Genomic DNA, 72,089 nt, shown 5'->3' on the forward strand with positions numbered 1-72,089 from the left:
AATATGCAAGAAAGTATGGCTAATATATTGAGCAAAATAGGGCAAGAAAGAGGGAGGAGAGAACTTACCCTTGAAGACCAAGTCTTTGACAACTCTTGGCTTGAGTTTGGTGGCTCCTTAGCTCTGGAAAACAGCTCCAAGTGGCTGGAATGGATGGTGGTGGTGTGGTGCTAGGTGGTGGTGTAGAAATGGTGTAGGGTTTGGGAGGTTTTGAGGGTTGGAGTGTAGAGAGAGGGAGATACAATGTAGGAGCCTCAAAGCAAATTTTTGTAACCCTCAAAACACAGCTGGAGGGTCTGCTATATAGGCAAAAGAGTGGGAAAAAAGGGGGTAAAAAAAGGGGGGGAAATGAATTCAAGTTTTTCCCAAAAGTTGGCCCCCCGGATACACAATCTGGGGGGAAATAAAATGCATATCTGTAATGTATCTGGAGAGAGGATCAAGGCCGGCTGGTTATTGAAGTTGTAGGTGGCTGGCCGGCCCTTCCCATGGCCGGCCGGCCAAGGGTCAAAAGGGTCAAGAGGTATTAGTGGCCGGCCACCCCAGATTGGAGGCCTCCCATGTGTGCACAACACAACCATGTGGTCAAAAACTGGAGAAAGTGAACCAGAGAGAGAAAAGGCAACTTTTAGGAGGGGTTCAAACGAGTCAAACACAATTACTGGCCGGCCATGTGATATTGGTGGCCTCCCAGGTATGTACAACACAAATATGTGGTTTAGGGCTGGAAAAAGTGGCCTCAGGGTGGTCAACATTGGCTTTCAAGTGAGAAAAACGGGCGACGGAGGGCAATGGAGGAATAAAACTGGTTTTCAGAACAATTACTGGCCTCCCACCCTTCTACAACCTTCTTAACAATGAAACTGAGGTCCCTACCAAAAATGAGCCCAAACCGATGCAAAATGAAGGTTCGGGGGCCGAAACGCGCAACCCGAGGCCCCGAAAACTGACTGTTAGGCACCGGAAGTGGTGTTCGACCACGAAGTTGGTCTCTCGAGCCACAGTGTCCCTCAAAAGGGAGCAAATAAGATGCATGCCAAAAATCAGAGCAAACGGAGGTAGTTAAGCTTTCCTGAACTGAGGCACACGGCCAACGGCTCCGAAAAATCGAAAACCGGACTCCGAAAGGGAGAAATGGCCTACGACCACGAAGCGTAGCCTACGGCCACTGAGAGATGATCTACGAGGCCTCTCCCTCCCTTCGGGAAGAGAAAATAGAGAAAACAGAGCCTGGTTCGCAAACCGAGGCAAAGCGTGAAAGAGTTCGGAAGTCCGGAGGCAAGGCTCGCAGCCGAGACTCTGAAACTTCTGAACGAGCACGATATGCAACATCACCAAGTGCTCAATCGGTGACATCTGAGTCTTAAGGTCAGTCAAAAATGGGGTGTCTACAGTTGTCTCTCTTTGACAGAACTCGGAAGTCAAGAAATGACGGGAGTGAATGTCAAAGCCTAGAGACGACCCATTTTTGACAAGGCCGAAGACTTAGACAAACATACAAAAATGCAAAGATGTGCCCACAGGCATGCCGCAGGCAGGGGGCAAGATGCAAAATGATATGCACAAAGCCGGACGTAACTCATGATCATGCAAATGCAGCAAGCTGTAATGAAGCAAGTATTAGCAAATAGATGCAACAGTTTTAAGCAAGAATGCAAAGCAACAACTACATTTCATGCAGTTAGGAATGCAGAGAATTATTCAATTCTCGTCGCGTCTCACACGGAGAAGATACGATACCAGCGCGATTCGTCTGGTCGCACCAGCTTCAAATGAACCGTACATACAATATCGTGCCTGCAAAAGAAAGAAACTCAACAAGCACAACATATCTAACAACATATGTTCAATGTGATATCGAATGCAGACAACCGCGGTGTCAATGGAAAAGTGCATCGCAATGCGGGAAGAAACGCGCGTGACAACGCGAGTTTAAGCACGGAGGCTCGGTGATATCAAAGAGACGTGCATAAAAATGCAAGTATCTGCATGAGAATGCAAGTTATGTGCATGATAATGCAGAACAAGCGTAAACCAGGATGTATGTTTGTCACAAAACAATGAGCAAGGAAATGCGCGTTTCGGCGAGGGCGACTCGATCGCGGCCTCCGGTTCACCTCCCGGAGAGGTTACAACATGTTCAAAAGGATATATCTCGCTTTCGATGAGTAATGATGAGACACGCATCGGAAGTTGAAGCTGAGGTTCCGACGGAGCGATTTCGCGATAGAAAGTGCACTTCTCTTGTACTTTTTCAGGTCTCGGGGACTCCAATCCTCCCCAAAATTGGCAGGGACCTTGGGGGGCATGTGGGGAACACCACTGGCCATCTTTATTGGGAGAGGGAGGCCACCGGCCAATTTTTGAAAAGGGAATGGCCGGCCTGCCAGAAAAAGTGGCCGGCCGGCCACCTAGCCCAGATTAGGGGTAATTTTGTCTTTTCAGCCTTTTTTCTTTAAATACACTCATCCAAACACTTCGTGCTCACAAGTGTAGCTCCGAAAACATCTCCTCTAGCTTTCCAAACCATTTTCTCCCTCAGATCTGTGCTCTGTACGCGTTTTCCAACGTCCCACGCAAGTTATTTTCGCGAAATCTTTCAGTTTTAAGCACTTTGAACCGATTAAATTTTGATTTCGGGGCTTCTTTTCTCATTTTCGCCACTTGAGGTGAGTTTGTCTCAATATTTGGAAGATTTTGTCGGGAGTTGACTTTTGTTGACTTTTTCATTTCCCGAGAGTTGACTTTTGTTGACTTTTTCCAATTTTGGCTCATTTTTGCTCATTTTTGCCCCTTTTTGCAGATTTCTTGAAAGGGCGGGTCACTTTCCCCACGGCGGAGGTTCTCCGGGCGCCGGAGGCGAGCCTGACATCATGTCTTTGCATCCGAGGGTTTGCCCCTTTATCCCCGAGAGGTACGCCCCTCAGGCTCATATCCTCCCGCGGGCTATTTTCTATCACTTCACCGATTTCGACGAGCGAGCACCCGGGGATCTCCTTCTGCGGGAGCCAGAGTATCACCTCTCCCATGAGGCACGAGAGGTATTTACTTCGTTCTTACGTTTTCTGTAACATATTATGAATTTTTCATGCATTCTGTTTGTACTCTGAACACACGGTTCAATCACTTGAATTCCTGAACACTCAGCCCATAAATTGATTGTGAACACACGGCACACACCGGTTGAGGTTTGAACACGCAGCCCAAAACACTGATTTTCTGAACACACAGCCCAAATTGAAGGTGAACACGCAGCACACACTGATCGAGAGTTGAACACGCAGCCCAAAACACTGATTTTCTGAACACACAGCCCAAATTGAAGGTGAACACGCAGCACACACTGATTGAGAGTTGAACACGCAGCCCAAAACTGATTTTCTGAACACACAGCCCAAATTGAAGGTGAACACGCAGCACACACTGATTGAGAGTTGAACACGCAGCCCAAAATTGATTTTCTGAACACACAGCCCAAATTGAAGGTGAACACGCAGCACACACTGATTGAGAGTTGAACACGCAGCCCAAAATTGATTTTCTGAACACACAGCCCAAATTGAAGGTGAACACGCAGCACACACTGATTGAGAGTTGAACACGCAGCCCAAACACTTTATTTTGCACGTAGCTTATTCATTTTATGCTGAAACATGTATTCATTCTGAATGCAAGTGACTTCTCGCATTGTGTGGGGATATGGCTCTACCGTGGCGAGGGATTGGTACGCCGAGCTCCCGAAGGCTGTTCGGGATTTGGTTGACTTGGCGGGGTTTGGGCCCTTCTGTACTGGGCTATCTCGTTGTCCCGCTAGGAGGATGTTGATGGCCGCCTTGGTGGAGAGATGGTGGTACACCACCAACTCCTTCCACTTTTCTGCCACGGGGGACTTGACTATGACCCCGTTTGACTTTGCCGTACTGACTGGCCTTGACGTGGGAGGTTGGCCCATCCCTTATGACGAGGACATGGGCCAGTGGGAGGCTGCTTGGATATATTTGCTAGGGGTTCGCCCGCCTGTTGATAGATCTTCGGGGAGAGTCCGATACACTTGGTTCTCTTCCCATTTCCGGCGGGTGGAGATGGAGCCCGGGACTCCTGAGGAGGAAGCACAGTATGCCCGCGGTTTTCTAATGTTCCTCTTCGGGACCACCTTGTTTGCCGACAGGGGGAACACTGGTGGGCTTTATCTGTTGAGTGCTTTGGTGGACCTGTCACAGGTCAGACGGTATGACTGGGGTGGCGCCGGCTTGGCTACCCTTTATTGCCACATGAGCGCGACTTTTCGCGGACGGGAGGACTTACTTGGCGGCTATTGGAGAGCCTGGGAGGTACTTTCTGCCCTCTTGATTTATATTTCTGCTCCTCATTACTTGCATATTGCACACACAGCGCACTTTATACTCTGTATCGTGCATTTTGCCCTCAGCACTTCGTATTTTGCTTTGTTTTCCACAGTTGTGGGTCTATGTGTATTTCCCGACATTGGCCCCGGAGTTGGTGGTAGAGGGACCTCTCGTGACCCCGTACTCACTTGTATTTGAAGGCCAGCACCGGCCAAGACCTCGGGAGTCTCTCCTTTATCTGCGACAGTACTTCAACATAGTGCGGTCGACGGAGGTATTTCAGAACTCTCAGTTCTTTCTGTTTTCTTCTTTGATTTGTCCTGTACATTTTCGATTCCTGCTTGGTTTATGCGTCTGTTATCCGTAGATTACATGGCAGCCGTGGGCGCCTTTAGGTGAAGGTCTCCGATTCCAGTTTGCCGGAGGGTGGGGTGTCTCCCGGTACAGGATCCTGTTTGAAGGGCCAGTTGGTAGGGCCTGGTTTTTGGGGGACCGCTTCTTGCATCAGGTCTGGGGGTACACTTCTCAGGACCCTCCCTCAGCACCCCCAGTCGATATGCGGATTGCTGATAGGCTCCCTTCCCGGGATATTGTTAGTGCTATGCTGGGTACTGATGCTTTGCTACATCTTGAGGAGGGGGATTACGCTACTTACCGTCACATATACCTGATGCCTCAATTGACAGGAGTTCGTACTCCGACGATGAGGCCTGTCGGCATGCCATCTTCGAGCCAGGCCCGGGCTCGGGTTGCAGACGTCCCTTCCACCAGCAGGGCTGGTACATCTAGAGGTGGGGGTGGATTGGTTCCCCCGACTTATCCTCATCCTGGATGGCGGGATATGCCGACCGAGTTGATGGGGTGGCAATATAGGACTACCTCTCCGATTCCGATCCCGATAGAGCCTCCGATGCCCGGCCATCGATATGTTAGAGACCCTGACTCACCACCGGTATGTTTTACGGCTTTGATTCATTACTTAGATACTTGGACGTTCCTTCCTTTACTGATACCCTTGCCTTTGCATCTGCAGTCCCCTGTTGAGTACATGGATCAGGTGCTCGAGATGGTAGCCTCACTTGAGGGGATGGTCCTGCGGAGGGAGGCGCAGTTGTCCATCATAGGCTTCCAGGTACCCTTTACTTTCCTGGCATTTATCATACTTCTGATGATATGCTGATTTCTACTGCATTGATAGGCTATTTGTGTAGAGCACATCTGACACACACCTCACTTATACACTGTGTTTACATGTACCCACTTCATGTAGTTTTCTTGTATCTGCATCTGATGTATATATTTGGACTGATGTATTTGAATTGAACTCTTTATTCTCAGATGCCCCCGGTATATGCTCAGCCGCAGGCCGGGCCACCTGGGCCTTCTCGGGGAGGTGGACCATCTGGGCCTTTTCGAGGAGCTGGGCCATCTGGGCCTTTTCGAGGAGCTGGGCCATCCAGGCCTTTTCGAGGAGCTGAAGGGGGGGTCGTCTCGTAGACGCAGAGCACACATTGTAGAGGAGGAGCCCGGTGAGGATGAGGAGGAGGAGGAGGCTGCAGATCGTCAGTTGGAGACATCTGCTGACAGAGAGGACGGCTCCGATCTTGGTTCCGGGAGTGGAGGCGAGGCTGAGGGGGATCCCGAGGATGACGACTCCGATTCAGATGATGATGATGGCGATGGTGGCGGAGAGTCTATTCCGCAGAAGAGGGTAAAGAGGGCCTCTTATTCCTGCTCTTGAGAGCACAGATGCGGCTGTTCCCTATTTTATTTATCTTTTTGCTAGTAGTTGTAGCACATTGTACATTATCGGGCAGTTTTATTCTTTGTAAAACCTGTGCCTTAGTCTGTAAAATGTTGTAACAAGCGAGGCATGATGGAATGAAACAGCTTTTGAAAAAGTGTTGTATTTTAAACTCTTAGCATCATATCGCATCATTTTGCACCATAATGAGATTGAATGGAAACGTGCATGGTGCATTTTGCCCAGTCAGGTAGTGAACCGACGCAACAACTTAACTTTCTAAGATATAACAAAACCTTAGCAAGTTTACAACTCGATAAGCAAAACACAATAGTGTTGACAACTCAATAAACAAGACTCAAACAAAAATTGCTTAAACAAAGAGTAACAACTCAAAAACACGAAACACGACAGCTCGACAAACAACTCGATAAGCAAAACGACAACTCGATAAACAAAACAACAACTCGATAAACAAAACTTAACAAAACAAAGTGTACTTCGGACGATCTGGGCAACGGAACGCATCCGAAACAGAGGGAAATAGAGGCCTTCGACACACCCGTTGCATGGAAATGCTTGAAACTTTCTCTTGGAGGGTAAAACAGGGCTAAAGACACACATTGGAGCATGGCCGGCTACTTTTGGGAGCTGGCCGGCCAGATTTATTGCAAAGGGGAGGCCACTGGCCAGGTTTTGAAAAAGAAATGGCCGGCCTGCCAGAAAAGGTGACTGGCTGGCCACTCAGCTCAGCAACCGTCAAATTTTTGACATTTGTCCCCCGAATAGTGTCTTTTCCTCTTTAAAAGCCTTAGCTCCGTGGTTGATTCAATTCATCTTAGTTTTGCACAAAAATGGAGGCGTTTCTCGTCGAAAATCTCACAGCTTGGATCGCTTCTCTAGATGGTTCGGAAAAGTTGAACTTCCGGGGTTTCGGCTTAAATGCACTGTTCGCGTTGAGTCGCACTCCGCTACACCTTCCTTTCCTCCATGCCGCGGCGAGGTTTTGGAATCCGGTGACGCATGTCTATAGCTTTAGCGGGCAAGAGGTATGTCCAACTTTTGAAGATTTTTAAGTTTTGATGGAATCTGAATGTCATGAAGAGATCTTGCCCCAGTTTTGCTTTGGCCACGCCCAAGCTTTAGGGCGGATGTGTGGACTCACCGCGCAGGACGCTCGGTCTTTGATTTGTAATGGGGAACTGCATATCCTCGGTTTGATTCATCGCTTTTCTGACGCTGGTGACTGCAGCAACCATTATTGGCAAGGTTTCCGGCAACACGCCCTTTGCTTGTGCCTACTGTCTCACTTTCTGCTTTCCCCGGGCTTTGGCGGACCTAGCATTCGTCTGATTGAAGTCGCTCAAGGCTTGAAAGAAGGAAAGAGTTGCATCGCCATGACCTTGGCCGAGACGCTGATGGGCTTGGATGCTATCTATCGCCGGGAGACGACTAGATTTGCTGGGAGTCCACTGCTGCTGCAGGTAATGTTTCCCACCCAATCTTACATATGTATTTGCTCACATCACTCGGCCCTCAGGCTCGGTTTTTCTCACAAAAACCCTTTTCTCACTTTTCCCTCACCGTACATCTCTCTATTCTTTATTCTCTCATTTTTCATCCCTCCCCAGGTATGGTTGATGGACAAATTACAGGCTGTGGACTCTTGTCCAGCCTATTCAGCTCGAGGCTATTTCTTTCGACAGCGCCTAGTCGATGTCCCTGATGAAGGGTGGTGGTTTGACTGGATGTGCAATTTGTCTGCAGATCGCATTGCTTGGCGTTGTCCTTGGCTCAATCTCCCGACAATGAGCTATAGCATGTCCCGGCTGATCGGGATCCAGTTGATTGGTCTGACCCACTGTGTGTTCTACTTTTCGTTCCGGTTCCTGCGCCAGTTCGGTCATGATTAGATTTGCCCGCCAGAGGGGATTGAGTACCCGGCTACTTTCCCGGTCCGAGGTGCACAGCTTGCCCGATATGCCACAGCATGGAGGACTAGAGAGCTCTTGGCCCCGGCTCCCACTTTTAGTTGCATTTTGTCTGACGAGTGTTGGGACTGGCTTAATGAGGGGGCACAGGTCGGGCCCAGCTTGGCATCAGAGGCTTCGACCAGCTCTGGGAGGGGGCGCAGGGATACTTGACTTGACTATGCCCCGGATTTATTGCTTTATTAGTACTTTCAAGTTTTCTTTATGAATGTAATAAAAAGCAACTTCAATTGTATGCAAGAGCAGGAGAACTCTGTTTTGAAATCAATGAAACTGAAGGTTGTGGTACTGAAAATTTTCCGTTTTGGTCCAAAAATGGTCTTAGTTGTAAAGAGATTAATTTGAACAAAGTCAACTTTTATTAAAACTTTTCAAAACCATTTTCGATATGGATCAGAACTGGACACGCCTAAGATCTGTCACTGAGATGCACAACCCCGGATCCTAGCAACTGGAAAGTTGCCCCTAGTCTGAATAGTACCGCGACAGCCTGTGGCAACGGAAAGTTGCCCCTAGTCTGAATAGCACTGCACCGGAGATTGCGATAAATGCTGATGGACAAAGATGACTGAGATTGTCAAAATGGACAAAGTTGATCGGGGAAAAGTTTATGGCTGAACTTCAGGATGAAGTTGCCTACGTATCCCAAAGATGGGAATCAAGCCTTACGTAGTTCAGGCTTAGGTTCACTCGAGTATTTTCACTCTCCTTTTACGCTCTAACTTTTGCCAAGGTCGCAATTTGCGGGTTTTCAACCTTGCGAGCTCAGTTTTTATATTTTCCAATTTTTTGTGCTCTAACTTTTGCCTAGGTCGCCCTTTCGGGTTTTCGGCCTAGCGAGCCTCTCAGGGGTAATATTTCTTCAACTTGTCCATGTTGATCGGTTGGGAAAATTCTAGGCCATCTAGGTCCATCAGAACCACAGCTCCACCTGACCAGATAGCTTTGATGATATAGGGACCAGTCCAATTAGGTCTGAACTTGCCCCTTGGGTTGTGGATGGGAGCTCGGTTGTCCTTGAGCACCAAATCTCCTTCCTTTAGATTCCTAGACTAAACTTTCTTGTTGAAAGCCCGGGCAATTCTGCGCTGATAGCCTTGAACATGGTATAGTGCTTTCAGTCTTCTCTCATCAAAGAGCAGGAGTTCCTCAAACCTGCTCTGCTGCCAATCTGCTTCGGCTATTTGACACTCAGCCAATACTCGCAATGACGGAACCTCAATCTCGATAGGTAGAACGGCCTCCATCCCATAAACCAATGAATACGGAGTCGCTCCGGTAGAAGTTCTAATTGACGTTCGGTAGCCCCACAGAGTAAAAGGTAGCTTATCTGGCCAATCCCGGTAGGTTTCCACCATCTTCTGCAGTATGTGTTTGATATTCTTGTTGGCGGCCTCGACCGCTCCGTTGGTTTGCGGCCGGTATGCGGATGACTTATGAAAAGCCACGTTGTATTTCTCCAACAAGTCAATCACTTCCTTCTTGAAGTGGGAACCATTATCTGAAATGACCTCGTTCGGGACTCCATAGCGACAGATGATGTTATTTCTGATAAATTTTGCGACGTACGACGCCTTCAACACGGCATATAATTGGGCCTCGACCCACTTCGTGAAATAATCTATCGCGACCGGGATGAACTCATGCCCATTCGACCCTTTCGGAGTGACAGCCCCGATCACATCGATTCCCCAAACTGAAAATAGCCATGGCGAAGTCATATTATACAGCTTCGACGGCGGGATGTTCATGAGATTTGCATGAATTTGACACTTGTGGCATCGCCGAACAAAGCTAATACAATCCTCCTCCATGGTGGACCAGTAGTAACCTTGTCTGAGGATCTTCCGTGCTAGCATTACTCCATTCATGTGTGCACTGCATTCCCCTCCATGGATGGCTTCCATTAGATGTTTCGACTCTTCGACATCAACACACAACTTATGCATTCCCAGATGACCTCTCTTATACAGCTTGCCCCCACAGATGATGAACTGAACGGCCATTCTTCTGATTGCCCTTTTATCCTTGGCATTCACCCCTGGCGGATATGCTTCCTTCTCCAAGAAGTTCCAAATGTCGTAATACCAGGGGTTTTCGTCCTGAACCTCATCCATAGCAGCAATCGACTCGTAGGCAGGTGCAAATTTCTGGTCAATGATGACTGGACGCATCCGGACTCCGAACGGGATGTCTATCATGGAAGATAGAGTTACTAAAGAATCTGCGAACCTGTTGTGCTCTCTTGGATGATGAGCAAAGTTTAGCTTTTCAAACCGAGGAATTAACAAGTCCAAGGTCTGGTGATACATTATCATCTTTTCTTCTTTGACCTTCCAGTCTCCTTTTGCTTGAGACACAACAAGGTTCGAGTCACCGATGACGTCCAACCGTCTTGCCCCTAGTTCCAGGGCCACTTCTAGACCAGCAATGCATGCTTCATATTCTGCTTCGTTGTTCGAGACTTTGAACCGGAGTTTGAAGGCTAAAGGGATACGGGACTTGTCAGGTGCTATCAGCAACACTCCTATCCCATACCCGTATTGATTTGACGCTCTGTCAAAGTACATCGTCCAATATTCGTCGTCGATGTGCGAAATGGCTTCATCTGGGAATAAGTACTCAACTGCTTCACCTCCTTCCACTTGATGATCGGCTAAGAACTCTACCACTGCTCTTCCCTTGACTGACTTGCATGTTATATATTTCAGATCGAATTCGAAGAGCAACAGCAACCAACGAGCTAGCCTACCCGTAAGTGCCGGTTTCTCAAAAGGGTATTTGATGGGATCCAGTCGTGAAACCAACATTACGGAGTGAGCTAACAAGTAGTGCCGCAGCTTCCTGATAGCCCATACCAAAGCTAAGCAAGCCTTCTCCAGCGGAGTGTAGCGGGTCCCGTAATCCAACATCTTCTTGCTCAGATAGTAGATGGCCCTCTCCACCTTATCCTCTGATTCTTGTGCGAGCATGCAGCCCATTATAGCCTCAGTCACTGAAAGGTACAATATCAACGGTTTCCCCGGCTCTGGTGGTGACAATACGGGCGGGTTCTGTAGATATTCTTTGATCTGTTCAAAAGTAGTTTGGCATCGGCCATCCCATTGGAATTTCTTGCCTTTCTTTAGGAGACCAAAAAGTGGTTCACAAGTCAAGGTTAATTTTGAGATAAACTGTCTTATGAATTGCACTTTACCCAGAAAGCCTCGCACCTCCTTTTCAGTCCTTGGTGGTGGCATTTCTAAGATGGCCTTGATTTTTGAAGGGTCGACCTCGATCCCCCTTTGTGTAATTAGAAATCCCAGCATTTTTCCCGCTGTAACACCGAACGTACACTTCTGAGGATTCAGCCGCAACCGGAATTCCCTGATTCTTTGGAAGAACTTTTGTAAGGCGGTGTAGTGGCCCTCCATTTCTTTGGACTTGACAATCATGTCGTCCACGTACACCTCAACCTCTTTGTGGATCATGTCGTGCAATATTATGGTCGCGGCCCGTTGATAAGTAGCTTCGGCATTCTTCAACCTAAACGGTATTACTCTGTAGCAGTATGTCCCCCACGGGGTGGTGAATGCAGTCTTTTTCTGATCTTCAGGTGCTATTACTATCTGATTGTACCCTGAGAAGCCATCCATGAATGAGAGCAAAGCATGCCCTGCTGTGAAATCCACCAACTCATCAATATGCGGCAAGGGAAAGTCGTCCTTCGGACTAGCTCTGTTTAAATCCCTGAAATCCACGCACACCCGGATCCTGCCATCCTTCTTTGGCACTGGAACGATGTTGGCCAACCAAGTCGGGTATTCAGACACCAGCAGGAAGCCTGCATCGATTTGCTTGGTGACCTCTTCTTTAATCTTGAGGGCCCAGTCCGGGCGAATCCTTCTGAGTTTCTGTTTGACAGGTCGGGCCTCAGGGTCAAGGGGGATCCAGTGCTGTACAATCTCAGGATCGATCCCAGGCATGTCTTCGTAGGACCACGCGAAAACATCTTTGAAATCTTTTAATAAAGCGACTAAGCGCTCGCGTTCCTCCGAAGACAACGTGGACCCGATCTGGACCAGCCGCGGGTCCTCCTCAGTACCAATATTCATGGTAATGATTTCATCCGTTAAGGGTTTGACAAATCTCTCCTGCTCTTGCTCAATTAAACGTTGCAAAACCGGAGGAATTTCTTCCTCGTTATTTTCATCAAAGTTTTGAAAGTTTGAGTTTATGCAATAAATTAAGGGCACAGAAAAGTACTCAGAAACCACAGTTACTTGATTCTCATTAAGCATATCCAAATCGTCCGAGTTCTCGGTTACAACAGACTCAAATGAGAAGGAAAAAGACGACCTGGACATAACTGTGGCATCCGGGTTATCATCCCCAGGATTACCAGACTTAGACTCAGTCGAGCTGGAACCTGATTCCGACTCACAAGATTCGGTGGAATCAGATTCCGGCTTACTACCTGACCCGGTGCTGTTGGACAAAAATCCCTCCTCGTACTGCCAAGTGAGAGAGGGTGCGATAGATGCATCCAAAATAGTTACTGGCGGGCCCGCAGCCGTTCCATTCCCGATTACGCATACCGAGAAGTTATCGCCCAAGCACTCCTGGTCGATCGGAGGTTCTAAAAGTAGACATGCCAGTGCTACCCCCATTTCAAGTTCGGTGTCCTCAGACTGCACTTTCTTACTCTGTTCAAACTCAGCTGATAGGTCTGTCTGCTCTTCGACAACGTCATCCCTGGATAATTGCAGGTCGAAAAAGATTTCGAAACCAGGCACGCGCTTCCTCTCCGCGTTCATCCATGGCTCTAGGAAGCCGCAAAACGGAAAGTCCTCCCCCTCCCGGACGAAGCGTCCGTTCAGGGTACCCCGAATGGGCCTATGCATTAATTCAAAAGGCTTCCCAGCCTGCTTTGCTCTGGCTCTTCCAGCCATTTCCTTACCCTTCCTTACCCAGTCCTCTTTGGTGGGCAGATAACCCAAGCTAAAGGTATGAGGGTTGTGTGGCACTTCGGTCAATGCTGTGACGCCCTTCCGGTCGCTCCTTCCCAATCCCATCCCGGGGATGTGTTGTAACTTGTTCATGAGGTAGACGGATTGAGCACTGACGTACACCCCCTCATTCACAGCCATGATATTCTGCACCACTCGAGCCTCAGCCAAAGTGAACCCTGATAAGAACACATCCTCAGTGCCATGCTCGATTTCCAAGACTGGTGTGGACACTTCCGGCGGCAGATGGATTGATGAATTCCCAAAAACAATAGCTACCCCCTTCCCGTGAGGGTACTTCAGCATTTGATGCAAAGTGGAAGAGACTGCCTTGACCTGGTGCAACCACGGCCGCCCCAAAAGTAGGTTAAAGGTTGCGGGAACGTCTAAGACATGGAATTCAATGTTGTGTTGTCCGGGACCAACCTGGGTCTGAATTTTGACAGTCCCCATCACTTTCCTGCTAGTATTATCATATGCTCTGATCACCTGAGTAGTTGGCACGAAGTCCGCGGGCTTCAACCCGATTGCATACGCTGTTCTGGCTGGGCAAACATTGATGACGGACCCGGTATCAACAAGTACCACCGGTATCCACTTGTCTCTACATTCCACGGAAACGTAGAGAGGTTTGTTGTGATTTGTGCCCTCAGGTGGTAGTTCTTTGTCTGAAAAGGATAATGCCGGGGAACCTCCTCCCGGAAAAACCAGCCCAACCAGCTATTCTGGTGTAGTATCTATAGAGAGTTTGGCCTTGTCCATGGCAGATAAGACAGCCTGTCTGTGTACTCGCGACGCCATAAGCAGTCCCCAGATGGAGATGTCTGCTTGTATCTTCTTCAGCTATTTCAGTATAGCTTCCTCTTCGATCTGCTTCTCTTTCTGTCTCTCAACTTCTTTGTCCTTCCCAGATGCCTCAGGTTGGTCTAGGTGCGGGGGCTTGAAGTATCGCCCGCTTCTTGTCATGTGATCAACCTCATCGAGGTACCAGGTGTCGTCCGGTTGACTGCTTCCCCAGTCTTCGTCTGTGTGGGCAAGACATAAGTCATCGTCTTCCCACCACATTCCATTGGCATTCAAAAGGCACTTGTCTGGCTCGGGCATGTTTGTACTCACAGCACTTTCAGCTTGCATGCTCACAGCATCCTCTGTTCTTGTGCCCACAGCACTTCCGATCCCCTCATGGATTTTGACTTTCCCGGTTCTCTCAGAACCCTGTTGTTCTACCTGCGTCAGTGCAGTTTGTTGCTCAACTTTCCCTGCATTCACAATGCTTCTGTCCTGAGCGAAATTCTTTGTACCGGCGCTCTCCGGCAATGCACTCTGACTTTCGGCCCTTCCGGCCATTACTGGTACTCTCGCTCCTGCTTGGCCTTGTTCTGGTTGAAATTCTACGACGTCTGGTTGATCATCTAACCATCCAGTAACTTCTGCCGACTCCTCATATTCAAACCAGTTGACTGCCGCATCCCCTGATTCTTGGTCACTGAAGAACTGGAGGTTGGCAAGGCCCTCTTCTACAGTCGTCAGATTGTCCGTTCCCTGTTCAAATCTATCCCCCTGAATCACACATAGTTCTGCTCTTTCTGGTAACCCTACACTCAGCTCAGATTGGCCCACTGACAGGATGTACTCACTTGGGTCGTAGGTTTCCCCAGCAAAGTTTCCAGACTGCTCAAACCCTGTCTCAACCATTCCATCCTCCCCTGCAACCTTTGTTGCGCTGTCTTCCACAGTCGCCACCACTGGCTCAGGTTGGGTTGTAGAGATGTCCAACATGCACAAGAAGTCAGTGCAGTCGGGAAGGAGCACCTCCGGCTTAGGTAGATGGGTGAGAGTAATATAGATGCTAGGATCGTAAGACACGACCCCAGTCTGGATAAGATTGACTCTTTTGGGAGGTGGAGTTTGGTTGTGTGTAGGGAGTGGATTGGTTGTGACGTTAGGTTTCTCTGGAGGTAGAATCACATTTTTGCCAACGAGGTCTTGAATCTCGTGACGCAGCCTGAAACATTGGTCAGTATCATGACCGTGCTGCTGGTGATATGCACAGTACTTGGCTGGGTTGTGAGAGGGTGGAAGTGGATTTGGTAATGGCCTCGGCTCTAGGGGTTTTAGATACCCCTTTCTGATTAAGACCCCCAGAGCCTTAGACAAAGGCATGTACAGTGGGGTGAAGGTTCTTTGGCCTCTGGGCTGGTATTTAGTGGTTTGGGTATTACTTCCGGATGCACCGGAGAAGGGTGTGGCTGTCATGGGCCTTGGAAGGGGAGGGGGAATGGTGGCGACCATGCTAACCTCCGAAGCTCTTACGGTTGTAGCGCCACTCGGGCCTGTGTTATTGTTGCGGTTAAATGTTCTCCGAGGTTGCTCCCTGTCCTGGTCAATCAGACCTTGCTTCATTGCATCCTCGATTTGTACCTCCATCTCATGTAGATCCGAAAAGGTGGGAAAGGGGAGTACAATCATCTTCTGCATCAATTTTGGTTGGAGATTGGGCACAATCATCCTGATTTGGTCTTTATCAGTGGGCCTCAAAGTCATCATCGATGCCTTCGCCCTCCACCGAGTTACGAAATCTGAGAAAGTCTCTTTGGACTCCTGCCTCGTTGTTTCGAGATCACGAGTGGTAATCTCGATCTGGGTATTGTACGAGTACTATGCGACAAAGGCCTTGGCTATTTCATCACAACTTCTTTTCACCTCATCTTCCAACTTCGCGTACCAGACAGGGTTCGGCCGAACAGCGAAAGCTTTTGTGGTCGGGTTAGGCCCATTGGCCGCAGTATATCTGAGAATAACCGAAGGTGGACCATGGGATCCCCGGATCCGTCGAAACGATCAATCTGCGGTATCTTGAATCTATCTAGCAATGTTACGGACACATCGGTATATCTGTCCTCGATATTCGGAATAGCCTTTACTCCTTGTGATTTCTTGAAAAGCTTCTCGAGCTTGCTCAGTTTCAGAGCTGTATGGTCTATTTCGAACTCGAAGGGAGAGTCCGGGTGGTTGGGTGTATGGGTCTTGGACAGTTGAGGCGGAAGCGGGGGCGGAGCTGGCCCCGTTGGAAGGTCTGTGTCCTCTTGGATGTTCTGGACATTGGATAAGGTGTTCTGGGTGTTTGGCAGGACATTCTGGACAGTAGGTGCTTGCTCGGGTAACGGGACCCTTGGTGGAGGAGGAACTTGATGTGAGGCCGATGCTGCATTTTGCTGTTACAGTCTATTGATTAGCTCGGCCTGCTGAGCCATGACTGTGGCCTGCTGTTTAGAGAACTTTACTTGGCGGGCAGCATCCTCCTGCATTTGTTTCATGCTCTCTTGGAGCTGGCGCATCATTTCTTCCATCCTGGCAGTATTCTGCTGATCTTGCCGACTGACTGGTATGTGTATCTCTATAGCAGAAACTGACACCTCAACCCGACTGTTCACTGCTAGGGTAGACCACTGTTCTGGTAACCTCTGCTCAGACACACTGCGTCTTCTTGGTCTTCTTCTGACAATTGGGGGTAGAGAATGAAACACTGGCTGTCCGTCAACCAGATCTTCGGATCGATTGAGCCGACGACCTCTTGTCCAAAGTGCTTGAGGGATATCTTCTGGGTTGGAAGTAATTGTGCTAAAACTGCCCTAGTAAAAAGATAAATAAAGCAATAAGGAAACAAACAAACAGATAAACGGACAGCATAACAGCTTAAAATAAATACACAACCCACAGCTGGGCATAACAACACATGGTCGATAAGCTGAACACACACTGTCCTCAATCACTGATCATTATCCCTGAATCACTGTCCCCAAAGACTGAATCTGATACCCGCAGATAACTGATTCTCGAACATTGACTGATGCCCGCAGGCCTGATGCCCAAAATTTGCAAACTGATACATGTAACCCCTGTAGAGACGCATTCTAAAAGCACATAACAGATAATTTGAGAGCCAAAACACCCCTATGTTGGGGTAGGGTTTTCCCTGTCCTATTTTGTCAGGAGCTAGGGTTTCACTACGCACGCAGCGGTTTCAAACAACCTATAAACGGGTAAGCAACCTGTCCTAGTTTGGAATGGTCACTATGGATCCGAATATGCACTAGGTCGAATGGTCAAAAAGGGTGCCCCGGTAAAACCGGGGTTTGTGTTCCCATACTGGCAGAGCCCACAACCGGTCAGCCTTATGGTCATGCCTTGACAAGACAAGCCTCCGACAAACCGTTCAGGAATAGCAGATGGTAAACACGGTGTCCTAGGCGCACCAATGCAAATGCAATGCAAAGAAACACATAAGTGTAGTCAAAACCAGATATCATGAGTTCGAGTCAAGTTCTCTAAATCCCCAGCAGAGTCGCCAGAAACTGTAGACGTCCCCGAACGCCCCGAGAGGAACGAGTCCCCCGTTCCGTTCGATATTGGGCTCACTACAGTTCAGGACTCTAAAATTGTCATGGTTTTAAATCTGAACCAAAGAGTCCAAATCCAGCAAATCGTTTTGAGAAAACAGATTTTGAAAGAAGTGCCAAACATGGACTGCTTTTCCAGATACAGAGTCGCCACCTAAATATTTTATTTTGGGGGAAATTTAGGAAACCCTGACTCGTTGCCTAAGGCCACATGTCCGTCATCATCAAAGTTGCCTCGGCTCGGGAACTTGGGTACGATTGGGGAAGGTCACTTCGTGAGCACCCCTGCTCGCCCGATCAAAGATCGGCCTCTACTAACCATGATATCTATTTTTGAAAAACATTGTGTGTTCTTATTTCGGTTATTAGCCTAGATTTACTATGTGATGCGCACAGCATACAAGTATAGACTGGATCGCCTGAATTGGAACAAAACATTTCATATTTGTTTGTTTGAAAATGGTTTGATGGTGCTACCCGCAAGTAGGCTAAGACGTGGATTTGCCACCCTCAGGTGGGCTTAGAAAACATGATTTTGCTACTATCTAGTGGGCTTAAAACTCACATTTGATGAATTGTTCCAATTTAAATAACCCAACATTCACCCACAGGCATTCAGGCAATTATATCACATAAGCATATAGCCTCATGGTAAGCATGCTATTCATGGCAGTCACTCACACACATGCAAGGATGCTAAAGCATAAAACTTATCGAGTACTCCAAGCCAAAACAAAAACTAATTAGAAACCCATGCATGATCCTAATTATACGGAAATGCCTAATGCAACACATGCAAAAATGCAACTATAGCAGGCTCGGCTATTCTAAACATGGCATATGAAATGCTACAGCTAACGTGTATTCAACTTGGAATTGAAAATACAATGCAGTTAGTATGATGCGCCGAGCCCGGTGTATGCAAGACAGATGAATGAATGCAAACATGCTATCATACTGTATGCTAATTGAAACATGCCCTAATCTAACCATCATAAGCGGGTAAATAAAAGGGAGAAAGACGTAGGGTTGGAAGACATGCATCACACACACGCACACTTATTACAATATTGCTCTCGTGCAGAGGGTCCGAATAAATAATACAGTCCCGAATAAATATTACAGTCCAAATAATTACAAAATCCTAATTAATTAACAAATTAAACTAGGTAAGCTGTAAACTAGCATGCAAGCTAGGGACTGCCTTGACTCCGCTCCGGATGATGAATGATGCATGCTCGGGTTGCTTGGCACGGAAATCCACTGCGATGTCCCAATTAGCCTCTGTTTGCGATTGATGCCGAAATGCTGTGGAAGGCTTTTGAAAGGCTACTGATTCTTGATTTGCTGCAACAGAGAGCAGGAAAAGGGCATGGCAATGTATTTTCACAAATGTATGCATGTCTCGATCCTCGTGCCACCAATCACGCATATCGATGCATAATGGCCGAGGAGTCGAATTGTGCAACTCAATATAGAATGAATGCATATGAAAACACGACAGGGCCTAGACTCCATCATGGATAATTCGGAGTGTCGACGACTAGGAATTGAGACACGTTCCGTCACTCGGAGTACGAAACGTACCTCGTTTCCCGTGCTCGGGCTAACTCCTATCCCAAACACAATGCAATATGCATGACACGCATGAATGCAACTAATATACAACCTAGCGTGCACAATGCTATGAAATGGCATACACGATGCACGAGGTACCATGGCATACACAATGCTCTAACATACAACCTAGCATACGCAATGCTATGAAATGAAATGGCATACACAATGCACAATGGACTTACACCAACATGAGTGAACCTCAGCCACACTCACATAGGAGGCCATTAGATGAAAATGAGACACTCGAGATGCGTGCACACATGTACGCAAACCGAGGACCGACCCTAGGGCACCAAATGCCACTCTAATAAGACATGGCAAGGCATGGAATATGGCATACTAACATGCAAGTTTCAGCACTGAAATGTGATGCAAAATGATCCCAAAACATGGAAACATGGCACCCGATGCATGGAATGAGACCCGAAACATGAAATTAGGTACACGGAATGACCTATGGCTATGCAAAGAATGAATTATTTGAACACGAAGTGTGAAGATAGAATCAAGAAAGTCTCAAAAAAAGAATATTTACAGTTTCAAGCAAGGCCAAAAAGTGAACGCAAATAGGGCTAAGCTAACATGCAAAAATGGCCCCAAAAGAGAGATAATGAAGCAAGTAGGAGCTGATGATCCTAAATGGCCAAGAGCCCTTCAACAAAGTTGAAGAGGGGCTCAAAATGACACACTTTACAGTTTACAACAAGCCACAGATCTAAACAAAAACAGGCCTAAAACATTGTGCAAGAAATGGGCCAAAAGGGAGACAAAGAAGCAAGTGATGGTTGCTGGCCTCAAACAGAGGAGGGCCCTTCAACAAAGTTGAAGATGGGCCCAAAATATGGTATTTTACAGTTAGTGACCAAACCCAAAACAGTGCACATGCAAGCTTAAAATACTATGCAAAATGAGGCCTAAAAAGAGGTTTAAACACAAAGAGCAAAAAGGGAGATTCAAAGAGCAAAAGTCCCTTGATAAAACATGAAGAATGGGTCAAAATAAGGCTATTTACAGTTTGGACTAGAGCCCAAAAACACAAGAACAAGGGGCTAACAAAACATGCAAAAATAAGGCCAAAAGAGCGATAAAGAGGCAAGTAACAAAAGGAAGCCTCAAACTGTGAAGAGCCCTTCAACAATGTTGAATAAGGGCTCGAAATAAGCCACTTTACAGTTTATAACCAAGCTCAAAACAGTTTACAAATAGGGCTAAAATACTATGCAAGAAAGAGGCATACAAGAGAGGTAAAGAAGCAAGTGCAAAAAGGAAGCCTCAAACAAAGAGAGGCCCTTAAACAAACATGAAAAAAACCTCAAAATAATACTATTTTCAGTTAGGGTCGGAGCCCAAATATGCAAGCAAGTATGGCTAATATATTGAGCAAAATAGGGCAAGAAAGAGGGAGGAGAGGACTTACCCTTGAATACCAAGTCTTTGACAAATCTTGGCTTGAGTTTGGTGGCTCCTTAGCTCTAGAAAACAGCTCCAAGTGGCTGGAATGGATGGTGGTGGTGTGATGCTAGGTGGTGGTGTAGAAATGGTGTAGGGTTTGGGAGGTTTTGAGGGTTGGAGTGTAGAGAGAGGGAGATACAATGTGGGAGCCTCAAAGCAAATTTTTGTAACCCTCAAAACACATCTGGAGGGTCTGCTATATAGGCAAAAGAGTGGGAAAAAAGGGGGAAAAAAAAGGGGGGGGGAAATGAATTCAAGTTTCCCTCCAAAAGTTGGCCTCCCGGATACACAATCTGGGGGGAAATAAAATGCATATCTGTAATGTATCTGGAGAGAGGATCAAGGCCGGCTGGTTATTGAAGTTGCAGGTGGTCGGCCAGCCCTTCCCATGGCCGGCCGGCCAAGGGTCAAAAGGGTCAAGAGGTATTAGTGGCCGGCCACCCCAGATTGGTGGCCTCCCACGTGTGCACAACACAACCATGTGGTCAAAAACTGGAGAAAGTGAACCAGGAGAGAGAAAAGGCCACTTTTAGGAGGGGTTCAAAAGAGTCAAACACAATTACTGGCCGGCCATGTGATATTGGTGGCCTCCCAGGTGTGTACAACACAAATATGTGGTTTAGGGCTGGAAAAAGTGGCCTCAGGGTGGTCAACATTGGCTTTCAAGTGAGAAAAACGGGCGACGGAGGGCGATGGAGGAATAAAACTGGTTTTCAGAACAATTATTGGCCTCCCACCCTTCTACGACCTTCTTAACAATGAAACAGAGGTCCCTGCCAAAAATGAGCCCAAACCGATGCAAAATGAAGGTTCGGGGGCCGAAACGCGCAGCCCGAGGCCCCGAAAACTGACTGTTAGGCACCGGAAGTGGTGTTCGACCACGAAGCTGGTCTCTCGAGCCACAGTGTCCCTCAAAAGGGAGCAAATAAAATGCATGCCAAAAACCGGAGCAAACAGAGGTGGTTAAGCGGTCCCGAACCGAGGCACACGACCAACGGCTCTGAAAAATTGGAAACCGGACTCCGAACGGGCGAAATGGCCTACGACCACGAAGCGTAGCCTACGGCCACTGAGAGATGATCTATGAGGCCTCTCCCTCCCTTCGAGAAGAGAAAACAGAGAAAACAGAGCCTGGTTCGCAAACCGAGGCAAAGCGTGAAAGAGTCCGGAAGTCCGGAGGCAAGGCTCGCAGCTGAGACTCTGAAACTTCTGAACGAGCACGATATGCAACATCACCAAGCGCTCAATCGGTGACGTCTGAGTCTTAAGGTCGGTCAAAAATGGGGTGTCTACACTTACTCTCTGCTAAGACATGATCTAATGTAGTAATAGAGATATTGCCTCGGAGCTCTCTAAAATGGGACGGTTTGAACTGCTGTTGTACAATGGTTAAACTCTCCTCAAACGATGCCTTAATATCAACGTGCTGCAACTCAAGCAAACTATGGATCTTGGTCCAAGAACACTCAAAATTGACTTGGTTAGAACCAAGTTGCCGTTTAAGTTTTGCATGTGCACTTTCAGCCCTGTGTACAATGGAAACAATTAACATAATTAAGTTTAAATAATCAAAATCACAACGATTAATAGTGCAAGGTAGACAAATATACATTACCTATTGGTTGTAACATTCCCATAGTGCATACAATTATCTGTCCATATGGCAACAAACTTATCCTTATATAGAATTAACCAACTTTGTGACACGTATTGCACTGCCTTAGGATATGTATCAAAATCCGTAAGTAGCATGGCAAGGCGTTCATTGTATTCAAGCTCAGTTGAGGAGAGTACTAAGAAATTCCATGAAGAGATAAACTTGTCCCATTTCTCCTTACTCTCAGACATTTTCTTGCATTTCGCCAGTACATTTCTATTAATATGCCATCGGCATAATAAATGTCGAGATGTAGAAAATACCTTCTCAATAGAATTCATCAAAGCAAGCTCCCTGTCCGTGACAATCACCTTAGGAATAACAATGTCATCCAAGAGACTACGCAATGTAGTTAACACCCAAACATAGTTATCGATCCGCTCAAATTGGAGATATGCAAAGGCTACGGGGAATGACATATAAGTGGATGTCACGCCAACTATCTAAAGAAGAGGAAGACGATATCAATTTGTCTTATATGTGCAGTCTATGATCAGTACCTTTGGAAATGAACAGAGCAAATCTAAACTGACAGGATGTGCCTAAAACAAGTCTGTGATAGTCATCATGTTATTGTCACACCTATGCCGCTCAATGTAATTATGCTTTTCTAATTCACCCAACAACTGTTGCATCTGTGATCTTCCAGCTTTCTCAATAACATTATTCCTATTACGTACATTGTAAATGTTTTCATAGTGGTTACATTCAAAGCATCCTTTTGTTTCAAGGTAACCAAAATCTCTTTTGGTCTGACCATGCTTTTGGATATATCCACTAATAATGATGTTTCTTCCTCATATAATCTACCTGCAAATGAATGTCCTTCAAAATGTTTAGCAGGAGCATGGTTATGCGTTCCATATGCTACATCTAGCATCCAAGCATCATCAGCCATCAACTTATGAGCCCTCAACTCAAAAGGACACCCACATTTCTTTGTACCTGTTATTTTCACAATTTTTTTGTTTGAATCATCTTTTTTTAATTTCTTATGAGCTCTGTATTGACCACTTCTCTCACATGCAAGATATATCCTTGGTGTCCTATGAGAACCACCATAGTCCGATGTCTTGATGACAATCACAAAATCATTTTTCCTTCCAATAGCTCCTATCCAACTGAGCAATTCTTTTTTACTCTTGAAAACCTACATGTCAAATTCACCAAAGTCATTAAACATGCGAAAATAAAAAGAAAAAAAAATACTTATTTTCGACATGAGACTACCTCATTAGTACTAAATTTGACTTGTGTAGTCAACTGACTCTCAGATCCAACATTACTGCATTCCATGGATGCACAGTTTTGGAAAAAGAAAAAAAAATAAAAAAAATGTTATAAGTGTACAGAAGTACAGAGTCGAACTAAGCCTCTGTTTAGGAAGTGAGTTGGTTTTTTGGCTTTTTTACTTTTTTGGTTATTTTAGCCTGGGCTAAAAAGTTTGGTTTGGGAAGGGCTTTTTGACTTTTTGGCTTTTTTGACTTTTTTTGTGAGAGAAGAATGTAATGATTATGGGTTGGATGTGATATTTTATTTTTTGTAGCTAAAATAACATATTTGTCTTTTGTGGCTAAAATAGCCAAAAAAGTCCCGTTTAGCTCTTGTTCGACTGTTTATAACCGAACAATTGGTGTTTGTTCGATACTTACAAACCGAATAATTGCAAAATGTTCGACACGTGAAACCGAACATATACATTTTGTTCGGTTGTAGTTAGTCGAACATAGGTATCTTATTCGACTCTGGATAGCCGAACTAATACAAACAGTTTACTACTCAGCAAGTACACGAAAACAAAAAAAAAAAAAATGAAAAAATTACCTTTTTCTTTCTCCATTGTTCCGAACCAGTATTGCCAGATGAATCCATCATTGAATCCAATCAAAATTTTTAATAATAATACCTATATTTTTTGGTTATTTCTTTAAGGATTTTTGATTTTTGTTTTAGAATTTTTAGATTTTTGACAGACAAGATACGTGAGCAAAGTTTGAGATTCTTGATGTGTATAATATTTATTATTATACTTTATAGTAATTATATAAATGGTGTGTACCCTAATTTTTTATTTTTTATAATTATTTTATTTAAGATTAAAATTATAATAAAAAATAAATTAATTAAGGGTGTGTTTGAGGTAAATAGTGTTCTACCAAACACTTCCAAAAAGACGGCTACTACTGTTCCATAATTCTCCTTACCAGAAGGGTCCCAGAGAGTCACCAATTCCTACTTGGCTTTGCTTTGTGAGAGAGAGAGAGAGAGAAGAGAGGTGAAAAATGGGGAAGAGTGAGACTGTGAAGAAGGCAGAGAAGCTTATGGTATCGGCTATGAAAGCAAACGATGCATCTCACGATGCTTCTCATGTCTTCAGAGTTCGAGACCTCGCTCTCTCTCTTGCCCTTGAGGAAGGCCTCTCTTCTTCTCCTGATTCCATGGAAATTGTTTGTACCCACCACTTTCTCAACCCCTAACCCCTATTTATATATACTTGTACCAATTTGAATCTCTTTTAGTATAGCTTGATCCTATTATTATAACACAGATTGCTCATATCGATTCAATTACTAATTTTAGTGCTGGATTAATTTTCTTTCTTTTTCTTTTTCAGTAAAAAATTTGAGGAAAGCTTTGCTATGTAGCATTCTAATGGACAAAACTTAGATTTAAGCACAAATTTGACACTCTATTTGGATGGGGTGATTTAATGAGAAATGATGAGAAACTGAAATTTTCTCATGGTTGATTTTTGTAAGCTGGGTGAGAAATAGTTAGAAATGGTGAGAAAGATAACTTGTTTACTAACACTCTGTTTGGATTGAGGGTTTTGGTGAGAAAAGAAAAGAAATGGAGGGAAATGAGGTTTCTTATCACTTGTTTGGATGATTAATGAGGTGAGTAATGGTGAGAAATGAAGAGAAATTGTGAGAAGGTCAAATCACACCAAACTTAAGTTTTGTTTCTCACTAAAATGGTGAGAGTTGGTGAAAAATTCCTTTCTCATCTCTCAATCAAAACGTGTGTAAATCTATTTTATTTCTTACCGAAATGGTAAAATTTGGTGAGAAACAAGTTGATTGGTTGTAAAAAATTTATAATACCAAGATTGTCTATTAAAATACAAACGAAGAAAATGAAATCTCATTCATATCCCTCTCTCACATGCGATGTTTTTACTCATCCAAATCATTTATTTTCTTCCCCGGATGATAGACCACAATCATTTTTTTTTTCTCATCCTCCAATCCAAACAGAGTAAAATATTCATTAGTGGCAGAGTCGTAAATTTGAAAGTTACAAAATAGATTTCAAACATTTGAGTAAACATTTTAGTCTTCCTTGATTTGATTATTTGAGTAAAAAATGAGAAACGCATTTTGATATGAGTTTGAGGAAAGGACTAAAGAGGGTTTTGGGAGGTTTTTTTTTTTACTGAAATTTTAATTTGATGTGGGGAAGGGGTAAGATGTTGTTGGTGGATTTCTTGAGAGCTATTTGAATTACTCACTGTTCTTCTGTCAAGTTGTATTTCGGAGTAATGTACTATTTTCTGCTAATTGTGAAGGCTTTGGTAAAGCGGGTGAGACACATTATACATAACTTTTGCTAACATTTTTAAGGCAATTATTTTATTCCCTTGAAATTGTCTTTAGAGCCTGATCACGATTCTGGATTGCGAGATACCATCTCTAATGATGTATCCTAGTTAGAGAAACAAAGTGGGCTTCCATATGAGATAAACATCCTGTAATTACTTATTGAGGATTAAACACCACGATGCAAGAAGTTGATATTCTATATATATGTATATATATATTTTCCCCTTTCCTCTTAAACAACTTATTGATGGTAGGTTTTGACTGAGATTATGATTGTACTTCTGGTAGGCTTTACTATTAGGCTATTGGACACCTTAATTTTTGGTTTATACATCCCAACTAAAACTGCATAGGTTTGGTGACAAAATTAGCACTTTTGACTCTACTATGGTAGCATAGTTATCAAATTGAGAATCGTATTTTGAATCGAAATCTTAATTTTGCGAATCATGGATTGAATAGAATTGAGAATCATTAAGATTCAGTACAAACTATAAAAAATGATGTAAACAATCACATATATGTATATATATATATATATATGAAATAGATGAAATGAATTGATAAGTTGCTATGCTTGCTATGTTCATCGAGAGAGGAATGAATTTCGTATGTTTTGAACTTTATAATCACAGGCAGCTGGAGAAGGATTTTACGCGCTTGCCTTTTCTTTTTTCCTCTTTTATTGTCAATGATTATTGTTGTTTCACATTCTTTATGACTTCTCTTAAGCCAGCGCATCTTTCAAACCTTTTATGTATATATCTTGGCAGGTGGAGCTGGCTGCGCTTCTCCATGATATAGGTATGCACTATCTCCTTGTTGCTTCTTATACACATCTGCACTAATAAGTATCTAGAATTTCTTTTTTCTTCCTGTCAGGTCTGAAAGTTTTTTTTTGCATTGATGTCCCCTGTTAAGAAGAACCTCTTATCCCTAGGGATGCCCATATATGTTGAAAAATAGTTTTCCATCATAGAAAATAGTATTGTGCTATGTTACATGGACTCATGTGGGGTGTCGTCGGGTGCGAGTATGTGTCTAATTGTCAAATTCGTTTAATTTTTTATATCTGAGGACACTAGCCTAGGACACAACTAGATTGCATATTTCTTAAATGCTTCTATTATCTTTTTATGATAAAGTGGTGTTTACAAACTAATAGGGCATTTTATGGATAAAAGAGGAGTCTTATGCATAGTTATATAGTGAACTCAACTACTTAAGCATACTTCAAGAGCGCATGTCTAGTCCAACTAAACATGACCGACACATAGCTCATATTCTTGTTCTGTCACTCAAGTATTGAGTGTTTGACATGGGTACTTTACAATTTAGAAGAGTCCATGTAGAGTAAGTGATGAAGATCATGGAAAGAAGAAAAAGAGCAAATTTGAAATTTCACATGAAGCACATTTAGGACATCAATAATTAAAAATTTGGAATAATTTTGAGTCTTCATGTTATTATAGTAAGTTTTAGTAATTAAGGGTATAATGGTAATTCCAATAATTGTTAGACATGGGTTGTAGGGGCCACTCATGAGTTTTATTTTGGGTCAAGTTATTAAATGGGTCATTATATATAGGTTTTATTATGACTAAAATAATTTTAGTGGTTAAAAGTTCAAATTTCCTATTTTTATATTGAAGTAGAATTAGAAGTCATTAAAGTTTCCTACTATGATTAAAGTAGAATTGGAAGTCATAGTTGGTCTAGAATATTAGTAATTGCTAAACATTTTTAGTTTCTAAATTTGAGTTATGGTCTAATAGAATTAGGAGAGTCATTAGCCTAAAAATATATGTGTAATCTCAATGATTCAAGAGAAGGGTTAATATTATGAAAATTTGAGATTGTGTTTGTGTGATTGGCCTATCCCTTGTGAGGGTGATGCACATCTTTTTTCTTCTTCTTCTATTCAGTAAGGTTACTGTTCACGTCACTATTCACAGTGCTTAGAACAACCACCCAACATCCCCTAGACACCTGTGTTTTCATTCCCAAAACACTACCCTTTTACAAACCCTTAAACTCCTATTTTTAAATACTTTTGCAGCCACGAACTCCCACCAAATCCAGCCCTATAAATATATTGTTGCTGCTGCCAGTATACTTAACCTGGCTCACTACTTGTAGGAAAGTAATTTCTACTCATCCTACATCAGTAAGGGTTATGTCAAATTTTGTCTCTCCAGCATTTTTTTTAATTAAAAACATAAAAATAAAATTGTTTGCTTTAGCATCTTGGTGGACCTTCTTTTTATTATATATATATATATTTTTTTTCTTTTATTTATTTATTTTTTTAAATTTATAAAACAAGTATGACTGATATGATTCATGGATGTGCTACTCCAGGAAATGTAGCAAATATTTCTTATCATAAACATTTTGCATTTTTTTTAGCATCTGATTGCATCTCTTTCTTGATCTCATTTTTGGAGTCACTGATGACATTCTTTATTGGATGCTTGATTACAGGAGACTACAAATACATGAGGTTGGTGCTACACTTCCTTGTTTACATGTACAAGTACTTTTTGTTTCTGCTTTAGCATGTCCGGGCTCCTCTTTATTCTCTGCACATGTGCCACTTTTTTTTTATTTGAAATGCAAAAACAAACCAATATTGTTTCTGTATTTGCTGCAACATTGATTTTCGCAGAGAATTATACGTGGATATTGAAGACAGTGACATATGTATGAATGTGCTTTGTTTAATGTATATTACCTGCAAACAAAATACATGCACATACGTGTTTCTAACAAAATATGCAAGTGCATTTACATCTGTATCCCCTGCCTTGGGTTTTGGCATTTTTGCAATTGCTTCTCTCAGTGGTTTTTCATCTGATCCAAGTATGATGCATTCTTTATTTCTACTGTCTTTGTCTTTCATTTTGTTATGAAATTAAATCAATAAATTTGTTTTGATGCTTAAATTTCTCCTTGCTTATCTCTCCCTGTCTCACTGTCCTACTACTATGGCATATAGAGATCCATCAGAGGAGAAAATTGTTGAGGAATTTCTGGAGGCTGAGAACGTAGAGGGGAGCAAAAAGATAAAGATTCTAAGCATTATAAAGGGAATGGGTGAGTTTCTCTTAGGAAGCTCTTCGTTGTGATAATGTGAGATATTTGAGATATTAGTTTTCTTTCACCCAAATTTTTTATTGTCATCCATTTTTGAAGATGTTTGATTCAAACTGAAACAATTTGAACCAAATAAAAATATTGTATTGGTATCCATCTTTGTATGTCTACCATTGATTTTTAGTAGTTTATCAGTGCGTACTTTATACTAAAGGAGAATTACAGGTAACAAGTATGAAACCTCAGTTTCAAACTTCTCATATCGAATGAAATTGTTGAATTGGAGTTCCTGTAGTTAGTGAATTTGGATTAAGATTGGAATTACAATGATCCATCAGTTTATCAAATTGGTCATTTTCCTTGACGGGATATGTCCAATCTGGTTCAAATTCGATCATGTCCTTGATTTTTATTTTTATTTTAAAATTTTTTGGTTATTTGATGTGAGATGTTTATGAGAAATCGACTTTGTCACTTCTCCTGCCACTCGCTTCTTTTTTACGTTTTTCTACTTCTATTATCCTATTGTATGGTTTTGATGGCTATTAAAATAGAGCACGTGATCAAAAAAGTTTTTCAACACGTTTTTCTTCTATTATCATACTGTTAGTAATTAAATGTGACCTACTATCAGTGTAATTCTTTTTACTTGTTTCTCTCAAAACAAAGCTATTTTTTAAAGGTGTATACCATTGGTTAATATAACTAAATTTTAATTAATTTATGGTTCTTTCCAATGTTTGATCAACAATTCCCCATGGAAATTTTCAGGTTTCAAAGATGAAATTGGAGGACAGGTAGATAGTAAACATTCCATAGAATTTGGGGTTGTGCAAGATGCTGATCGTCTTGACGCAATTGGTGCAATTGGTAATATATGTCAGTTTTATTAGTACTTGATATCCAATAGTATTTTCTATACACTAAACTTTCTGTTCCATTCTTGGCTGACTGAGAATAAGGAATTTCACTACTTTTACCACCTTTAATGCCTCATCTGGTTACTGGTCCCGTTATGTGTTTGTATCCACCCCTGCATTCTTATGGAAACATGCGCCACTGTTACCCGAATAAAACTAATATCCTAACAATTTATATTTTGGAATGCATGTTTCCAAACATGGTTACACTTTCATTCAAAATGGTTAATTTAGCGGTCCAAACTGATCCTAATATTTTTCCTGTGTATTTCTTTTTTTAAATTCCTGAAGAGGAAAAAATTCAAATATACCAAACGAAACCAAATGGGATCGGCTACATGAATCCTTCTTCTCCACTTGACTCTATGAATGGCCATTTGGTTAGTCAAATTAAGGAGATTCATATATTTTTTTTACTACATTAACCCACGTCAATTTTGCTCTGTCCCTTCCCTCAATTAAAATCTAAAGAGTCGAGTTTTGGCATGACAAAATGCAAAGACAATTGGCAGTAAATTCTCCTAAAATCTTGTTGTGCATGATCCAATAAAGGAATATAAACTGTATTTTATTGGATATATGATTATTAGAAGAAAATTACTCGCATAGTTACAAGTACCTAAATTTCAGTAGTGTGATCTATTCATTCTTACTCCTATTGTATTGCATTTTAGAGCAAGTAATATCATGTTCATGTTCTCGTTCCCGTTCTTGTTCCCGTTCCCGTTCCCGTTCCTGTTCTTCATGTTGGAACGGTCTGCGTGCCAAGTAACATAGCATGTATGTAAGATATGTTCATGTTTACTCTTCTGTTCCCGTTCTTCATATTGTACCACATTTCATGCTCCCGTTTTTGTTCTTCATACCGGGATGATCCACTTACCTGGTAACATAGCATGTATGTAATATGTATATATACAACTGTACCTTACATGTTTTGCCGCAGATTGCTTTCATTTATTAAATTTTGTTGGCTATCCTTGAAGTCTCAAACTCTTCTTGATGGACTTCATAAATATTAAATTGCTTTAGGAGGCAGAATGGTTCTGCATGGGACGTGCCCTCCACCTTCACATACCTCAAGGTTTCCTTTGGTTTCAGGAATTGCTCGTTGTTTTACTTTTGGCGGAAGTAGGAGCAGTGTGCTCCATGACCCGAGCATTCAGCCACGATCAGATTTGTCCAAGGAACAATACATTAAGAAAGATAAGCAAACTACCGTGAATCATTTTCACGAGAAGCTTCTGAAGCTGAAGGATTTAATGAAGACAAAGGTTAAATCTCTACACTTGAAAAACTTGTATCTGTGCATCAATTTTTGACTTGGATTCTGGTAGTATAAATGTAATGCTTTTAATTGAGTATTTCAAGATGGCAAAGTTTGATGTCGGATAATTGTCGAAATGTCAGGCTGGGCAGAGGAGGGCTGAGAAAAGGCACAAGTTCATGGAGGACTTCCTGAAAGAGTTCTATGACGAATGGGATGGGAGGGCTTGAATGAATAAGGTATTATTGCAAATGACTTTATCTTTGGTATTTCTAATGATGTTAATGTAATTCAATAAAATTGTCTTTGCACAATGGGCACTTTCTCACAATGATACACATCTTACGCATCATATATTCTCTGATGCTTGAAACCCATTTGCATGGTTGTTAGCATAATGTATAATGTATGAAGTGATGTTTTTGCCTTTTTTTAAAAAAAAAAATAAAAATAAATAAAAGAAGTTAATTAGTTATATTGAGAAACATAGTTTTATTTGTATGTATATAAACAGTAAAGTTATGGATGACGCTTCCCTGCGGTCCGTTGTTTGGATTGGAGCGTCAAGTTATTATATGCCCACCTTAGGTCTGCTTCATTGATTTGAACCTTTCAATTGCTAGTGTCTCCTAAGTAGATCATCCTTTAAAAACTTAGGTTAATCAGATATTAAGTCATATTATTGGATTGCATTTGTTTTTAAAAAAAAATAGACAATTAAGTATAAATTCAAAAATTGACCATCCATTTTTAAAAACAATTGTGATTCAAACAATTTTTTTTGCATGAATGATCTATTTGAAAGGCACAATATGGACTCACAATAAGCTAAACTGGACTCTCTAGTACAAATGGACTTTAGATTGCTGGAAAGTCTCGTCTCATAGTTATATAATAATATACTTAAAATTGATACTTATTTTTTAATTTGCGATTGACATGTGCACTATACATCAAAAATTGGTTACAGACGTTTGCCAGGCAGTCATTGATAGTGAGATGAGTTAAACTAATTATTGTCCATAATCTCCAATAATTATTTGGTAAGCCTAAGTTGTGTCATGATAGATTACCAGACAAGACAAAAAGGGCAAAAAAAAAAAAAAAATTATATGAGATAACAGTGTTCTGTTTGTACCCCAATTTTGGATAACCATTTTTATTTGTCAAAAGATGTTTTCACCATTGTTAACACACCACTTCATTGTAATTTTTTTTGATTGGTGAAAGTCACCCTTAATTCAACTCTTCTTAGGGAGAGTTGAATTGATGGCCTTCTTTAAGGAAGTTCTTAGAAAAGTTATGGTGACTAATTAGGTTATGTTTAGTTGGTTTACCATTTCATCATAATATATACTAAACGGATCATGAGATTTATAAATAAATATTGAGAGTAACGGTAATACTATTATACATGATATTATTAGTTAATAGAGTATTGCAAATAAAATTATATATAGGTACTCATTTTTTTCTCATTAATTAAATTGGTTTTTTTTTTTTTTTTATATGTATACTTTGGATCCACCTTTGTAAGGTAAAATCCGAGATGTATGCCAGTGACTCCACAAGCATACAATCAGGCAAAGCCAAGGAGGCTCGAACTCAAGACCAAGGTTTTAAAAAGCGGCCGCAATCGTTACGTAACGGTTGTGGTGGTTACCGCCACCCGTTACGGCCGCTTTTGCAATATAATTGAGATTTATAGGTGTGTCGGCCGTAGCGGCTGCTGTAGCGGTCGTAAAAGTGCCGTAACAGCCGTAATGACTTGTTACGCACTGTTACGTAACGGTTTCAAATTGCTTCTTTTGAAAAAACACGTAAAAAAAAAGTTAAAAATTGGGGAAGAGAGAGAGAGAAGAGGGAAGATGAAGAACATATTATTCATTTGTTGAAACTATAAGACTTATGCTATTCTATTCAGATGCTATCACTCAACCATTTTGTTTGTGTGTGTCTATCTATATATTGTTTGAAAATAATAATAATAATAATAATAATAATAATAATAATAATAATAATAAGTGTGGTCATTTTCTATTTGGATTGATTAAAATATATATATATATATATATATTTAGGTTCTTATTTATTCTCTTATTTTTGTCATTGTTTATCTTATATATAATAGTTAGTGATTGATTTTTTGTATAATATAAAGTCATTAATTATTAAAATAAAATATAAAAAACTCAGTTTATAGTGATTTTAAAAATATGAAATATATTGAATCATACTTAAAAATTTACAAAAAATGATCAATATTTATTTTAAAACTCAACAAATATGATTATGGAAAAAAAATATGCGTATCGGTAAGTTTTTTTCAAATTGTGCGAAAAATAAAAAAATTCACAGTTTCGATTACTGCAATCATTACGCTACGTCCTTTACACCGCGCAACCACAACCACGCCACCGCCATCGTTACGACAACCACAACCGTTTTTCAGAACCTTGTTCAAGACTTTAGGATTTTGGAAGATAAATTTTTGAAAAGAGTTTTTAGAATTTAAAATTTTCTTTAGTTGTATATTTTGAAAATAGTTTTGTAATTTTGTATTTGGAGTTTTGTAGTTTTGAATATTTTTAGTTTTTTTGTAGTTAAATAGATGGGGTGAGAAAAAATGATTAATTGATGTGAGAGAATGAGAGAGGAGAGAAAAAAAGTGATTAATTGATGTGAATGATGAGAGAGAATGATGAGAGAGACGGAGAGAGGAGATAGAAAAAGTGATTGAAAATAATTTTTAAAAAATTGTAAACTAAATAAATTTTGAGTTTTGAGCTCTAAAAATTTGATTTAAAAACTAAACTATACAAGCCTAATTGCTTCAATCATGTAGCTTTACTATCATATTATTATGAGATTTTTTATGGAGTAATATTGTCGCATAGTATTATTGTTATGCATATTATTATTTATTTGTGGTATACACCTAAGCGGTTGTTTGGGGTTGGCTTTTTTATTAATGAGTTTTGATAGAGACTCCCTCCAATCACCACCCCCACCAACATCTACACACAAGTGGCGGGTGGTGATCGGAGGGGAAGGAGAAAACAAAGAAAGAAAAAGAAAATCTGACCAATCAAATCAAGAGGGGGTCAAGGGGTGGGGAAAAAATGGGGTCTGGGTCTTTTTCCTTTATTAATTTTTTCTTTTTTGGCGCTGAAGTCAAAAATTCAAATTTGAATTTTTTGTCTGATAGTCCACACACAGAAATAGTATGTCCATAAAGACGTGATTCTATAAAATGATCAAACTATCCCAAGTGTATATATATTGAAACCAAAGCAAACCCTAACCAAACTCTCTCTGTTGCTGTGAGAACTTGAATATAAAAATAAAAATAAATAAATAAATAAATAAATAAATAATAATAATTTTACGAATCTCAAATATTTTGTTTGTGAATCTTAAAGTGCAAATTAAATATTGTTGGACGGTTTTTTAATTAATTTTAAAACTAAAATAAATTTATGATGAAAATCTTTAATTTTGAGGCAATATTTTTATAAAGAATAATAGGGGACAAATTAATAATTATAGTTTGATCTAATAATAGTTGCATTTTATTTAAATTGATGGGGAGAGAAAACAAATTAATATAAAAAAATAATAATTTGGAGCCTTTTTGTTTAGATATATAAAACAACCCTAATGTTCCTAACAATATGATAGCAGTAGCAGCAGCAGCGTGAAGAAGAGAGAAGAGAGAAAGAGGTTGCAACAAAGAAATTTTTGAGTGTGTTCTCTAGCATTCGTCTTCCTTTTGCTTTTGTTTTTTTTATGCTTATTCTATTATTATTTAATTCATTGATGGAGAGGTGGTAGGTGTATGTGTTTTCTACACACACACACACATATATATATATATATATTGTTAAGAACTTTGATGAGCTATTTCATGTATAAAGATTGGGTGTAATTTTTAGTCTAAAAATTTTGCACAAAACACATACTTTAAAAATTAAGAAATCATATCAAACGGATGAATTTTGAACTAAAATTTTTACGGTAGCTTAATTACATATTGAATTTCATACTATAATTTTTTCATAATTTTTGGGAGTCAAAATCTATATAAAATGATGCATTCAAATTTGTGCAGAAAACTAGTACAAAACAGTGACTTCAGAAGGGTAGTTCTGTATGGGTATAAATCTAGAAATTACCAAATTAGCGCCATTGGAACTGCCTATGAGTCTAGTTTCTTACATTTTTGCCTTGCGTTGATTGGTCTTGTATTTTAAGGGAACCGTGAATTTCTTTAAACTGCTGCAGAAAGTGACTTATATAGATATAATTAATAGTAAATAATTCTTATGATAAGTAAATCAAGTAAAACCAATTGTGTTTAAAACTTAGGATATAATAGTTGATATGTAGAGGGTTTCGGAAATTTTTGATCAATGTAAAGTGGGTTTTTAGTTTTTAAGGTTAGCGAATAAATTGAAAAAACATGTTTAAAATTCTATTTTATCTCAAAGTAGTATTTAATTAAATTTTGACCGGAACCTATGTCTTGGTTAATTTTGGACCTTGAAGAACATGAATTTAAGTATTATTTATGAGTAACAGTGAATTGGATTGAGCGGTATTTGTGCGCTTTACCTTCAGGTTAGTTTATTATTCCTTTTAGTGTTTCTGAATTAGTAGTGATATTTAATTTTCATACTTGGTTTAAGACACTAGTTGGACTTTCGATATTCTATTCGAGGATTATATTGTGCCGTTGTCAAGTGAGTAGATGCATGCTACATATTTTTATAAATGTTTCCTTACCTTGAATTGTTGGAAAATTAAATTGTTATTTCAGGATTAAACTATGTTGATAAAATTATTATATTATCAATGGAACTAAATTATTTCTAAAACATGTGTAAACTTGGCATACAGTAAGTTGTTTGAAATGGTCTCATGTTTGTAATAGTAACTATCACGTTTTGTGAAACTGAATTATATTGATTATTAGGACTATATATAAAAACTCCAATGAATTTATTCCACTGTATGTGGTGACTTTGGCCATTAGGAAACAAATCCAAGGTAGGCTATGATGACTCTAGTGCTCAACAATTGTAAGGAACAGACCTGAGTTAGGTTAGGTGACCTTCAATCGGATTGTCTTAGAGAAAGGCCTGGGTTGCCCCCCCGATGATGACTCTTGGTTCGTTATTGGATTCAACAAGCTTATTGAGCTATTTTTATTTTTTGATTGTTATATCAATTTTGTGCATACTTTTTTTTGTTGAGATTCATTTAAAATTATTTTGTTATGTGAGCTGTTTGTGTCCCATTGGTTTGGATGGTATTGATTAGGGTTGGTTTTTTTCGTTTATACTTGTGACATGTCATTGGATTGAGTTTTGATTTATTTATTACTGGACTATTCTTACATTTATTCTATGTGATTATAGATTCGTGTTTAGGCTTATGTTTGCCTTGGGCTGAGGCCCTGTGGGCCATAGTTGGTCATGCCCGGATTTAGGGTGTGACAGCATCTCTCTCTCTCTCCTCTTCATCTTTGATGTCGACCGACCATCGCCTCCGTCAACGATTTTGCCACTGTGGTGCGTCAATCACGACAATCTCACCACCGTTTTTATAGATCCAGCGACGTGACTCCATCGTCATCGACTTTCGCACCTTATTTGCATCACTGCCATTGTCGCCAGCTTCATTGCCTCCTCGACTCCACTTTCGCCGTTGTTAGCTCCCATTTCTTTATCTTCGCTGCCGATCTGAGTCTTCTATCTCCAAGCCTTCACAAACCTCCAGATCAGCTCAAGCCCAATTGACCACTGCCGATACGTCTCCTGAATCGAACCCTAGTTGGTGCTGATAAATGACAAACAAATTAGACACCGAAACCCCTAACTCAAACAGATTAGACCTTGCAACTTACCAATGCCAACTTTTCAGTAAGTTCCGATTGGCGATCATGATCTCACTGATCTTCGCCGCACTCAACGTCACTCTGCCCTGAAACACCTCTCCAACAATACATATATTTATATTCATACATATTTGTTGTATATTCATACATATTTGTTGTACACATCTTTGCTTATCGTGCGAAGGAAGCTTTGCTTGTCCCTTATTAGAATATCTTCTTTTCACTTGTACGTGTGGTTTTGCAATGCTATGTATATTATTTTCACTTAGATTTGATTTTGAACTATTCTTGGTTTATGGACATTTTAAAATTTTGCTATATGCATTTGATTAGATTTTGTTATGGTTGATTTGGATGTCTGAATTGCCAGATCTGTGAATTGGATTTGATTTTGATAGTGAATTGAAACTCTTGTTGTGGTTGATTTGAATGGCTTCCTAATTGTCCAACTTAGATCTGTAGGATTTTTAACAGATTGTAGGAATCATGTTGGATTTTAACACAAATCCAACACAAATCTATTGGATTTTTAACAGATAGTAGGAATTTTAGATTTTTTTTTTTGATCTAGCTTTTGATTATCTATTTTTATTTTTTGATGTTGTTATTGATGATGATGATTGCAACAGATAAAAAAAAATGACACAGACATTTTAATAGACAAGAACAAACAGATCAAATTTTTGACAGATAGAGAGAGACAGATAAACAAATAAAAAAATGATGAGAAAGAGACAGAGAGAGAAGAAAGATTTGAACAGATAATAAAATACGTTTAAAATTTGAACAAATAAAAATTTTAAGTAGATAAAATTTTTTTAAACAGACAAAAAATTGAGCAGATAAGTGAAAAAAATTAAATAGATAATAAAATTTGGATAGATATTTGAACAAATAGGAAATTTTTTGAAAAGATAGGAAAAAAAATTGAATAGATAGGAAATTTTTTGAAAAGATAGGAAAAAAAATTGAATAGATAGGAAATTTTTTGAACCAGATAGAGAAAAAATTTGAATAGATAAGAAAAATTTTGAACAGATAAGAAGAAAATTTGAACAGATAGTCAACGAAAAGGCAATAGATAAAAAAAGTCAACAGATAAATTAAGAGGTAAAATTGAAAATAGAGTGCCTCCAAAACTAATAAAAAGACTTATTGCCAAATTATTTCACAAAAAGTGAATTTTTCACCAACAAAAAATATCCACTGAACGTAATACCTTATAGTGGGTGTTTGGGAAGTGGCTATTTTAGAGGCTTTTTGACTATTTTAGTAGGCTATTTTAGTTTTTGTGTTTGGGAAGATATGATGGATTTTTATTTGAGTTGGTGTATTGAAAAATGTATTGAAATGATGTTTGAAGTTAAAATGACAAATTTGTCTCTAACTTCACATTTTCAAAAAATAATTTGAAGGGGTAAAATTGTAATTTAGCTACTTGTCACTGTGACAGTGGTAGGACTGCTACAGTGACAGCCACTGCCGGCCTATTTTTTATTTTTAAAAAAAACTTTTGATTTAGGAATTTTTAGGCTAAAATTATTTTTGAGGCTATTTTAGCCCCAAATCTAGGTTCCCAAACACCCCCTATATTCTCCTTACATTGGACTTTTCAACAATTAATCTTTTTTTTTTTTGGTCATTTTTGGCGAACTTATAAAGGAAATTTGAAAAACTTACTAGATAAACTGAAAAGGTAATTTTTTAAGAAAATTTGAAAAAAAGTTAAGAAAGATTCAAAACAGAGCAAAAAGCAGTTTTTTTTGTTTTTATTTTTGTTTTTGTTTTTTTTTATAAATATAATCTTTAGTGAACCTTGGCTTTTTTGGATTTTAATTTTTAAATTTTTTGTTTAATTTAAAAAAATTATTAAAGACAATTTTTATTTTTACTCATTTATTTATTTATTTTTGGGTAATAAATGTGACTTTTTATCACTTTAAATTATTTTAAAGTTACTATCCAGTCAAGAATAAATAATAATATACTAATAAAAAATTATTTGAATAACTTAAAATACACGCAGAGTGAAATATGCGTAGCTGGTTTAAGAAAAACAACTAGTTACTGTGCTGAATCTAGGTGATACTGAAAAAAATAAATAAATAATTGGTCATAGCTTTGTTTGTAAATTTATAGGATTTTTTTTTAAGATCCCTGATATTATGATTTTATAACATAAAGGACACTCAATATTTTTATAATGTCTAAGGTCCCTCAACATCAATCCAGAGAAAATTCGATCTAGAGAAAATTCAACCAGAGAAAATCCAATCCAGTGAAATTCTTTGGTCCAAACCCAGAGAAAATTCAATTTAATCCAGAGAAATTCTCTGGTCCAAACCAGAGAAAATTCAATTCAGTGAAATTCTTTGATCCAAAACCAGAGAAAATTCAATTTAATTCAGAGAAATTCTCTGGTCTAAACCAGAGAAAATTCAATTCAGAGAAATTCACTCTGGTCGAATTTTCTCTGGGTTGGTCCAGAAAAATTCTCTAGTTTGGTCCATAGGAGAACAGAGTTGATCAAAAAAAGAAACAAAGACAGCACAAGAATAACCTTCAATTCCATGATCTCGGACTAATTCGCGGTCTTCTTCTCCGATTTTCTATAGAGGATCATGTGCATTGGAATGAAAATCCCAATCTCACCCCCTCTAACTAGATAATCAGCAGTCTTGAATAGCATTTCATGAACATCCACAACACCTTTCGAAGCAATCCCGAGAAAAGCAAGCACTGTCTGTAATCAAAATGTGGCTCCTCCAATACGCAAATCTCCCCATTTTCAGCCTCGTCCACCACGGTTTCGCCGGAGGCTTCGCCAAATCTTTCTCCTTCACAACCTCAAACCCTACCTTCTTCGCAATCTCCGCAATCTGATTGTAAATGGCCATCTCATGGTGGTGGAAAAGGCCAGACACTATGATCAACCCTCGCTCGTCGAGATCTTCTCCTTCGATTCCAAGACCTCACCCCCTTCTTTCTCTCTCTATATATATATTATAATATAATTGTGTTGTTACTAGTGACACTAAGACTCTTGCTTCTTCTTCAATAGGCTTCACACGTGATTGAAGAAGGGGACCCTGTCAGTATCGACGTCGTCGCGGTAGTGGGGAAAGGAGATGGAGGTGAGGCTCAGAGGAATCTCGAGCGGCCATTGAATGGAGTAAAGTGAGGATTAGATTGAGAGAGAGAGAGAGAGAAATGAGCTTTGATTTGAGAGTCAAATTTCTCTGGATGTATGGGTGTAGGGTTTAGGGATCTTAGACATCAAAAAATAATTTTGTGAATCTCTTTCATTACGAAAAATGTGAGAGAGACCCTAGACTAATTTTTTCAAATTTATAGCACATACATACTTGTATATATAGGAATGAATAATCAAATTATGAATCATATTCAATCAACATCCACTCCATTATTCAAATCCACAATATACCTCTACATACATATTTGTTCCCATCTCCTTTCCCTTTCCTTCCCTCCCTGACTTTGTTTTTCATTTAAATATTTTGGCAACTTATACCTATGGTTTATGTAATTTTTCTCTTATGTCAATTTGATTCATATAGTTTTAATTGTACCAATCTTACCTTTTAATTTTTAATATTATGTTAATTTAGTTCAATTGATAGTATCTTTCAAGAAATTAGACAAAAATTAAGGGTAAAATAATCCATTCAAAAGGAACCAAACCATTTCAAATTGGACGATGACTTTTATCCTTGATTTCAATCTAATTTGAAAAGATTGTTATCAATGGGACTAAACTAACGCAATACGAAAAGTTTTAAGGTAAAACTGATGTAATTAAAATTATAAAGACTAAATTGCCATAAAAAAAATACAAAAATTATTGATATAATTTGTCCTAAATATTTTAATATAATAATGTAATACACACAAGGTATGTAGTAAAGAAATCAAGACAAATAAAAGATAACATAACAAAGTAAACACACAAACTAGCATGGACATGAGAGCATTTTACTTGGATTCTAAAAATATTTTTGAAGCTCAGCCTCGCCGCGCCGGAAAACCTTCACCTTCAATCCATGCTTCATGTACATGGTTAGGGCAAGTTTTGGCACCACCGGGTGGTTTTCCTCGACCACCACCTGGTAGCAGTAGAGGATGGAGGCCGCGGCGAATTTCATTTGGTAGTAAGCAAAGTCCTTCCCCAAGCACAACCTAGGGCCGCCGTTGAATGCTGTGAACTTGTAGGCCGACTCGCTCATGAACCGGCCGTCACGGAGCCACCGCTCCGGCTTGTAGTCCCGGCAGTCTTTTCCCCATATTGCCTCCATTCTTCCCATTGCATAAATTGCATAGATAATTTTTGTTCCTTTTTTTAAGACTGTTCCATCTGGGAAAACATCATCTTCAACAACCTAACAACAGTTGCAAGACAAAAACAAGTCATTTTTAGTAATGTAAGAAAATCTTGATTTTCTTGATTTTTTGATTTGGAATTCGTGGGCAGCCTTGACTGGTGGGTAATCTAGAAAGTTAATTGTTGGTTGATAACATTGTCAGTTTCTTGTCGGATGAGAAAACAAGTGTCCCACTTTTGGAAAACATCATCTTCGAAAACCTAATAATTGCAAACTGAGGTCATTTTAAGTAATCTAACAAAATCTTTCTTGTTCTTATTGTTTGTTTGGAAATTGATTTTTTAGTAATTTTTTGGTTAAAATATGAGTATAGAAAATATTTAGAAATGACTTTTAATTTTTTATAAAAAAAAAAAAAACGTACAAAATGTGGAAAGAAGGGAAATAATCTTTAACTTTTTTATGTTGGTTTTTGAGTCAAAGGGGTTGTTTGGAATAAACTAAATAAGTACACTTTTTGACTTTTTATGAAATATGAGTTGGGTTTAAAGTGATGTGGTAGAGAAATGATGTGACTTAAATAGGATAGTGACTTTTTAACTTTTGACTTTTTTTTATTATGCCAAACTAAGCCAAAATATGTTACTTTTCAAGTTCTTCTAGAATAAATAATTTTACAGATAAATTTTTTTAAAAAAAATCAATAAAGACAAAAACAAGCTAAATTTTATAAGCTTTTTTTTGTTTTTTTTTTATCAGGAAAAAAAGGGCTCTGAGGTGTCATCACGGCCCCGTGAGTCCTGATCCCGGGATAACCGGTTGCCAGTCAAGAATTAACCCCCACCATGTGAGGGACCCACCACTGGAGCACTAGGGGAGCTCAACTATCCGTCACACACCGGCGAGAGTTCGAACCGGAGTACAAAGGGAGGGTCTCAAAGAGAACACTTCCACACTCCCCGCAAGATTCGACCATGGGTCAAGTCTGTGGAGACAAGTTGCTTTCTCCACTGGGCCACCACCCCTGGTGGTAAAATTTTATAAGCTTAGTTGACAAAATTTTGCTCGCTTTCCTTTTAGTGTTTTTTTTTTCCCCCCCGAAAATTTCAAATTTTCAGGCCATTAAGCTGAGCAGATTTAAAAAGTTTTAGGAAAAAAAAAAGAGTTGACGCAATTTTTTTAAAAATTCACTAATTTTTTTAAAAAATAATTTTTTATTTTTATTTTTAAAGTCAGCTTATACTAATAAAATTGGTGATAAAAGACGTACACAAGTGACTAATCTACAAATCTAACTATACACTCAAAATAGGTGTACCAATGAAGTTTGATAAACTGTTCAACATTGATTTATTATTATTAGTCAAAATTTGCAAAGCATTTCTTTCACCTAATTTCCAACTGTTTTCTGTACTTGTTGCGTTTAGTGTTAAATCCTTTATACAGTCAGTTCCAAATCCAGATAAAGTTGTGAGTTTTTTTTTTTTTTGGAAGAAGGTCAAGATATACTGATTATATATCAAAACATGACATACATAAATCAGCCTGTTAATAAGGTTGAGAGTTGTATATTAGGTAGTGTGATATCCAACATGTTAAAAAAAAAAAAAAAAAAAAAAAAAGGATCTCTTATGAGTGCAAAGGGAGGGAAATACCTTAAGTAACTTAGGATGCAATAAATAAATAAAAGTAAATTTATTTAGTTTAACTGAGGTCTCGTTTGGGAACAGGTTAATTTAGTACCTTTTTGGCTATTTGGCTAAAAAAGTAGTAAAAAAACTTATATGTTTGGGATGACTTTTTGGCTAATTACGAAAAGATGTGCAAAAAGTAGAGAGAAAAGAGAATCTTTGACTTTTTGGTATGAGTTGTTGACTTTTTGGCTAAAAATGTAACTTTTTGACTTTTTGGCTAAAAAGGTAAGTCGCCAAACGGGGCCATAGAGCCTTTGACAAAACAGATTGATAAATAAATAAATAAATAAAAAATGATATAGCGGACTCTACTTAAATTTGATAGAAGACTTAGGCTTAGTTTGGGAAAACTAAACAAGTGTACTTTTTGACTTTTTATGAAATATGAGTTGCGTTTGGGTTGGGTTTAAAGTGATATGTTAGAGAGGTGATGTGACTTAAATAAGATGATGTGACTTAAATAGGATAGTGACTTTTTGACTTTTTGTCTTTTTTCAATCATGCCAAACTTGGCCTTAATTTGATTTGATTTTATACCAAAAAAACAACTCCAACTTTTTAGCGCGCACCCACATATATGAAAAATGATGCAGACCACTAATTAGTGGTTGCACTAGGGATGTGGCAGTGGGTCCCACCCACTGCCACATGTGTTTTGTGTCTTAGTTTTTGTTTTTGTTTTTTTTTTTTTTTACTTGCCACATCATTAGTGGTGGTGTTAGTGGTAGAAATTTAGTGGTATGTAGCATTATTGCACATATATATACTCTTATTTTTTTCTTTCAGTGATTTTTTTTTTGAAATATTTTGTATTTACTGAATTTTTAATTTTTTCACAAATTTTATATGAATCTAGATTAAGCAGGTGTAAAAAGTAAAAATAATTTATTAAAAAAATTCAGTAAAAATTAAAAGTAAAATACGAATTAAAAATTCAAAAATTATTTTTAAAAAACCCAAAATCAAACAGAGTAAATTTTTCAAAGTTTGAAAACGTTACCTCCTTGTGATCCACAGGCACAGAAGGGTACAACCTAAGAGCCTCTGATAGAGCAGCCTGCAAATAATCCATCTTCTTCACCTCCTCCGGCTTAAATATCAATGGACTTTCTCTCTTTCCATCTTCTCTCTCCCCAATTATTCTACATATTTCTGCAAGTATTCTCTCCTCCACCGCCGGATTCCGATCAAGCAGCCAGAAAAACCAGCTCAACGCCACCGACGAAGTATCTCTCCCGGCAAGTATAAAGTTCACGCATATATCGCGTAAAAAAACATCCGAAAACGCCTTTCCTTGCTCGTCTCTCAACCTCATAAACACCGTTAATAGATCTGATCTCTGCTTGTTTTTGTCACCCTCTTGCAATTGTGTCAAGAGTTCTTCCTTCCTCGTCCGAATCACTTCGTCTGCAAACAAATCGACTTGTTTTATCGAGCTCTTTAGTACTCTTTCGAAACCCAAGTCGAAAAACCTCATGGTTTTCCATATAAAAGTTGGCGTAACGAATCGTAGTAGAGATGCTTCTGTTGCGTCCTCAAAGGACTTGGCGAATGGGATTTCGGGTAATTCGGGGCTTAAACACCCCGGATCAACCCCGAATGCGATCATGCAAACGTTGTCGAATGTGAGTCGTAATAGAACATCTTGTAGATCAATAGGTTGAGATTTTTCGAGGGATTGTTCTAAAACTGGTAAAAGCCGAGCATGTACTAGCTCGAGCAAGGACTCAGTTGTCAAGTTCCGGAACTTCGTAGAGTGGAATTCGATGCTAGCGGTTTTTCTTTGTCGCTGCCATGTTTCATCATCGGCATTGAATATACCATTACCAAGGAGATCACGAAGCGTGTCGCGAAAGTACCCTCCTTTAGGGAAATTTGGAAACTTAGTCTTGAGAAGATGCTCTAAATTACGAGGATCCGCAGTCACAACACAATTGAGATTTGTAAACCATGGCCCTTTGAACGTAAAAGTCCCGTTCTGGCGACATAGAATGCCAGAGATCCACTCGTACATGTCAACCTTAAGACCGGCCACTAACGAAGGCAACATGCCAACGAAAGGCCAGACTGGCAAACCCTGGCTCTTTCGTTGGCGAAGAGAGTGAATGGTCACGAAACCGACAACCGCCAAAAGGATCTCGAAAAATTGGATTTCCGGGAGAGAGATCCGGCCTCCGATGAAGGCGAGGTGGCCGGAGGAGAGAGAAGAGGTCATGTGGGTGGTGAGGTTCATGGTCATAAGTTTGGGATGATGAGATTCGTGATTGAAGTAGTAGTAGTAGTAATAGTGCATGGGAATAGAGTTAGTTCGAGGTGAGTCATGTGTTATATGGGTGTGGTACTTTGTGTGTTGCTTGGCGTGTATGGGTTTATAGTGGTTTTAATTTGGTGAGCTGAAAAAAATGTATCAATTTGATTTGGGTAATTTTCTTGAGTTGAGCTTTTGAGTTTTTTTGGTTTTTTTCCCCCAAGATTTGGGGTGTTTTCTGGGGGCTATGAGAAATGGTATTGGTTGTGGGTTTTGAGTGTATAAAATGATGAGTTTTGGAATGGGTTTTTGGGTGATGGAAAGTTGGTGGTGATGGTTAACCTAAGCTCACCAATCCTCTAAAATATGCCACACAAGCTTCCTAGTGGCAAAACTTAATTAGTGGAAATAGGGTTTGTGGTATGGTCACCAACAAGTGCATGTATATTCCCACCCTAGTGTCTCCACGTGGCAGGGTGGCATGTTGTAATTGGACAAAAATTAGTGAGTCAGTTACTTTAGCTTGATGATGTGTAGGTTTAATGACAGACAAGATTATGTGGCCATTTTATTTTATTATTAATTTGGGGAAATTATACTCACCTCACTTGAGATTTGTGAAAAATATGATTAGATATATATTTTTAGTATAACTATATTAGTCTCTTAAAGTTTTAATTTATTTTTCATTAATAATTTATTAATTATATAAATAAAAAATAATATAATCATCTATTTTTTATTAAAATATATTTAACTTTATTTATTTTATTATCTACCCACTACCTGTATTAGCTTTGGTCAATTTATCCTAACCAAAAAAAAGTTAATATGATTATTTAAAAGTATAAGTCTAATTATATTTTATTCAAATATGAGAGATAGGGAAGTGGAGATGTTGTTGCACGGGCTGTGTAACAACAGCTACTGTGTAACAAAATGAGCCTATTTTGGAATCTATTTTGATAATCTGAATAGTTCACATTTTAGAATATATCAAGTAAAACATGCCTACATAAAATTAAGTTAATTGGATATCATTTACCCATTCATTCACTCACATTTGTATCTGCAAAAATAAATAATAATTATGATTTAAAGTATTAAAATGAAACCAATCTATCAAAAGTCAAGCATGACGATAATTTTGATGTCATTATTAAACCAATCTATTAAATAAAAAAATTCAATTTTTTTTAATATATTAAATATATCGATTACACATTAAAAGTTTAGTAATAATCTTGTGTGGGTAATTTTCTGACCACACTGCTCGTTTAGTAATCAGCTAGAGAGCACCGGCAGAATAGATGGCTTCAGTTAACCTGTAACAGAAAGAAAAGGCTCTGGCGGTGGCTCTTCCACCCGGGGACACTCCGACGATCAAGTCAGTATATCTCTCAAAGATAATCAAGTGCTAAACTTACTGCTCAAAGCATAAATTGCATACCTTAGGCCCACGGGGGAGCCTCTCTTTTATAGTTAACTCACTCCTTGTCCCACTAGAAGCCTGACTTCTATGGATTCCAACTCAATCCTTACTTTGGATTCTTCAAGAGATAAAGATAAACTCCCTAAGAGTTTTATCCTCATCTTGACTAAGTCTTCTCTTCATTCTAGGACTCTTGTCCCTTATCCGTTTATCTCGGATTCCGATATCTTCGGAGATCACCTCGGCCTTGCCGAGATCACCTCGGCATAATGACCAGGACACGTGGCACCTCAGCTGACACATCAGTGTCACCTTGCCACGTGTTGGTATTCAGAAATATATCCCCACAACTGCCTCCTAGGTTTTATTTCCTTGGCATTCTGAGGTGATGGAACCTATATCGGTATTTCCTCTTGTATATCGGCTTAAGAACTCCTCAGTCGAGATCATTTATTTCAAGCCGACATGTTCTCTTCAGAGAACAAGAATTCCAGTGAACTCTTTCACGTGTATGAGCTGTCATGCCTCATTTACTCAACCGTTTCATTTACGCATCTTTACCTTATTAGACCGTGTTCATGATGCGCTTGCAAGCCGTCTCTCCCTCACGTGCGCCGTCTGACGCATACGTTCTTCTAGGCGTATTGATTACTTTTTGCCGCCGTTTTCATTTTTGACAAAAACTTTTCCCCCTCTATTCATTTTTCACCTTTGCATTCGATTTCTCTTTGCTTTTTCTCTCTCTAGCTCTTGGATACGCCATTGTTCCAGTATTCAAGCTCTGCAACTGTCTTCCGTTCTCCCTTCTTGTGAAGCTTTCGTCGTCTTCGTTACATCTGTAACTGTTGTCTGACTTCGGCAATCTTCATACCGGCTTCATATTTTCTGGTAAACAACTGTTTTCTTCTTATTCCAGTTCTTGATCTTTTCTGGAATTTCTTGTTTACTACTGCTTTGCTCAAATAATTAATTTGTAAATCATACATCTGAATGCGTTGATTTCGCTTTTTGCTTATGCCCTGAATACATGTACTGTTCATAGTTCTTTTTGCACACCTTGCCACTGTTCTTGGCCTTCAACCTTTTGTATTCTTCATGTTCTTGATAGTCCATCTCTGTTCTTGATTCTGAAACTTCGTATTTGTTTTCTGTTTTTTGTGTCTTTTCCAGATCTGTGCCTTTGATCTTTTTCTTCATAGCTTTAGGTTTGGGATTTATTTGTAGAACCCACATTTTTAGGGCAAAACTGAAACATCCCTTTCAAATTTCTTCATCAACTGAAACCTAGGTTTTTTGCCGAGGTACCAATAACCCTAATTGAACCATCTTCTTATTGAAACCCAATACCTTTAGTTATCCCGACATCATGGGTATGTGGGAACATCGGGTAAACACCCCCTCTAAGCTGGAATTTTTTAGGCAAGAGTTTGAAATCCCAGGCGATGTCAATCTGAGGTTGGCTGGGGATGATGACTCCATCATGCCTACAAAAAACTCCACGCCCTTCCCTGTGGTTGCCTTTATTGAGTGTGGACTCCGGTTTTCACTTAACATTCTTTTTCGCGAGATTCTTCATTACTACAAGTTGAACCCCATGCAACTGGCCATTAACTCTTATCGAGTGATCTACGGCATTATTGCCTTAGCTAAACAGGAAAACGTTAGGATCACTCTAGCCGATATCCAGTACTGCTATACCATGTGTGCCCTTAATTTGAAAGAAAAAGGCTACATTTATTACCTTAAGCCGAGGTCTACAGAATTCAAAATTGTAGCCGAACTTCCAGACTCAAACAAGGGGGCTGGAGATGACTATTTCATTACCTCGGGAAATTGAGAGTTTGCTCCAGACGAGGACATCCATCTCTACCCTCTTCCTCGTTCAGTTTTAGAGGGCAAGGGTAAGAGCCCAATATTCAACTTTACCTGTTTTCTTTTGAAGTTTTAAATACTTTGTCTGTTTCTGACGTCTGTTCTCCTTGCAGCTGTTCGTCAGCCACCGAAAAATTTTCGTCAATCCTTTGTTCCCAGTAAGGATTTGAAGAAACTTCTGGACTTGCCAATCCACAAAAGAAAGGCGCCTCTGCTCCTCAATTTTATCCCAACTTATAAATCAACCTTGCCCGACGTTTCCAAAAGGAAGAAGAAAAGCCTTTCTCCACCTTCTGCTACAACCCCATTGACTGTATCTACATCACGAACAGATCAAGGATCAACATCTGATCTAGCTGATCAGCCATCCACTTTGGCTCCATAACTGGCCCCAATATCAGAGCGAAAACGTCGGCGATGACTTGTCCTTATTGCCGAGATGGATCGCCCTAAGCCAGTTGCAAAAGATCTTCTAGCCAGTATTCCATCATCTGTTGATAAGCAGCCAGCACAAACCCTTCCTCCACCTAAGCCAAAAAGAATTAAGAAGGCCCAACCAAAGGCTAAAGTTACTCAGACTGAGTTTGAGGATGCTTTGCCTATATCAAGGTTGGTTGAGAGTGACAAACCTTAACCCTCTGCTGGGAAGAGGAGCTCGGAAACCCAGCCATCAAAGTCCCCAAAATCCAAAAAGCCGAGGTCTTCTTCCGCTACGACTTCGGGATCCAAGAAGAGCGATGCCCCCTGGTCCCCAAAAATAACTCTGGAGGACAAGCCAGTCTTGGCTACTGACAGTGCCGACGACATCAATGTCAGTGTAGCCCTAAGCACAGCTCTGCTCCTTCCTGGCGACCTTGACCGCAACGCCGAGTTGAGCGAGTAAGAGAATTATGCGTTGATGCTTTAACGCTCCGTTCAAGTAAGTGCCTTCTTCTTGGTAATTTTCTTCTTTCTGTTTTGTATTTAGAAAATTTTGTGCTAATTTTTGCCTTGTGTTTTTTCAGGCAATCCAACATGCCTACTCATTTTCTGTTCAATCCTTTGAAAATCAGCAAAAGCTGGCCGACATGAAGAAGAAGTTCTCTTCTCTCCAAAAGATCAATAAAAGGCCTTGAATCAAAAATGAAGAAGCTTGAGGATCAAGCCGAGGGTGCAATTAAAGCTCAAAATAATGCCGAAGAGAAGGCTGAGGCTGCTGAGGCTATAAAAAAAGTGGCTGAATCCCAAAGAAAGGAGGCCGAGGAGAAGATGGCCCAAGCCGAGAAGGAGCTTCAAGAAGCTTTGGCCACCAAAGAGGCTGAAATAAAAGATGCTGATGAAAAGGCATATGCCCAAGGCATGGCCGACGTCACAGATGCTTACGAACAGCAAGTGAAGGAGGCATGTAACAAGGGTTTTACCCTTAGTTGGATGTCCCTTCTGAAGAAACTTAGCGTCCCAGAGGACTCGCCATTAAGAAAACCTGATGCCATTCCTCTGTCATTCCCTCCATATCAACCTCTAAATCAAGAAGTCGGCGAATCCGAATCTAAGGAAAATGATGAAGATGAGGATCAGGCCTTGGTGAGAAAATCCAAGGATGCTGATGGGGCCAAGTCCCCTCCCCAGAATGAGCAAGTCCTAGACTTGACTCAGGATGAGGAAGGTGATGAGGTTCCCATAGAAGCTGTTCCCGAGAATGCACTAGCCGACATCTCTTCTGTGGACAAGAGTGTTGAAGAAACTCTGCAAGAAATTGATGCCGAGATAGCAGCGAATAAGGTTGCCAGGATGTCTTCTCAATCAGCGTCTGATCTTCAAATTCAACCAACTGATGGAGAGGAGTCTTAGCTTCATGTTTTTCTTTTGCTTACTTGTATTTTGTTGCTTCTTTAATTTTTGGGACAATGTATGCTTTTTGTATGGCCGATGTGCCCTTTTCTTGGTGAATGAATATAACTTTTCTTTTCTAAGTGCTTGCACTCTTGTCTTTTTTTTTTTTTTTTTTTTTTTTTTTTTGTCTGTGTATGATTCTATACTTAGAATATTCTACATGTCTTATGTATTCGTCATTCTTTGTGCAATCTTCTCGGGGTGATACTCCTCGGTTATGTCACCTGACGATTTACTTCGGCAAGTACTTGTCTTCGGTTTTACTCCGACTTGTAAATTGTTACAAATTTCAACAAGTGAAGATAAACAATTATCTCGGCTTAACTTCAACTTGTAAATTGCTACAAATTTCAACAAGCGTTAAGCATTACTTCGGTTTAACTTCAACTTGTAAATTGCTACAAATTTCAACAAGTGAAGATAAACAATTATCTTGGCTTAACTTCAACTTGTAAATTGCTACAAATTTCAACAAGCGTTAAGCATTACTTCAGTTTAACTTCAACTTGTAAATTGCTACAAATTTCAACAAGTGAAGATAAACAATTATCTCGGCTTAACTTCAACTTGTAAATTGCTACAAATTTCAACAAGCGTTAAGCATTACTTCAGTTTAACTTCAACTTGTAAATTACTACAAATTTCAATATGTGAAGATAAACAATAATCTCGGCTTAACTTCAACTTGTAAATTGCTACAAATTTCAACAAGCATTAAGCATTTGTGTCTTCTCTCTGCCCCCAATTTGAACCTGAGTTCCACTTGGGTTCTCATTATTCAGAAACAACATTATGCATCTTTTATCAATTCACAAGTCTTTGGAGAATTCTGCTAAAATTTTGTTGATGACGTCGGTAAAAAATAACAAGGAACATCTAATGATAGAAAAATTTCAAATTACAAGTGTTCCAGGGTCTTGGCAATGCTTTGCCCTCATTATCTTCAAGCCGGTATGCTCTATTGCCTAATACCGAAGTGATTCTGTAGGGTCCTTCCCAGTTTGGGCCAAGCTTGCCCTCTCTGGGGTCCTTCTTGTTGCCAACAACTTTTCTCAGGACAAGGTCGCCGACCTGAAAATCCCTTGGATTGACCTTCTTTTTGTAAGCTCTAGCAAGTTGCTGCTGGTATGCTGCGAGCTGAATTGCAGCTTTCTCCCTTCTCTCTTCTAAGAGATCCAGATCTCGGGCTAGAAGTATGTCATTAGTCCCATTCTCTACTCTCTGGGTTCTGATCCCTAGGATGCCGATCTCCAGTGGGATGACTGCTTCTGTGCCGTAGGCCATGGCAAAAGGGGTTTCCCCTGTTAATCTTCTCGGCGTAGTCTGATATGCCCAGAGTACATTAGGCAACTCGTCTACCCACTTTCCTTTTGCTGCCTGCAGCCTCTTCTTTATCCCATCCAAAATTACATTGTTGGATGCTTCTGCTTGCCCATTGCTTTGGGAAAAACTTGGTGTTGACAAGTAATTCGTTATCTTGAATTTCGCACAGAAGTTCTTGATGAGTTTGCTGTCAAACTACGTTCCGTTGTCGGCAACTATTGCTCTTGGAATGCCAAATCTGGTGATGATGTTTCTCCATATGAAGTTCTTGACGTCCACATCTCAGATTTTGGCAAGACGTTCTGTTTCTATCCACTTCGTGAAGTAATCTGTTGCTACCTGCAAGTACTTCCTTTGCCCAGTTGCTTGGGGCAACTGCCCAATGAGATCCATGCCCCATTGGGTAAATGGCCATGGACTGGATACAGGGTTCAGGTCAGCGGCTGGCTGGTGTATCAAAGGTGCGAACCTTTGGCATTGTTCACACTTCTTCACGTAGGCTTTTGCATCTTTTTGCATGTAGGGCCACCAATACCCCTAGATAATGGCTCTGTGAGCTAGTGATCTGCCCCCAGCGTGGCTTCCACAAATTCCTTCATGAATTTCATATAGAAAATCTTCAACCTGCAAAGGGTGTACGCACTTTAAAAGGGGTCCAGTGAAGGACCTTCTGTAGAGATGTCCGTCCGCTGTCAGATTGAATCTTGCCAACTTCAATTTGACCTTGTGTGCTTCCTTATGGTCTTCTGGAAGCTTTCTTTCTTTCAGGAATGCAACAATTGCATCCATCCAGCTTGGTCCCAAGTCCACACATATTGCTTCTTGTTCTGTGATCGGTTGTTCTATGCACGGGCTTGACAAATAGTCAATCATTATTGTCCTTGTTTTTCCAGTTTGCGTCGGCGTAGTTGTTATCATCTCGGCTAACTTGCAGAAGTCGGTAATTGCGAAATAAGGTTGCCAACCTGATGACTTCCTTTGCGTATGCCAACATCCTCTTATCTCGGGTTGCAAACTCTTCTGTTGTTTGATTTACTATAAGTTATGAATCACAAAAAATTATTACCTCATCAGCTTCTGCTGCCACTGCTAGCTTTAGTCCTGCAATCAGTGCTTCGTATTTTGCCTCATTATTTGAGGCCTTGAACCTTAATTGAATAGACTGTTCCAATATCTCCCCATCAGGAGATATTAACACTACTCCTGCCCCCGCTCCTTGCCAGTTTGAGCTCCTATCGACAAACAGGTGAAAAGAATCGCCGATGTAAATGCTGCATGGTCTGAGTTTTTCCTTTCTTTGTTCTTTTGCCTTTGGCTGGGCTTCTCCTTGTTTGCTTGGACATCGTTCATCTTGGCTCAACGGAGCCCGATGTTCGATGGATTCCGGCGTGAATTCGGCCACGAAGTCGGCCAAAATTTGGCCTTTAATTGCTATTTTCGGCCTGAACTCCAGGTCGTACTGCCCAAGGCCACTACCCATCTTGCTATTCTTCCAGTTAAGTCTCCTTGTTGCAACAAGGACTTCAGTGGGTGCTCTGTTAGTACTATAATCTTGTGCGCTTAAAAGTAATGGTTCAGCTTCTTTGAAGCCATTACTAAGGCCAGCATTAATTTCTCTAGTGGTAGGTACCTTGTTTCTGCATCGGCTAAGATTTTGCTTACATAATAAACAACCTTTTGCTCCCCTTTTTCCTCTCGGATTAGCACTGCACTTACTGCATGTTCTGAAACTGCCAAATACATAAACAGTTCTTCTCTAGGTTCAGGTGTTGAGAGGACTAGAGCCGTGGTCAGATACTTTTTTAGGTCGGCCAAAGCGGCCGCACATTCCTCAGCCCATAGGAAGTCCGTAGCCTTCTTCACCAGGTTGAAGAAAGGTTTACATTTGTCTGAGCTTCTACTGATGAATTTGTTTAGGGCTGCGGCCCTTCCAGTTAGCATCTGTACCTGTTTTGCCGACGTTGGGCTTTTTAACTCTACGATGGCCTTGATCTGATCTGGGCTGGCCTCGATACCCTTTCTTGTTACCAGATACCCCAAAAACTTACCTGATCCAACTCCAAACGCGCACTTCGATGCGTTGAGTCAGAGCCGGTATGTTTTGAGTATATCAAAGACCTCTTTTAGGTCGGCTCGATGACCCTTAGGTTCCTTGGTCTTTACGACCATGTCATCGATGTAGACCTTTACTGTTTGGCCAATCAGGTGTTTGAACATCTTGGTTACCAGCCTTTGGTAAGTTGCTCCTGCGTTTTTCAACCCAAAAGGCATTACCTTGTAACAATACAGCCCTTTCGGGGTGATAAACGCTGTCTTCTTCTCATCTGGGGGGTACATGGTGATCTGGTGGTATCCCCTATAAGCATCCAAGAAGCTCATCCTTCCATGTCCAGATGTGGCGTCTACCAACTGGTCAACCTTGGGTAGAGGAAAGCTGTCTTTCGGACAAGCTTTGTTTAGGCTTGAAAAATCTACGCAGACCCTTCATTTACCGTTCTTCTTCTTTACCACCACTGTATTGGATAGCCATGTTGGGGTAGTGTACTTCTCTAATGGCCCTGGCCTCTAGAAGTCTGTCTACTTCTTCTTCTACTGCTTCAACGTGTATCAACGTCGGTCTTCTGGCTCGTTGAATTACAGGTTTGGCCGACCTGTCAACATTTAGTTCGTGGCAAGTGACCTCGGGGTCAATGCCAGGCATTTCGTAAGGTGTCCAAGCGAACACCTCCATATTTGCTCTCAAAAATGTTTCCAACTCTTTTTCCTTTTCTTCGGCTAAGCCGGAGCCGAGAAGAAAGAAGCATTCTTCATCTCCATCCTGGACGAGGATCTTCTTTAGCGCCTCTTCGCTCTTCTCGGCTGGTTCTTTGTTGACGTCTTCTAGGACTTCCACGTCCTCATCTTCAATTTCTGCCTTCTCTGGCTCTCACACGCTGCAGGTAGATTTCATTGTTGCCATGGAGCAATTCTTTGCCTGCAGTTGATCTCCTCTGATTTCTTCAATCCCATGCTCTGTTGGGAACCATAGTAGTTGATGCAATGTTGAGGGAACTGCCCTCATTGCATGCAACCATGGCCTTCCCAAGATGATGTTGTATTGTGAGGGCGTGTCAATCACCATGAATTCTGTCTTGATCTTCTTAGTGCCGGCTTGTACTTCCAAGCTTGTTGCTCCCAGTGGCCACGTCGGCGTTCCATTGAAGACGACCATCGGGCCATTGGATTGCTCCAAGTCATCAGGATGAAAGCCCAGCTCCTTGTAACATCTAACATACATGATGTCGCAAGAGCTGCCTTGATCAATCAGGATGCGTTTCACTTGGCACTCCCCAACCTGGAGGGATACTACCAAGGCATCATTGTGTGGATGCTGGACCATCTCTAGGTCAGCTTCAGTAAAGGCTATTGTCGGTCCCTGGCATTCTTCAAGCCGAGGTCTTTTTTGTCTGACCTGGTTTATGTACTGTAGGTGTTTTACCTTCTGGGTCTCCCCTCGCATGTCGTTTTCGTTCACTTTTGAGTGAATTACATTAACCACCCGTGGTCCTCTTGCCTGTGGTTGCTGTGCTGGGGGAGGTGGAGCTGCTGGTGCTTGAGGCAATCTTGCCTGTTTTTCCCTTGTCCTGGCCTCATCGACAAGGTCCCTCAGATGGCCTTGCCTCACCAAGTCTTCTAAGTGTGCTTTTAGGGCTCTACAACCCTGAGTTGGGTGCCCTTCTGCATTGTGGTAAGCACAACGCCTACCGACGTTTCTTCCCATAAATTCTCCTCGTGTTCTTGCCGGTGTTTTGAAATAGGGTTGGTTTCATATTTGATCCAGGACTTTGTGGATCGGGACTCAGAATACAGTCGTTACTGCCTGTTTAGCCCTCAATTCTGTTTCTTGTTTGATCGATCCATTGTTACTTCGGTTTCGCTTCGGCGAGCCGTTTCTTTTCTCCTACTTTGTCTCTTTGTTTCCTGACGCATCCTCCTCGGCTCTAGCATACTTCTCGATTCTCGCCATGAGTTCTTTCATGCTTTTTGGCAATGTTTTTGCCAAAGACTTTCGTAGTGGACAGTTATCTTTCAGGCCGTTCTTGAAAGACACGACTGCCACCTCTTGGTTGCATTCGGGTATTCGATTGAACACCTCGTAGTACCTTTTTGCGTAGGCCCTAAGGCCTTCATCCTTGGTGATTTTTAAAGCCATCAGTGTGTCGACCCTCAAGGGCTGTAGTTTGTTCGTCACAAACCTGGCCACAAACATCTCGACCAGGCCTTCCCAAGTCTTTACGCTTCCCTTTGGTAGTTTATGGAACCAATCTGATGCAATCTCCCCGAAGGATGAGGGGAATACTTTGCAGAGTAACGGCTCGTTCCCACTATATAACGCCATTGAATTTAGGTTTAGTCCAACGTGAAAGTTGGGATCTAACTTACCATCATATATTTGGAATCTCGGCATATTGAATCTCTTTGGTGTTTTAAATTTGTCCAGTTCCACCGAGAATGGTGTCCTCGGCTTAACCGAGGAAGTTACCTCAGCTTCAGCATTCTGTTGCTTCCTCTTGAGGTAATCTCTCAAGTCTTCTTTACTCCTCCCTGGGGCTCGGCTATCTTTAGACTTCAATCTTTTCGGCACACTACTTTTGGCCTCGTGGTGGGCCCGTTTTGATCTTTCTCCATGGGTTGTGTCAAAGCAGAGTGCATGCCCTTGAACATGCCGATGTTCTTTGGGCTCTGGGTCCTTTGTGTGATACGTCATTCGGGACTCCTCTCGTCTCGGCTCCTCTCGTCCGACTTCCCTGGAAGGTCGGTGAGAGTGCCTTCCGCTTCTGGTGTGCTGAGGGGCTTCGGGGATTGTTTTCCTTCCTCCCTTCTAGGTATTAATTGCTGGAATTGGCATGTCGTGCAACGGGTATGGTGGCTGTATGACATTGTTTTGCATCATGAAGTTGACGACCGACTGCAGGTTTGCCAACTTGTTTGCCAATTCTTTTACTTCTTCATCCCTCCGCAAGCACCTATCCCTCCATACCTGGAGGTTATCTTCGTTATAGTACTTGTTTTGGTCTGTCTTCTTCGAAGTGTCGGCCTCTTGGCCGACGTCTTTCTCTCCGTGGCCCTGGTTATGAGTTTCTGCATTGTTGTTGTCTCATTCAACATCAAGGTCGATAGGTCTGCCACTCCCAGTAGGAGTGCCGTCTCCAATCTTTTCCCTCTGTTCGTTACTGGCCATCTATTCTTCTAAGTTCCCACAGACGGCGCCAAATTGTGTGGGTAATTTTCTGACCACACTACCCGTTTAGAAATCAGCTAGAGAACACCGGTAGAATAGATGGCTTCAGTTAACCTGTAACAGAAAGAAAAGGCTCTGGCGGTGGCTCTTCTACCCGGGGGCACTCCGACGATCAAGTCAGCATATCTCTCAAAGATAATCAAGTGCTAAACTTACTGCTCAAAGCATAAATTGCATACCTTAGACCCACGGGGGTGCCTCTCTTTTATAGTTAACTCACTCTTTGTCCTACTAGAAGCCTGACTTCTATGGACTCCAACTCAATACTTACTTTGGATTCTTCAAGAGATAAAGATAAACTCCCTAAGAGCTTTATCCTCATCTTGACTAAGTCTTCTCTTCATTCTAGGACTCTTGTCCCTTATCCGTTTATCTCGGATTCCGATATCTTCGGAGATCACCTCGGCATAATGACCAGGACACGTGGCACCTCGACTGACACATCGGTGTCACCTTGCCACGTGTTGGTATTCAGAAATGTATCCCCACAAATCTATTACATGATAACCATCCAAAAATATCTGTTAACAAATACAACCATCTATTACATGATAATATCTAAAAATATTTGTTAACAACAATTATAATAATCTATTACATGATAACCATAAAAAAATATCAACAAAAACAACCACTCATTACATGATCATCAACCAAACATATACTAAATTAATTTGGTAAAAAAATAAAAAAATAAAAATGTTAAAGATTTGTCATTTTATATAATTTTAGAATAAAGATTGGTAGCTTGAATTGAGCTTCCCAGAATGGCCTGAATTTGTGCTTATCGGTTGACCGACCGAACGACCACTCGGATGACCGGTGCAACATTTGTCTACCACGGTTGTCATGTTGTCGACCACAGCTGTCAGTCTTCTCACCGAACAACCGACAAATCAAAATTTGAGCCATTCGGGCAAGATGAAATTCGAGCTACGTAGCAATGTTTTTATGTTTGGTGGGTAGAATAATTTTTAAAAATTCAAAAATATTTTTTGGACAGTTATTTTATCAAACTAGTTTATATTTTATCAATTGACACTTTGCCTTTAAAATGGAGCAATGATGTCTTCAATTGTCCTTATTTGAAACGAGATTCAAAATTCAGAATCAAATGTATTATAATTGAAAGGTCAATGATCAAAGTGATACAAGCCTCAAACTGTAAGGACCATTAGTGTAATTCGCCCAAAGTTCTTTCTTGTGTTTAGTACAAGTTATTTTTATATGTCAAAACTGTATAAGAAATTTTTTTTAACCTGTATCGCAATTATTTTGAGATTGTGAAGTTTGAAAAGGAGTCGAGTAGTAAATTGTTCAAAATTGTTTGATAACTTAACGAGTTTAAAATTGTATTCAAAATTGACTTTGTCACATAACGAATCAATCTAGAATGAGTTTTTAACGAGTAGAATATGAATCAAGCTCGAGAAGCCTGATTCTATAAGGATTGTGATCTTCTCCATTCTAAAGTTATAGTAGAGGACCCCCATCACATTATTTAAGGGTTTTTAATAATTATTTCTAAATTTAAAATAATGATAAATTTTTATGGTTATTTTACAATTTTTAGATACTGTAATAGAAATCTTTCATTACAACTACATAATGGAGAGAATATCAATCCATTTTTTTATAAGGCAATAAGTTTATCAAGCCAAGTAAAAAATTATTTTAGTTTGATTCGAAAATTTAACAAGTTTAAAATTATGTTCAAATTTAATTTACAACAATATTAGGTAGCTCAAAATTTTGTGACTCAAATGGCTCAAATCACTCAAAACGACGTCGTTTTGACAGATTTTAAGTGTAAAACAACATCGTTGTGACAGATTTAAACCATTTGAGCCACAAAATTTTAAACAACCAAATATTTTCCTTTAATTTATTTACAAATTAAATTCGAATAATTTGATTCATATGACGATCGTAATAAACACAATACAAACCATATATGGTAATTTTCCGTGACGTTTTTAGTAGCGTAAACTTTTCAAAAAAGGGATTTTTAATTTGGGTTGGTCATACCCTCTAAAAAAAAATGGGGGTTGGTCACCAACATGGTCGGCCAACATTCCTAAGTTAGGAGTTGACCAAAATCAAATAAATCTTACCAGGTTAAATCAAATGATGCGTCTGCATTAAAGAGATCGCCTATATAAAATCTTTGGGGGGAAACAATCAATCAGTTGATGGTTGAAAAAAAAAAAAAATTACAAATACATCATCCGAAATTTATTTAAAATACAGATTACGTTTTATAATTTAAAAAATTATAAATATTTTTTTATTAGAATTTTTTATTTAATAGAATTAACTAAAAGAATAAAATTCATAATTGTTCTCCTATATAATAATAAAATTACCTAAATTATTAATTGAAACACATTTTTAATATCATTAAAAGTTGTTAATTGACTTGATAATTTATTAATAAAATATGCGATTTGTTATGAAATTAAAAATTTCAAGGGGTGGAATGTAATTTTTAAAATCTCAAGGGGCGATTTGTATTTTAATCAAATCTTAAGGAGTGTATTTGTAATTTACCAAAAATATTATAAAATTTTAATTATTAAAATCATAAAATTTTCAACTATGATGTAATTATTTTTAAAAGTTTCACCTGATCTGTATTTTTTTTTCTTAAATCTTCAAAAAAAAAAAAAAAAATTGATATTCAGTTTACTGTTATAGGCATATATCACATTGTCATGTGATTCATTGGTTTTGACTTTAAATACTTGACTAAATATATTGGTGAGATGTAAAACTTATTTTGAAATACATTTTTTTTCTTTCTAATTTTATCTAATGCACTCTTCTACACTATTGTCAATCATCGACTCAACGCAGTTGGAAAATTTGCTAAAGTCACTAAAAAAGTTGCTGACATTGGAATTCGGTAGATATCAGAGCTGGTAATATGAACAGATAGGCATATAGGTGGTGTGTGTGCTGTTTTCTGACCACACTGCCAAATAGGTACTTAGCTGGAGAGCACCGGTAGAATAGATTACGCCCGAACGATCTGTAACAGAAAAATGAGACTCCGATGGTGGTTCTTCCACCCAGGGGCACTCTGACGATCAAGTCAATACTCAGTTATCTCTCAAAGATAATAATTAGTTCTTAACTCACAAGACAAAATACCAAAAGCGTACCTTAGACCCGTGAGGGTGCCTTACTTTTATAACCAACGCTGACTTGTTCCCTGTAGAAGCGTAACTTCAATGGACTCTGGCTCAATATTTATTCTAGACTTTCAAATAGATAGAGATAAACTCTCTAAGAGTTTTATTCTTATCTAGCCTGAGATCCTCCCCTATTTTAGGACTCTTGTCTCTTTTCCGTTCATCTCGAATTTCGGTATCTTCGCAGATAACCTCGGTCTAGCCGAGATCATCTCAGCGCCATGACCAAGACATGTGGCACCTCGGCTGGCACTTCGGTGCCACCTTGGCTACATGTTATTATTTCAAGAAATGTGTCCCCACAACTGCCCCCTAGGTTCTATTACCTTGGCATCTTGAGGTGATGGAACCTATATCATTTGAACCCATAGCACGTCGGCTAAACTTGCTTTATCATTTTTTACCGAGGTTGTCACTAATCGGCTTCCATATGATAAACACTTTAGTGCGTTTGCATCAATGTTTTAGAGCCAAGAACCAAGTTTTTTAAAGTTCTCTAGCCGAGATCGTCTCCCTGACCGAGGTCTTTGCTTCATTAAATCAAGAAATCCAAGAGTTTTTACACACGTATGAGCTGTCACGCACAGTAATTCAACCGTTTTTGCCACGTGTCCCTTCCTCATTGAACCGTACTTGACACACGCCATTAAGTCGCATCGCACTTGCGTGCGCCGTCTGAAAAGTACGTTGTCTTAGGCACACTAATTGTATTTTGCCGCCTTTTTGTGTTTTGACAAAATTACTTTCCGCTCTCTTCGTCTTTTCATTTCACATTTTCTGATTTCTTTCTGTGCTTTAAGATTTTCTCTCTCTAAACCACCATTGTCATCTTCTCAAAGCTCTCTGCAACCATTTCCGTTCACGTCCACTGGCGAAGCTTTTGCTGCTCCTTTCCGCTCACTGCCACCGTCTTACTCCGGCGTTCTTTACACCGGCCTCAATTTCTTTGGTAAGTCAGCATTCCCCCTTGTTTCAATTCCTTGTTTTATTTAAAAAACTCCACTGCTTTATTTGCTACTATTGCCAACCCGTTCATGTTCTTGATTATAAATTTGTGCGTTGAATTCTATCATATATTTGGGTATGTTTGTCTCCTGATTTTGCTTTTGCCCAATTTTTTCTTGAGTATACACACACTGCTCACATACTTGTTTATTTTGTCACTGATCTTGGCCTCGCACCCTTGTACACACTTTGTTACAATGTTCTTGATAGTTCATCACTATTCTTGATTCTGAATCATGTTTTTGTTTATGTTTCCTTGTTGTGTTCTCCAGATTTCTGCCTTCAATTCTTGTTTGCATAGTCTTAGGTTTTGGGATTTGTTATAGAACTCACAAATTTTAGGAAAAATTGAAACAAATTCCCTTTAGATCCTCAAAAACTCTTACCTCAGCATTTGTTTAGGTTTTGCTGAGGTCCTTTAAACCTTAACAAACCACTTCCTTTAGAAATCCAACACCCTCCCCACTTAACCGACGTCATGGGTATGTTTAGGTGGAGGGTAAACACCCCAACTAAGTTAGAATACTTTAGGCAGAAGTTTTCCATCCATGCCGACGTTCATCTTAAGTTGGCTGGTGTAGACGTCCCCGAACGCCCCGGGAGGAACGAGCTCCCGTTCTGTTCATATTTGGGGTCACTACAGCTCAGGACTCTCAAATTTGTCACGGTTCTAAGTCTGAACCAAAGAGTCCAAATCCGGCAAATCGTTTTGAGAAAAAACAGATTTTTTGAAAGAAGTGCCAAACATGGACTGCTTTTCCAGATACAGAGTTGCCACTTAAATGTTTTTTAATGGGAAATTTAGGAAACCCTGACTCGGTGCCAAAGGCCACGTGTCCGTCATCACCAAAGTTGCCTCGGCTCAGGAACTTGGGTACGATTGGGGAAGGTCACTTCGTGAGCACTCCCGCTCGCCCGATCAAAGATCGGCCTCTACAAACCATGATATCTATTTTTGAAAACTTTGTGTATCCTTATTCCGGTTATTAGCCTAGGTTACTATGTGATGCACATAGCATATAAGTATAGACTGGGTCGCCCGAATTGGAACAAAACATTTCATGTTTATTTTTGAAAGATGGTTTGCTACTCGCAAGTTGGCTTAAAATGCAGATTTTGCCACCCTCAGGTGGGCTTAGAAAAGATGGTTTTGCCACTATCTAGTGGGCTTAAAACTCACAGTCAATGATTTGTTCCAATTTAAACAACCCAACCTTCACCTGCAGGCATTCAGGCAGTTATATCACATAAGCAATTAGCCTCATGGTAAGCATGCTATTCATGGTATTCACTCACACGCATGCAAGGATGCTAAAGCATAAAACTCACCAAGTACTCCAAGCCAAAACATAAACTATATTAGAAATCATGCATGATCCTTAAGTATACAGAGATGCCTAATGCAACACATGCAAAAATGCAAACTATAGCAGGCTCGGCTATTCTAAACATGACATATGAAATGCTACAACTAACATGTATTCAATTTGGAATTGAAATACAAATGCAGTTAGTATGATGCGCCGAGCCCGGTGCATGCAAAACAGATGAATGATGCAAACATGCTGTCATACCGTATGCTAATTGAGATATGCCCTAATCTAACCATCATAAGCAGGTAAATAAAAGAGAGAAAGACGTGGGGTTGGAAGACATACAACACACACACGCACACTTATTACAATTATGCCCTCGCACAGAGGGTCCGAATAAATATACAGTCCTGAATAAAAGAATATTATAGTCCAAATAATATACAAATTCCTAATTAATCAAATTAACTAAGAAAACTGTAAAACTGGCGTGCAAGCCAGGGACTGCCTTGCTTCTGATGAATGATGTATATTTAGGCTGCTTTGCGCGGAAATCCACTGAGATGCCCCAATTAGCCTCTGTTTGCACCTGTTCTTGAAAAGCGTGCCAAGCCCCGAAAAGTTGCTGATTCTTCATTTTGCTGCAACAGAGAGTAGGAAAGGGGCATAGCAATGTATTTTCACAAATATATGCATGCCTCGATCCTCGTGCCACCAATCACGCATATCGATGCATGATGGCCGAGGAGTCAAAATGCGCAACTCAATATAGAATGAATGCACGTATAAACACAACAAGAACCTAACTCCATCACGGATGATCCGGAGTGTCGGTGACTAGGGAATTGAGACACGTTTCGTCACTCGGAGTACGAAACGCACCTCGTTTCCTGTGCCCGGGCTAACTCCTATCCCGGACACGATGCAATATGCATGATATGCATGAATGCAACTAAGATACAGCCTAGTATGCACAATGCTATGAAAATGAGATGTCTCGAAATGCGTGCACACGGGCACGCAAACCGAAAAAAATGACATATGCGATGCAAATGACATAGAAATATGATATGGGCTTACACTAACATGAGAGAGCCTCAACCACACTCACATAAGAGGCCGATAGATGAAAATGAAGTGCCTCGAAATGCGTGCACACGGGCACGCAAACCGAGGCAATGGTATATTGAATGCAATGGCATGGAAATGGCATATAGAATGCAACATGGACTTATACTAACATGAGAGAGCCTCAGCCACACTCACATAAGAGGCCGGTGAATGAAAATGAAGTGCCTCGAAATGCGTGCACACGGGCACGCAAACCGAGGCAATGGCATACGCAATGCAATGGCATGAAAACATGATATGGGCTTATACCAACATGAGAGAGCCTCAGTCACACTCACATAGGATGCAGATAGATGAAAATGAAGTGCCTCGAAATGCGTGCACACAGGCACGCAAATCGAGGCAATGGTATATGTAATGCAATGGCATGGAAATGGCATGCAAACATGCTAATGGATTTTCAGCAATGAAATGTGGGGGAAAACAGCCCCGAAATGAGGCGAAAACACACCCGATGCATGGAATTAAACCGAAATGCAACATTAGGTACATAAAATGGCTTACAGCTATACAAAGTATGCATAATTGGTACATGAGATGAAAAGGAAGAAGCAAGGCAGCCTCAAACTAAGCATTTTTACAGTAAAAATCATGGCCAAACAGCAAGCAAGGATAGGGCAACAATGGCATGCAAAAATGGCCCTAAACATGAGGTTATGAAGCAACTCACAGCTGCTAACTCCAAATAGGTTAGGGTCCTTCAACAAAGTTGAAGAGGGGCCCAAAATAAGCACATTTACAGAACTGTAAAAACCCTAAAAACAAACATAGATATGGCTAAGCTCTTATGCAAGAAAAAGGGCCAAAAGGTGGCCAAAGAGGCAAGTGGTATATGAAAAACCCAAACTGAAAAATTCCCTTCTACAACATTGAAGAGGGACCAAAAATATGCATATTTACAGAAATGCAAAAACCCCAAAACAGTATACAAACATGCTAGAAATGCAATGCAAAATGAGGCTCAAAAGTGGCTATAACATGAGGTATACAAAGCATTCACCAAACAAGAAAAGACCCTTAATAAAACATGTTAAGAAGGTCAAAATAAGACTTTTTCTAGCTCTGTAAAATGACCAAAAACCAAATCATGATAGGCTTCCAAAACATGCAAAAATGGGGACCAAAGAGGGGATATAACATGAAGTGGCACATGGAGGTCCCAAAAAGGTATTGAGCCCTTCTTCAATGTTTAAGAGGGGCTCAAAATAAACCTATCTTTAGTTCTGTAAAATGCCCAAAAATGGAAGCATAATGGGCTGCCAAAGCATGCAAGAAAATAGCATTTACGGAAGATATTGAAGCAAGTGCAAGATGGGGGGCTCAAACAGGGTTGAGCCCTTAAGAAAAAGTGAAAAAGAGCTCAAAAGAAGGCCACTTTCAGTTATGGCCGGATCTCAAAGAAAAGAGCATATATGGCTAAGAAAAGATACCAAAATAAGCTCAAAAAAAGGGAAAATACCACTTACCCTTGAAGGCTTGACTTTGGTTGCCTCTTGGCTTGAGTTTGTGGCTCCTTAGGCCTTGGAGAACACCTTCAAACTTCTGGAATGGAGGATGGAAGGGTGGGGGTTGGTGGTGTAGAAGAAATGGTGGTGTAAGACTAGGAGTTTTTTGCTTGAAAGAGAGGGATGGAGAGAGATTTTTGTATACAAGCTTGAAGACCAATTTCTCTAACCCCTAATACCAATGCTTGCAGCTGGTTATATGGAAAAACAAGAGGGAGCAAAGGGAGGCAAAAGGTGGAGGAAAAGTAGGCAAGTTTTCCCCCACAAAATATCCCCCGGATTGGGATATTTTCTGGGGGAAACAGCCACACAGCTGTAAAGTCCCTTTTGAGAGGATCATGGCCGGCCACCTTTTGGGCTTGCAGGTGGCCGGCCGGCCACCTACCCTAGCCGGCCGGCTAGGGGTCAAAAAGGCCAAGTTGGAATAGTGGCCGGCCACCACAAAAAGGTGGCCTCCCAGGTCTCCTTTTCACAACCCTGTGGTTCGAATTTGGAAACTCTAAAACAGGAGAGAGAACAAGCCATTTTGAGGAGGGGTTCAAAAGGTTCAAATGGAATTAATGGCCGGCCATAAACTTTTAGGGTCCTCCCATGTGTGTACATCACAAATATGTGGTTTGGGTTTGAAGAAAATGGCTCCAAGGTGTTCAACATTGGCTCGGAAGTGAGAAAAAACGGGTATCGGAGGGCGAAAATGGAATATAACTGGTTGCCAAGATAATTGCTAGCCTCCCACCCTCCAGTGACCTTCCTGGTGATGAAACAGAGGCACCTATCAAAAATGAACGAAAATCGATGCAAAACGAATGCTCGGGGGCCAAAACACGCAGTTCGGGGTCCCGAAAATGGGCTGCTAAGCACCGACAGTGGCGTTCGGCCACGAAGTGGGTTTCTCAGACCCCAGTGTCCCTTGAAAGGGAGTAAATAAGATGTATGCCAAAAATCAGAGCAAACGGAGATGGTTAGGCGGTCCCGAACCGAGGCACACGGCTAACGGTCCCGAAAAATCGGAAACCGGACTCCGAAATGGGCAAAATGGCCTGCGGCCACAAAATGTAGCCCACGGCCACTGAGAGATGGTCTACTGGACCTCTCCCTCCCCTCAGGAAAAGAAACAGAGAAAACCGAGTCTGGTTCGCAAACCGAGGCAAGGCATAGAAGAGGGTTCGGAAGTCCGGAGGCAGGGCTCGCAGCCAAGACTCTGAAACTTCTGAACGAGCACATTATGCAATATCACCAAGTGCTCAACTGGTGACGTCTGAGTCTCAAGGTCGGTCAAAAATGGGGTGTCTACAGCTGGGGAGAAGGACTCTATCATGCCCAAAGACGACTCCATGCCCTTCCAGTGGTAGCCTTCATAGAGTGTGGACTTAGGTTCCCTCTGGACATCCTCTTTCGAGAAGTCCTTCACTATTACAAACTGAACCCAATGCAGATTGCCATTAACTCTTACTGAGTTATCAATCGTATAATTGCCTTAGCCAAAAAAAAAAAACGCTAGGGTTACTCTTGTCGACATCCAGTACTGTTACACCATGTGCGGCCTAAAGTTAGAAAAAGGGCTATATTTACTACCTTAAGCCGAGACCCACGGAATACAAACTTATCGCTGACCTCCCAGACTCCAACAAGGGTGCTGGAGACGATTACTGCATCGTCTTAGGCAATTGGGAGTTCCCACCAGATGATGACCTTCACCTCTATCCCCTAAGCCGAACAGTTTTCAGAGAGGGAGATGGCAAGAGCCAAGTGTCACTTTTACTTGCTTTCAACTATTTCTTACTTTGATATTTTCGTATGCTCTAATCTCTGTTTGTTTTATTTTGCAGTTCTTCCTCAACCACCTAAGGACTTCCGCAAATCCTTTTATTCCAGCAAGGATTTCAAGAAGTTGTTAGGTTTGCCAGTTGACCAGCGGAAAACACCTCTGCTGCTCAACTACATCCCAACTTACAAGTCCATTTTGCTCGACGTCCCGAAGAAGAGCAAGTCCCCTTCTTCTGTTACCACTCTTGCTATAACATCGTCACCTCGGCCAAATCAAGGATCAACCTTTGCCCCAGCAGAATAGCCATCTACTTTAGCTCCATAACTAATTCCACCCTTTCAGCGCCAACGCCAACGTCGAGCTCCACTTTTGCACCAGCAGGAAAGACTCGAAGCCGAAGATGCCGAAGTACCGAGTCGTCGGCCTACAACCCATCAAATCCACCAACAGCTCTACTAGCATTTCATTTTGGTACAAAGGTCATAGTCGCCGCCACAACCAACGAGATGGGGCGAAAACCTGCAGTAGTTAAAGATTTGCTCGCCAACCTTCCTAGCGTTGTCAACATTCAGTCTTCATCCTCTTCTAAACCAACCCCAAAACCAAAACGTATGAAGAAGGCCAAGGCGAAGGCTACAGTGACTCAGATTGATTCTGAGGACACTGTTCCTATCTTTAAGTTAGCCGAGGTTGAGAATAGCACCCTCTTCGCTGAAAAGCGTCTCGCCGAGGACCCAGTTTCCGAGGCCCTACCTGTTAAGAAGCCGAGGTCAGACCACCAAGAGGGCAGCAACTATCCCCAAGGTATGGTCTGGGCGCCCGAGATCATGCTCGACGACAGACCTCTTATCGCCGGTGACAGTGCTGCCAATCTTGAGGTTGGCGCGGCCCTGTCTACGGCAGTTCTTCTGCCCGAGGACATGAACTGTATGGCCGAGCTTCATGAATACGAAGACTTTGCCTTCATGATGCAGCATTCAGTTTTGGTAAGTATTCTGCCTTCCACTTTGACAATCTTTCCACACTTAGTGAAATTTTGCTAATTTGTGTTTACTTCCTTGTAAGCCATCCAGCACGCTCACTCTTACGCCACAAAGACCGAGATGATGAGGAAGGACCTGGCGAAGAAAACAAAAGAAGCAGCCAAGCTCTTGTACTCCCTTAACAAAGCCGAGGCCAGCAACCTTGCCTTCATGGACTAGGCCAAGGCCGCCAAGACTGCTCAAAGTCTGGCTGAGGAAAAGGCCAAGGAGGCAAAAATTGAAGCCGAGGCTGCAAGGGCCGACCTTGAAGCTGCTAAAGCCAAAACAACTGATCTGGAGGCCAAGCTGCAGGAGGCCATCGCAAATAAAGAGGTGGAGGTTAAGGTGGCCAACGAAAAGGCCTTCGAAAGGGGTAGGCAGTCGTTCACGACCAATATAGGGAGCAAGTCAACCTGGGTTGCAACCGAGGTTACTACCTCGGCTGGACGGCGGCCCTTAACAAGTTGGATGTTGCTATGGACTCCGACCTTCGTGACATCAGTATACTCCAAGTGTCATTTCCCTCAGAGAATAAAGAGGTCGATGTTGAAGACGAAGATGATGCCGATGATGGCGAGGCAACGAAAAGGATGAGGAGGCTGCCACTGATAACAAGTCTCCTACCCTTAACGAGTAAATAGACTTAACTCAGGATGAGGAGGATGACTTGGCTTCCAAGGGCGTCTCCTCCACTCCAACAACTTCTGAAGCTGAAATACGTTGTGCCGAAAAGACTCTTGACAAAACCTTGCAAGAGATTGATGCTAAGCTTGAAGCAGAGAGGACTACAACTCTACCCTCTGATCAAGCCAAGTCTAGTACTTAGAATTTTTTCTTTGCTTGTACCTTTTTGAACAATGTTTTTCTTTTAATTGGTCGATGTGCTCTTTTTTGTATTCTGAACAAGTAATCCTCTATAAGCTGAAGTTCCTTGTTTCCTTTTGAATGCAATACTTCTTTTTGACTAACTTTTTGAATGCTTGTCTTTTCTTTACTGTCTTGTATGATTCCATACTTAGAATATTATGCGTGTCTTCAAAGTACACCTTAACTGTGTAATTTCCTCGGGGTAAGATACTTCGAGTATAACTGTTGACTGTTTATCTCGGCCATGGCTTAATACTTTGAAAACATTTGTAAAAATATTTTCATAAGTGTTTATCAAGACTTCTGTCTTCCACTATTTTCCAAGTCTTGGCAACATAGTGATCTCGGCAAGTACGTAGATAACCTTGGCTTAACTTCAACTTGTAAATTTTTAAAATTTCAACAAGTGTTAAACCAATTTTAGCCTTGTAAATTCCAACTTCCAAGCATTATTCTCCAACTCTCTACCCATAATGTGAACTTAAAGTTCCATTTGGGTTCTCATTAAGCATATGGCTATGTCCTTGTCGCCGAGATCAGGTTCAAACAGAGACTGGCCGAGGTTATCAACCACGGTCTCTATGTTAATCTAACTGATATGTACTTAGTGTCATTCATAGTTTTCATTCTGTTGACACAACAAATTTAGGTTAATTCAACTTAGTTCAACTCTATTATATGCATGTATAATTTCAACTCTGCCATATAATGAGTTTAAGTTATTTGTCACGTTTCAATCAGAAACATCGCCAACTTCGTTCAACTCTATTATATGCAAGTATAATTCAACTCTACTATATAATAAGTTTAAGTTATTCGTCATGTTTCAATCAGAAACATCGCCAATTTAGTTCAATTCTATTATATGCAAGTACAATTCAACTCTGCCATATAACAAGTCTAAGTTATTTATCATGTTTCAATCAGAAACATCGCCAACTTAGTTCAATTCTATTATATGCAAGTATAATTCAACTCTGCCATATAATAAGTTTAAGTTATTCGTCATGTTTCAATCAGAAACATTGCCAACTTAGTTCAACTCTATTCTATGCAAGTATAATTCAACTCTGTCATATAATAAGTCTAAGTTATTCATCATGTTTCAATCAGAACATCGCTAAGTGACTGGTCAATCGTTTTACACAAGTTTGAAAAAAAATCGAGCTAAAATTTTATTAATTACTTTGGCTAATAACAAAAATTTTTAAAGAAAGAAACAAAATGAAATCTTAATGATAGAAGAACTTCAGGTTGCAAGTATTCTAGGGCCTTGGCAATTCTTTGCCTTCACTGTCTTCAAGCCGATATGCCCCATTGCCCAAGACCGAGATGATTCTATAAGGTCCCTCCTAGTTTGGGCCAAGCTTGCCCTCTCTAGGATCTTTCTTGTTGCTGACAACCTTTCTTACGACAAGGTTCCCAACTTGAAACTCTCGTGGGTTGATCTTTTTGCTGTAAGCCTTGGCAAGCTGCTACTGGTATGCCTCCAGCTGAATTGCTGCCTTCTCCCTTCTTTCTTCTAATAGATCCAGATCTCGGGCTAAAAATGCATCATTAGTCCCATTCTCTACTCCCTGGGTTTTGACCCATGGGATGCTGACCTCTAATAAGATTACTACCTCTGTGCCATAAGCCATGGCAAATGGGGATTCTCTAGTTGATCTTTTCGGCGTAGTCCGATATGCCTAAAGTACACTGGGTAACTCATCCACCCATTTTCCCTTTGCTGCTTTCAGCCTCTTTTTAATCCCATCCAATATAGTTTTGTTGGATGCTTCTGCCTGTCCATTGCTTTGAGGGAAGCTTGGAGTGGAACAGTAGTTCTTGATCTTGTACTTTGCACAGAAGCTCTTGATTAGCTTACTGTCAAATTGCGTACCATTGTCTGCTATTATTGCCCTTGGGATTCCAAACTTGATAATGATGTTCTTCCATATGAAGTTCTTTATGTCAATGTCCCGAATCTTTGCAAGGGGTTCAGCTTCAACCCACTTGGTGAAGTAATATGTTGCCACTAGCATGAACTTCCTTTGTCCAGTTGCTTAAGGCAGTTGTCCAACAAGATCCATGCCCCATTAGGCAAATGGCCAAGGGCTGGACACTAGGTTTAAATCTGCTGCTGGTTGGTGTATCAAGGGTGCAAACCCTAACACTTCTCACACTTTCTGACATAAATTTCAGCATCTTTCTGCATATAGGGCCACCAGTATCCCTGAGTAATGGCCCTATAGATAAGTGACCTCCCCCAGTGTGGCTTCCACATACTCCTTCATGTATTTAGTACAGGAAGTCTTCAACTTGTGAATGATGCATACACCTCAAAAGGGGTCCAGAAAAAATCTTCTGTAGATATACCCTTCTGTTGTCAGACTGAATCTTGCCGACTTCAGTATGATCTTGTGTGCTTTTTTATGATCATCTGGCAATTTTCCCTCTTTAAGGAATGCTATTATTGCATCCATCCAGCTTGGTCCCATCTTCACACACATTGTTTCATGCTCTGTGTTTAATGGTTCTACACTTGGACTTGACAAGTAGTCAACCATTATTCTTCTTGCCTCTCCTGGTTTCATTGCATTATTCAGGTTGGCCAAGGCATCAGCATGGCTGTTGTTATCTTGGCCGACTTGTTGTAGTCGGCAATTTTGGAACAATGCCATCAGTCTGCCCACCTCTTTTATATAGGCCACTATCCTTTCATCTCAGATTGCGTATTCGCCTGTTGCCTGATTGACGATAAGTTGGGTGTCACAAAAGACCATTACCTCGTCGACTTCTATTGCTGCTGCCAATTTCAACCCTATGATTAGGGCTTCATACTCTACCTCGTTGTTTGAGGCCTTAAACCCTAAATGAATGGATTGTTCCAGCATCTGTCCATCAGGCGATATTAGCACTACTCTTGCCCCCGCTCCTTGTCGGTTTGAACTTCCATAAACAAACAGGCGGAATGAGTCGCCGACGTAAATATTGCAGGGCCTAAGTTTCTCTTCTTTCCTCTACTTTACTATCCTCAGCTGGGTTTTTCTTTGTTCACCTGGACATCGTGTACCTCGGCTCAACAGAGCCTGATATATGATGGCGCCGGGTGTGAACTCGACCATGAAGTCGGCCAAAACTTGTCCTATGATGTTGTTCTGGGTCTGAATTCCAAGTCATATTGACCTAACACCACTGCCCATCTGGCTATCCTGCCTGTCAGATCTCCTTACTGCAACAGGTACTTTAGAGGATGCT

The 72,089-nt window shown here is 40.7% G+C and overlaps 3 protein-coding genes across 7 annotated transcripts; 1 reads left to right on the plus strand and 2 right to left on the minus strand.

Moving 5' to 3' along the window:
- Positions 1 to 12,809: 12,809 nt before the first annotated feature.
- On the minus strand, positions 12,810 to 24,070 carry LOC114294593 (uncharacterized). The gene is made up of 6 exons (XM_082894827.1): positions 24,023 to 24,070; positions 22,818 to 23,348; positions 22,157 to 22,641; positions 21,841 to 22,067; positions 14,420 to 14,814; positions 12,810 to 12,815 (listed from the first exon to the last, which is right to left on the minus strand). The coding sequence occupies exons 1-6, from the start codon at positions 24,068 to 24,070 to the stop codon at positions 12,810 to 12,812; spliced, it is 1,692 nt and encodes a 563-aa protein (XP_082750953.1).
- Positions 24,071 to 24,340: 270 nt separating this feature from the next.
- On the plus strand, positions 24,341 to 37,384 carry LOC114294574 (uncharacterized). 5 transcript variants are annotated; one of them, XM_082893614.1, is made up of 8 exons: positions 24,341 to 24,645; positions 26,574 to 26,604; positions 28,285 to 28,303; positions 28,799 to 28,896; positions 29,668 to 29,766; positions 30,918 to 31,090; positions 31,227 to 31,322; positions 36,504 to 37,384. In XM_082893614.1, the coding sequence occupies exons 1-7, from the start codon at positions 24,481 to 24,483 to the stop codon at positions 31,311 to 31,313; spliced, it is 672 nt and encodes a 223-aa protein (XP_082749740.1). In that variant the 5' UTR covers positions 24,341 to 24,480; the 3' UTR covers positions 31,314 to 31,322; positions 36,504 to 37,384. The 5 variants fall into 5 exon arrangements, with proteins under 5 accessions (XP_082749740.1, XP_082749738.1, XP_082749739.1 ...); XM_082893612.1 differs by having other exon boundaries at positions 36,695 to 37,384; XM_082893613.1 differs by lacking the exon at positions 36,504 to 37,384 and adding an exon at positions 36,119 to 36,483.
- A 3,392-nt stretch (positions 37,385 to 40,776) lies between these two features.
- LOC114294575 (cytochrome P450 86B1) lies at positions 40,777 to 45,599 on the minus strand. The gene is made up of 2 exons (XM_028238694.2): positions 44,017 to 45,599; positions 40,777 to 41,379 (listed from the first exon to the last, which is right to left on the minus strand). Exons 1-2 carry the CDS (start codon positions 45,307 to 45,309, stop codon positions 40,987 to 40,989), a joined length of 1,686 nt encoding a protein of 561 aa, XP_028094495.2. The 5' UTR covers positions 45,310 to 45,599; the 3' UTR covers positions 40,777 to 40,986.
- Positions 45,600 to 72,089: the final 26,490 nt, after the last annotated feature.

This window comes from Camellia sinensis, chromosome 11 (assembly GCF_055761805.1).
Source record: "Camellia sinensis isolate YWXY chromosome 11, ASM5576180v1, whole genome shotgun sequence".
In the NCBI taxonomy this organism is placed as follows: domain Eukaryota; kingdom Viridiplantae; phylum Streptophyta; class Magnoliopsida; order Ericales; family Theaceae; genus Camellia; species Camellia sinensis.

Excerpts from the sequence above, each read along its gene's own strand:
- LOC114294593 (XM_082894827.1), bottom strand. The coding sequence starts at position 24,070 with ATGGATTCATCTGGCAATACTGGTTCGGAACAATGGAGAAAGAAAAAG. Across the intron at positions 23,349-24,022 it reads AACAATGGAGAAAGAAAAAG|GTTTTCAAGAGTAAAAAAGA; the intron begins GTAATTTTTTCA and ends TTTGACATGTAG. Across the intron at positions 14,815-21,840 it reads AGATCATGTCTTAGCAGAGA|TGGTGGCGACTGTGGAAGAC; the intron begins GTAAGTGTAGAC and ends AACCTGAGCCAG.
- LOC114294574 (XM_082893614.1), top strand. The coding sequence starts at position 24,481 with ATGGGGAAGAGTGAGACTGTGAAGAAGGCAGAGAAGCTTATGGTATCG. Across the intron at positions 28,897-29,667 it reads AAGCATTATAAAGGGAATGG|GTTTCAAAGATGAAATTGGA; the intron begins GTGAGTTTCTCT and ends GGAAATTTTCAG. Across the intron at positions 29,767-30,917 it reads TGACGCAATTGGTGCAATTG|GAATTGCTCGTTGTTTTACT; the intron begins GTAATATATGTC and ends CTTTGGTTTCAG.
- LOC114294575 (XM_028238694.2), bottom strand. The coding sequence starts at position 45,309 with ATGCACTATTACTACTACTACTACTTCAATCACGAATCTCATCATCCC. Across the intron at positions 41,380-44,016 it reads TGCCTGTGGATCACAAGGAG|GTTGTTGAAGATGATGTTTT; the intron begins GTAACGTTTTCA and ends AACTGTTGTTAG.